The sequence below is a fragment of the Tachypleus tridentatus genome, chromosome 1 (genome assembly GCF_004210375.1).
Source record: "Tachypleus tridentatus isolate NWPU-2018 chromosome 1, ASM421037v1, whole genome shotgun sequence".
NCBI lineage: Eukaryota > Metazoa > Arthropoda > Merostomata > Xiphosura > Limulidae > Tachypleus > Tachypleus tridentatus.
Window position 1 is genome coordinate 50,432,674 of NC_134825.1, and position 72,089 is coordinate 50,504,762.

Genomic DNA, 72,089 nt, shown 5'->3' on the forward strand with positions numbered 1-72,089 from the left:
TATCTGTGTGAAATACAGCTTGGGTAGTTAAATTACTCTTAGTTACATTTATAACTGTGCTTCTTTAGTGTTATAAACAGAGAAGGCACTCCATATGTAAAAATGACATTTGCTAAAAACTTAAAATATAAAATTGTGATTTATTTTTTGTGGTCACACCTTCATCATTTTAGAGATGACCTTTCAAGTTGATTGAAGTGAGAAATTGAAGTGGCATGAGTCGTACATTTTAACTTGAAATAAAAAAGATAGAAAATAATTTTAATTAGTAGCTAGTTAAAAAGTGAAATCCAGAAGAAATATTCTTTGTTCTTTAAAGAAAAAAACATTGGATAGAGCAACAGAAGCTAGATTTTGACTCAAGAATAACATATGCCCAATAAGAAAGTTTAATTAAAAAATGTATCTCAGAATGGCTGGGTATTAACACTTTTACTAATAAAGCAGAGAATGATGTTTCGACTTTCCTAGGTCAATTACAGGTTAACAAAGAGAGACTTTGCAACTGACTGTTACTGAGCGCATATCTTAGGGACCACAGCTAATGGGTACAGGATTGTAAAGGGTGTTTTAGTTAGACGTTAGGTATAAAGGCTCTCCTTTATATTGGTGTAATTTTGGTTTTAGTCGTGCTTCTTTGATTTTGTGTTTGTTTATATTTGTTTCCCTTAGTATCTGGGTGCTTTCTATGGCTATGTTATGTTTATTTGATTTGCTGTGTTCAGAAACATGTGAAGTTGTTTTTTGTGTGCTTGGAATGTAGTTTCTATTTTTCTGCTTGTTTCTGCAATATAGAAGCCATGGCCATTGTTACATTGTATTTTATAAATAAGATTGGTGTTGTGTTTGCCAGTGTAGTTTTTACATAGTATGGAATTTAGTTTTGTACCTGTTTTTTAATAAATTTGATGTTTACTGGAATGTGATGTTTTGTTAAGTTTTTTACCAGCTGTTGGTTATTTTTTCGCTGAGATTCGAGCGATCAATTTGACCTTACACACACCACTATACTGGTACAGGTATGTTGACGATACAATTGCTGGATTCACACCTACAGAACACACACTTAGTTTTTTTCAATCACATTACCTCCATACACACCAACATTAAGTTCACAGGTGAACATAAGAAAAATAACCTTTCCCAACCTCAAGATCATAAGAACTGATACGCAATTCAAAATAGAAATCCATAGAAAAATCACCCACACTGGATTATACATTCCCTGGGACTCAACACATGAAACAAAACAAATACTCAAGCTATTAAGAAACCAAATAAACACAGCCACAAAGCTGTGTTCACCCTACAAAATTAATGATGAAATCAACAAAATAAAACAACACTGTTTTCAGAGGAAATTTGTTGAAGAAATTATATGCGTACACATACATCAACAACAAACAAACAGTAATAAATCCCAAGATACAACAAACTACAAAATCTTATACTGCTGCATTACCATATGTTCCAGACATCAGCGAAAAAATAACCAACATTGGGAAAAAACTTGTAACAAAACACAACATTCCAGTAAACAAATTTATTCAAAAACCAGGTACGAAAGTCCATACTATGTAAAAACTACACTAACAAACGCAACACCAGTCTTATTTATAAAATACAATGCAACAACTGCTGCAACTTCTATATTGGAGAAACAAGCAGAAAAATAGAAACTAGATTCAAAGAACACAAAAAAACACGTTTTTGAACATTGCAAATCAAATAAACACAACCACAGAAAACACTCAGATACTAAATAGGGAAACAAATATAAACAAACGAAAAATCAAAGAAGCCCTACTTGTACAACAACTAAAACCAAAATTACACCAATATAAAGAACTCCTTTATACCTATACTAATTAATAACCTGACATCTAACGGCAACGGTCACTTTCAAACTCTTTCTTAACCTGAAGATCACCCAGAAAGGTCGAAACGTTGTTCCTTGCTTTATTTGTAAAAGTGTTATTACCCATAACAGCCGTTCTGAGATCATTTTTATTTCAAGTGGGTTTCTCGTCATCAAGAATGTTTAATTAAAATAATTATACAAGGTTTGAAGGCCAGGTGGTTAGGGCACTTGACTCGTTATATGAGTGTTGCGGGTTCGAATTCCCGTAACGCTAAACATGCTTGCCCTTTCAGCCATGGAGCGTTATATTATGACCAATCACACTATTTGTTGGTAAAAGAATAGCTAAAGAGTTGGCGGTGGATGGTAATTGACTTTCCTCCAGTCTCACACTGCTAAATTAGGGAAAGCTAGCAGAGATAGCCCTCGTACAGCTTTGCGCGAAATTTGAAAAATAAACAAGGTTTGAAAGGTTTTTTATAAGATGAAAAATCTAGAGTATCATATGGCATCGCTTAAAAAGTTACCCTGGCAATGAACAGGATGTCTGTGGACCGGACCGTTCACTGAAGCAAGATCTCATATTGAATACCATAATTATCACTATATTATTATAATACAGTCCATAGAATAGCATTTATTTGACAACATACAAGTACGGTGCAATATATTCAGTTATTTTAGTGGGAAATTGTATTCCAAGTACAGAGATGTTCCAGATGTTAGGACTAAAACAACGCATTGGATTAGCATTAAGACTTAAATATGTATATAATGTTATGATAGGCGTAAATATGTGCAAGTGTGATACCTGAAGTAAAGGGAAATAACCAAAAGTGCACTCAAACTAGTAATTATTAATAGTGGTTAGCAAGCTCCAGCACTAGTAATTTAATGTGTCAAATAGTTTTAATTACTGAAATGTTTATTAGATGTTTACCTTATTCGCTGCATCGGATATTTAGGTTGGGATTTGTTGGACAGTAGATTTTTACCTGTTTTATTCATATTATTTTTGGTGGTATATCAGATGTTTCGTGTTTAATTTGTTTTTTCTTCTAATATGATTTGTTGTACTCATGTTGTTTAAAACTTTTTTCTTTTCTTTTTTTTGCTATTGTAGTTTGGCCAAGTTTACAAGATGTCTCCACAGGCTAAGCATTAATGTTGTTGTGTCCAGGTTGTTGAGGTTTTATTTAATCCACATAGAATTTTTGCGGTGCTACATCCGACACTCAGTGCTAGATTTGGTTAATTTAGCGTCCGTAAATAAACTTTATTTTTACATAATTACCTGCAAATCGTTGATGTAGTTTTATACAAACTTGCATTCCCAGTGCAGTCAACTGCCATAAAAATAAATTTACCTTAGTACATTATAAAACAAACCCTTTAAAAATAAAATTTATTATGTATTGGAAAAATGCTATAATGCCTATCACTAAGTGGCCATTTTAATAATAATATTTACTGAGAGAGCATCCTGTGTTGTTCGAATGAAAATGACTAAATACCTAGAGCTATTTTGACTAAATCAATCATATTAATAGTAATGTTTTGCCAAAAAAAAAGAAGTAATCAAATTGATTTCTTTGCTTAACTAAATATTTTAATGAAAATAACTGCAAAAATAAAAATTTGTTAAAACTATTTTAACCAAAGTAAAAACCGCTATTTTGCACTGGTTTCTTGTATGTTCTTTGTTACAAGATTTCGGGTTTTCAAAACAAATATACCTATCTTTCGGTGTCGGCCCGGCATGGCCTAGCGCGTAAGGCGTGCGACTCGTAATCCGAGGGCGGGTTCGCGCCCGCGTCGCGCTAAACATGCTCGCCCTCCCAGCCGTGGGGGTGTATAATGTGACGGTCAATCCCACTATTCGTTGGTAAAGAGTAGCCCAAGAGTTGGCGGTGGGTGGTGATGACTAGCTGCCTTCCCTCTAGTCTTACACTGCTAAATTAGGGACGGCTAGCACAGATAGCCCTCGAGTAGCTTTGTGCGAAATTTCCAAACAAACAAACAAACAAATCTTTCGGTGTCCCGATTTCTGCTGTGTCGTTTTGCAGAGTATTCTGACTTTATTATTGTTCCACTTAATGAATTGATTTATTCCCTTTTCATTGCAACACGACGTAAATGAAAATTTGCAGATACCAAAGGTTTTTGTAAAGTCATCGAATAGCTGATTTTTGCAAATACACCCAAGCAAAGCGAAAGATATGGTTGAAGCAAGCGTATTTAGTTGAGGGAATTATGCGCACGTGTTCGAGGGAAAGCACCAGCCTTTTTCAATTGAGGGAAGTAGAGAGCAGGTATATATGTGTAGAAGAGGGAGAGGGCAAAGAGAAAATAAGTAGGAAAGTAAATGAAGGCTCCAAGAAACTTTTAAATTGTTTTAACACGTAATTGATCATGGACAGATAGCATGGTTAAGGAGAAGTCGTCATGCGCAGGAGAAGCGTAAATAATACTCTCTTAATCACATTAAAAAAAGCCTCTTTGCATTTTGAGACTAATTGGTTGTCCTGTTTGCCCAAAATTGTTAATTAGTTGCTTTGGCCTTAATTTGTGGCTACTTGTTACTTCCCACACAAAGTTCTATTTGTGCCCTGCGTTTGGAGATGTGGCCGTGCATAAGGAAAAGATCCACAGACAGAAATGGATGTTTATTTTAATCCGCCATTTGTTACATAGTTGTATTTCTCTTTTGATAGGAATTGTGTACTTTATGATTTTGTTATAGGATTTTGGGTACTCTTCCAAATGGCCACATAGGCAGCAGACTGCGAGCATTGTTTGAAATTTGTTAGATTAAATAGTGCTCTCAAGTTCTTACGTAACCTCGGAAGCAAGTTGTTAATGTTTCGTTTTCTGTCCTGTTTTGGTTCATTAATTTTTCATTGCTTATGACTTCTGCAGTTATGATTGGTTTGATTATTTCTATTATGCCGTCGTATTCGGCTGCATTGTTGGCTTTATCTCATTGTGTTGAAGTTGGATGAGTATAGAAGGCTATTGATTTTTACGTAGTTATTTACTGTGTAAAGGAAGTGGTTATTCATGTTTATTCGTCTGGTGTTTAAAGGTTTTGTAACTGTTCTTCATAAGCACATTTTCTGTTTATAAGGTACGGAATTTAACCATTGTGTTTGAGTGTTGGATATTATTGTGAGTTCTGTTATTTTTAGAGATAAGGCTGCTGTGTTACCGTAGAGAACTATTAATTTGTTCATTCTGTCAATATACATTTGTTGATCATCTAAGAATTTCGATTTTAAATATACTGCGTAGAAAATATTTATGTACTGTGTGCCATTTTTTACCCAAAAGTAAGGGGAAAAGGGGCTCTAACTTTTGTATAAAATATTGGATGAACAAGCAATCTAATTGACTAAGAAGAAACCAGCAGGGAGTGGTTAATGTAAAAATACAAAGAGGTGAAACCGAAAAAGAAATTAAAGAGAAACGAGGGCATAGCCAAGTTTCTTATCGACTGATGAGTGGTCATACTTCGACGTGTGCCAAAAGTGTTGAATATTAAGTAACTGTAACATGACAATAGGTGGTTAAATAATTGCGTATAGATAGAGATAAAAGATCAATAAGGTAATTTATGTTAATGAATCTCATTAGCTAATGATTATCGATTAAACAGGTCATTCGGCCAATAACAATGTATTTGTAATTTTCAATGGTAGTGTCACTAAATACATGGATAAAAATTTATATTTCACCAATTTTTACCCATAGTTACGAAAGTATAAAAGTAAACTTTTATAAGACCAAACAGACACACCTTGCAATTAAAGTGTTGGCAGTCATGTACACAACCGTAAATTGAAGTAAAACTACTTTGTATATTTCATGAACTTTGCACTGGAAACATAAAACAATAACACTAGAGATATGTTGTTGTTTTTTCTCACATACTCGATTTATGTGGTTCTCTTGTAACCACAGCATAGATAAATCTTCAACAACTTGTAAACATGCACACTTCATAAACAATAATATCCTATACAATCATGACTTTGGGTGGCTTGAATATGACTCAATAACGCTAACAAGAGGGAATCATCAATAGCCGAAGCCCTCGAAATTATTTTCTGAAAAATTAGAGCAAATTAACCTAGGATACCTTGGACGTGGTCAAATACATCGATCGACAGGGTTTGATCTCCTGGGTCCAAAACTGTAAATGTATCTTAATTCGTTCAAGAGGTAATGGAATTTTCCTATGAGTTAATATGTTTGTACTTGTAAAAACAAAAGACAGAGAGCTATGCCACGATTTAAACGGGTTTTAATGGTCAGTGCGGGAAGAGCACAGATATCCCATAGTGCAGCTTTGTGTTTTACAATAAATAATATAGTGTTCACTTTACATGTATTTCTTTCTTTTTCTCAGCGCTTCTAGTTGATGCACATAACATGAGCTAATATTTTCAGTAGCTTTTAGCCGCAACGTAGCGGTTCGTATAGTGACTTATCTAATTTTTTATAATTTGGAAACAGTTTAGTAAAAAACTAGCATTGAAGTTGTTTCTTTTCCACTGTATTTATAAGCACAATGTCTGCCTCTCTATGGGCCTGTTCCTTCTGCACGGCCTCATTTTTAAAACTCTAAACTTGGAGTACAGGGAGTAATATGAGCTATGTGACTGCAACCTCTGTGGGCATATTGAGGTCAAAGTGACCTATAGCGTAATGTTTGGCAACGACTAAATGGTCACAAACCGAAAAGGTCGAATATTTGTAATATGTGGTCTGTTATTTAAGTTTTTCTCTGTCTGACATTTTTCCTAACCATTCTATCCATGATCAATTATATGTTAAAACGATTTGAAAACTTCCTTTATTTGTGCTCTTTCCCTCCGATTCTTTCTTCTACATTCTCTATTCCCCTTAACTAAAAAGGCTTTTTTTTTTGCATAATATTGTTGATCTAACAGAAGAAACTCAGGATATTTAAAACAATTTTAAATCGAGCAACGTTGGGTATCATTCTAGCAAGAAATGACTTTTTAACTTTATCGTGCAACTGTAAAACTTTACCACGCTTATCAGTTCTTCAAATGGTCGGTAGATGCCACTAAAGTAAATGAGTAAATGAAAACCGTCGTTTCAGGGGTCCTGAATCACTCGGTGGGAGAATACAGTTGCTAAAGGTCGTATTTATTTACAAGATTTAAGCAAGTTATGTTGTAGTAGATAAGGGTAGTAACCTTAATTGGCAAATAAAACGTTTGCTGAATTTGATTATACAATATTGTACACAAGTAACTATTTTTACATAAACCAGGCCCGGCATGGCCTAGCGCGTAAGGCGTGCGACTCGTAATCCGAGGGGCGCGGGTTCGCGCCCGCGTCGCGCTAAACATGCTTGCCCTCCCATCCGTGGGGGCGTTATAATGTTATGGTCAATCCCACTATTCGTTGGTAAAAGAGTAGCCCAAGAGTTGGCGGTGGGTGGTGATGACTAGCTGCCTTCCCTCTAGTCTTACACTGCTAAATTAGGGACGGCTAGCACAGATAGCCTCGAGTAGCTTTGTGCGAAATTCCAAAAACAAACAAAAAAACAAAACTTTTACATAAACCACTAGTCCTATACAAAGCGTAATGAACTTAGTGGAAGAATTTACTCAGTTATCAAGCTTAACGTCACAGTTAGTTAATTATGTTTTTCTTCTTAATAAACACCAATTCGTATTATTTTCAATTCGTCATTAAACAAAAAACTCACTACCAAATTACTGATACCATAAGTTTTTTATCAACATAACTTTAAGAATGTAACATTATTCAGTTCATTCAAAGCAAGTATTCTAAAAATAATTGAATTGGTTGCCGTTACATTGTATATTACTCAGTACCAAAGTTTGAACTTATGTTTTTTTACTATTTACATCTTGACTTTCCATATTTATAGATTGAAACATCAGTATCATATTTTTATTGTTTTTTTATAATGTTTATTGCATACTGAATGGATTTATACATTTTGATAATAAATTTGGAAAAATTGCTTTTACACTCCAGATAATTTATACGAAAACTTACTCCATCCGACGTTTTGCCCTTGCGTTTTTTTAGGTCTAACACAGTTTTATGTACTATCTGCAAGAGCAAAACATTGCTTGAAATAATTTTTTTCTTATAATTATCTAGAGTATAAAGGTAATTTTTGTTTTGGTTTTCAAACCATATTACCAATCTGGCATTGTTTGGAACTAACGTGCTCCATTGTATTTTTTTGTTAGTATAAACACCATAATGGTTCTGAAACTGGTGCCCGCGAGACAGTCTTAGGTAGGCCTAATAAACACACATAGAAATATTCTTGAATTATTTCTTCTGTGAAACTGTAAAAAGAAATTTCTTCCTCGAGAATTTTATTTAATTCAATAAATACGATTACACGGCGTTGCTTAAAATTATGTGAATTGTCTCTTTCTTTTCTTTTTCAAACAACAGGATGTAATGGAAGTAAGGACCCTCAGAATTAGTATTATTTAAAATGTTTGTAAAGTATTACCCGAAGGTCTACAGCCAGAATCTTGAAACTCTTGCGGGATCTCAAGCTAAGACCCTGTACTAGAGTACTACATGGCGTATTCCCTATGTATAGGTAATTAATCTAACGTGATTGGCGGGATTAGATGTCAGCCGATTGTGCCTCAAGATTTGAGACGTTTTTTTGAAAAACAGGATGCGAAGAATTGTCATTTATCTGAGATATTTTAGCAGATCGACCGTTATCCTCTATCAGGCTCTGAGCAAGTGAATGATATTCAATTACATCTTTCTGGTGAATGTACAAACGTATGTTTCTGAACTTCCTGAACTACGATGTTACTATTTTATGTTGTAATCATTCTAATGGTTTGTAACAAATTGTAGAGATTAATAGTCGAATTCACAACACGAAATGGTTCAGCTGCATTACTTTTGTCTGTCTTTTTCTTTCAACTTGTTTTTTTTAAATTTCAAATATGCAGATCAAGAGTAGTACATTTCTATTATTTCTAACTAATCTAGAGACACAGTGGTGACTTCAGCCAAGTCTGAAAGGTTGAGAAACAGTGTAGTGGCTCTGTGAAGAATGGGGTAACACCACCGTGACTCTATATACTGGGCTGGACTTTTGGCGAAGTTATTGCCGCAGTTTTTCAAACGCTTTTCACTATTCTTACATTTTGTAATAGATATAAAAACATTTACATTATATTTAAACAAAATCTTAAGGTATGTTTTCGGTTAATAGCAGTAATCAACCATAAACTGAAAAAAGTATCATGCTAGTCTTTTCTCTCCATACTGGGTAGACATAGTGCATATAGTAAATAAAGGAGTGGACAAAACAAAATGGAATGTATTGACCTCCATTTGCTAAGCCAAAGATTGATTTAAAAAAAAAAAGAATAATAAGGCTTTTTGAATTGAAGCTCTGTGGTAGTGAAAATGTTACCAAAATAAAGGTGTTCAAAACATTTTCATGTACCAAAACACCCAAGCTATATAAAAAGAGACCTAAATAATATACAAGGGCAAGTCCTATATAAAGATGTAGTATAAAAGTGAATAAATTAAGTAAGAAAAATTATAGGATATGACTTCTCCCCGTTTTTATTGCAACTGGTAAGAGCAGCAACGTGAATATAATAAATGGGGCCAAGTTCTTTCAAATTTATTTTTACTTAATTGTTTTGCTTTGTTTAGGTTCTGCAGATATTTTTTAAGATGGTGAATTGTAAGTTTACTATCTGAAGTTTCTAATATTCTTAACATAGCAGGATGTGTTTTAATAAACATTGGTTTTTACCTTCCACAAGCAACATGACCAAAATTTAGGGCGACTTGCAACCTTGAACAATAACTTTATCAACATTGATAAGATTAATTAGACTTTATGCTCGAAGTATTCGGAATACTTGTTTGCTAACTAAAACACGTTTGGGATTATTTTTAGCGTATCTTTTAATACTTTACAATAGAATGTCATAGCAATGTTCTTTTGTAAACTGATGGTTATAAATGATATGCTGCTCAAGCGTTACACAGAACGAAGTTTAATAATAACAATAAAAAACTTTGAAGCGTTAAATTAAAAGGATATCACAAGGCACAGGAGAAATATAAATTTGAAATACGATGCTATTAAACTAAGATATAAATATTGTAAATTAGTAAAGCATGTATCCATGACATCCTTGGTCTGTATATACGTGCAGTATATGTTTTTACTTATTTATTAGCTTGAGTATCCACGCCTTGGAGAGAAGTTATGAAAATTCATGATTAATGAAAGGTTATCTTAGGACACGAAAAGTTGCTTCCCTTATATGTAATTGTAAAAAAACGACTATAAAAACTACAAAACATAAAATGCGAAACTGTAACTTCACAGACATTTTTTTCACGGAACCAACAAACATCCATAAGAAATTTAAAGAACTATCCATAGCAGGTGAGATAGTGGTAAAAAACGCCGATATAAACCGCAAAACGCAAAAAGCAACATTCAACATCTGTATGTACTCATCATGAACACAATAAACTTTCACACCAATTTTGATGAGATCCATTCACACCCTACAAAGCAGTTACATGGACATTTAATAGAGAACACACAGTGCTGTTATATTTATATACACTAGGTGATGTATCCGTCTCCTGGACAGAAGATATACAAATTCATGATTAATGAAAGGACATGAAAAGTTGTTTTCCTAAAACGTAAGTGTATGAAAGGCCTACAATAACCGCAAAACACGAAATGTGAAACCATAAATTTGTATATACTTCCACAGGGACAGGAAAACCACCATAACAAATTTCTTGAAGATCCATTAACAAGAGGTGAAGTAGGGGTTAAAAATGTCCAAAAAACAACAACACTGCAGACTCTGTTCAGTTTCACACTTTGCAGTTGAACAGAAGGAAAAACAAATATTGATAAAACAGCATCATTTTTCAAGTATCGTCAAATATCTGGAGGTATCTGTTGAAATGTATTTCTTATGATTTAACTACGTTATATAAACAACTTAAAACAATGTATTACTTAATACATAAAAATACTTTATTATTCCACTTTCTACACACTGTTTTCTCTTATTTCATTACATGATACTGATGAAAAAAATTAATATAGTTATAACCATTAATGTGGGAAAATGATGGGATGGCGAAAAAAACTTTTTTTTGGAAAGAGGGCACCAAAAAATTTTTGCCCACCATTAACCAATAGGCAGTTAGATCTCGTGATAGCCAAAACTTGATTGTGTGCATGTTACTAGTTGTGAATAAATGAAATTAATTTTTCAACTTTATGATATTTATTTGGGTAAATAATGATAAAATTCCTGTATAAAGAGCAGTTTTTATTATCAGTGTTTGTTGGTATATATTTGCTCGAATGTGAGAGACAAACGTCTGGAGTTTGGTTTCATGTAGGTTGACTAAAAGAGAAAGAAACATACTGCGATGTCAAACAGCCATCCCATTTATAGAGTATGCACTATTACAACTTCAGTATCTGAATACATTACAATAATAAAAATGTTCTTTCTACATTTAAAGCTACTTCTTTTTATTCATTTAATGGGTCTAAAAGTTTGTGTTTCTCATAAAATGGCATATTCTTAGTTTCTAGGGAAAATATGCTACTACACTCAAGTTGTGAGGTCGTTACATTTTTGATGGAACACGTGAAGAGTGAAGCCTTATACAGCAAACATTTATTAGTATCGGCCTTAGCGGGAAAACTGAACAAGAAAAGCCACCAGTAGATGAAAGAAAAACAAATAAAATAGCAAACAGTTAATGAAAAAATGAAAAAAATATGCTTATATATATATATATGTATGTACGTTAGGTGTTTATGTTTTAATGGATGGGTCAGATTCTTTACAGTAGATGTCTCTGTCTTGTTTGCAGTCAATTTAAACAGTTTTAAAATACCATATTTAAATGAGTTAAATGTTCATTACACTGTTGTTACCAAAGTTGTATTCAGAGCTTTAAATAATCGTCTCTTTTTCTTCAAAGCCCACTCAGATTGGTTCAGTTACTTTACGACACAACTGATTGGATGACGTATTATTTTCTGCTCTGTTATTACAATAAGATCTGTGATAATTTCACTTTGAAAATCACCACTATATGCTCTTTAAGGTTAAACTTACAATCAAGCAGTCTAGATCTAACTAACTAATTGTCAACGCGTATTTATAATCGACCGACGCTTAGAACGTTTTAGACACTACGAAATATTATGCAATAATACTCACTTAAAACAAGAAAAACTTAGAAGATTGTAGCAACATGACACAATAATATAACAGTTACTAATACACAATAATTGAACTATGCAACGTCTGATTTGTAAACAGTGAGGTAAACAAAGTTGTGATAAACTATTGCTTCTAAAAGTAGCTAAATATAATAATGCTCACGCTTCACTTAAACCGCTTAATTCATAACACTCGCATTAAACATTTGTGTATATCTAACACTGTGTATGCTACAAGTATTCTAAACATCTGAAAAACTGGGATAGTAAGCTTACAAAAGGCATGACTCTGCTATCGTACATATTGTATTACGGCTTTACTGAGTAACTATTATGGTTTACGTTAATGCATTAGTCTATTTTTTTTATGGCTATCTAGTATATAAAGTATTTTAAATAGTAATTGTGTTGCTTTTTAATTAATAAATATTTAAAGCCACAAAAATAATTACAAAAAATTCTATAATCTATTATATAAATATTTCAAACATGGGATAATAGTATCGTATTTATATATAGTTAAGCTCAAAGCTACATTGTGTGGCTTTCGATACCCGGTTTCTATAATTGTAAGTCCATATCGCTGTGCCGCTGGGGTGCAATATATATATATAAGAGGTGAGTAGTATATACTCTTCTACACAATCACGTCACAAATGAAACAACCATAGATATGTAAATATATTTATCTATACCTCTTTGTAGTTAATAGTATGGATATTTCATAATAACAATATCAACATTTTGTTTTCAGGGAAATAACAAAATTTAGTGATGTTACGAATTTTAGTGAAATAACAGTATACAATGATGTAAGGCTGTATTCGTGGTGAGAGCGAGTGTGCTGATTAGTTAGTTGTGGGCGTTAGTTTCCATCTTTGAATGCAAGGATATACTGTTCTTTAGGAGGGCCGCAGAATTTACATCAGGCACGGGACATCATCAAAAATCAGTACGGCTCTGCATTTCAGGCCCATACAGAGAATATATGAAAGCCAACATATATTGTGGGAAGCAAAATCAGCAAGGAAAGTAAGCCGATTCTGCGGGGATCTGGGGACATGCGAATATTTAAAACCAAAAAAATGATAATGACTGATTGGTAGAATGTAAACTGTTTAAAAAACGTTAAATACTGTTAGCATGGGTACTATAACTACATAAGTGTAATCTTTTACATCACAAAAGTAGAGGGTTCGGGTCGACCACCCCTCTACACGCATGCGTGTCAATACTACCATTTCAGGAAATTATACAAATGAACTTTATAATGTTTATTTATCTGGGGAATCACTACATTTACTATAATATTTTAATACCGGTGCTATTAATTGGTAAAAGAGTCGCCCAAAATATGGCGGTGGATGATGCTAACTAGTTCATTTCTTTCACTCTAGTCTACACTACTAAATTAGGAACGGCTAGCGCAAACAGCCCTCCTGTAACTTTGCGTAAAATTCAAAACAAACCAAAGATAATTTAATAGTAGTGGCGTGTACGAATATATATAGTCTTTATTATTGCTAGTGATGATTAGTTAATACGTATTATTGATAACAATAATTAAGTAATCTTTATTATTGCTGCTGAAGATTGGTTAATTTTTATTATTGAAAGTGATAATTGGTTAATCTTTATTATTGATAGTGCTGATAGGCTATTCTGTATTACTGATATTAATAATTAGCTAATCTTAACTATTACTGATAATGATTGGCCATGTTTATTATTCATGATGATAACTGAGTAATCTTTATTATTAATAACAATAATTAGCTAATATTTATTATTGCTGCTAATGATTGCTAATAACGATTGGTTAGCCTTTATTATTGCTACTGATGATTGGCTAATCTTTGTTATTGCTGGTGATGATTAATTAGTATTTTAATCAGTGTTTAATAAAGTCATTAGAGGATAAAAGTAGTGAAAACTTGAAAAGAGCTACGTTTATGTTATAAATGTGGCTGCTATTCGATTGAGAGCTTATGTATTGAACGTTTCAGGTTATTATTGAGAGACATTCTTTCCCCAAGTAACTTAAACATCTGGTCACCAGCCAGGTTTATCATATGAAAATATACATTAGTATTTTTTAAAAAGACAATTTTGAAAGAAAGCTATATATTGGGCTATCTGTGCTGTACTCACAAGGGGTGTTGAAACCTGTTTTTTAGCGTGACAACTCTCAAGCTTACCGTTAAGCTACCTGGGGGTGAAGGAGGTGGGATTTTGAAGACGAAGTGAACATTTCTTTGCAATTCAGTTTGTACTGGTTTATGATTTTAACACACAACTAAAACTTATATGTGTGTTTTCTTATAGCAAAACCACGTCGGGCTATCTGCTGTGTCTACCGAGGGGACTCAAACCTCTAATTTTAGCGTTGTAAATCTGAAGACTTTTGTTGTCCCACCAGGGGACAAACAAGAAGGAAGAGTACGTTCGGCCAAACTATGAATATATGAGATAAAGAATTCTAGGCAACTCAGACGATGGCAGTTTTTTTATACAACGTAACACATGATATTTCGTTAAAATTAACATGCTGTTTAACGGGGCTCTTATAACACGCATGTGCCAACATTATGCCAAAACTGGCAACAAGAGACACGTAAATTGTTTAGGAACTGGAAAAAATCAGGCAAGTTTACATATAGAATTAAATTTTTCAATGTCATGCTTTATGCGAAAAATATTCTACAAAATAATCTAACTTCCTAAAAATTATAATAAATCACAATTTCAGTTGAAACATCTTACAATACAGAGTTTTTCGCCTTTCGTTATACTAAATCTAGGAAATTATTTAAATATGTAAGTATTATGATTGTTAAGATTCAACATAATTACACCTAATATAGAAATATTGTAATACTCGTCCCCCGCTAGTACAGCGGTATGTCTTCGGATTTACAACGCTACAATCAGCGGTTCGATTCCCCTCGATGGGCTGAGTATAGAGCCCGAGGTGGCTTTGCGATAAGAACACACACACACACACACACACACGTGGTAATACCCCAATAAATGTAATATTTACATTAAGCTTGCAATTAGTGGATGATGAATGTGTTGACTTCTAACATAAATTTAATTATATAAACACCCTTTTGTATGTTGACTCTATTTAAAGAAATTTAAGTGCTAGACTTTTGACAAATGCAGTTTTCACGATTGTTAGATTTACTTAACGTTTTAGAATACTGAATGTAAGAATATTGATACAAATTTGGAGATTTAGAATACTCTTTACATAATTAATTCATATTACTTGTAATTTGTTAATATTTATGAATATCATACATTCAGCAGATTTTATTTTTAAAACTGACTACTGAACTAATATTTTAATAATTCGCGCAACGGTCTGTTGAGCGAAACTAAGATCAAGACGAGCATGTGATAGTCATGTTCAGACATTGTATAACCAAATGTTACAATAAACCTCAATTTTGAGTTTTTTGTTGAAAAATATTATATTTACTCTTATAAACGTATAACAGTAACGACAGCACAAAAGTTTTAGTTTAAACTATATTGAAAATGGTTCAATAATAGAAATAATATTCATTTATGTCAGTTGCTTTCAGTGTTGTTTAGAGCACTTAAATCTGAATGTAGCTAGTTTACTGCGGCTGCGCAACCTAAATAGACGTGAGATGTCGTTTCTGCCTCGCTCGGCTCTTGACCTTCAGGGAAGTCAAAGCCCCCGACCTACTTATCGAACAGCCTTGGTATTACGCAAAGGGAAACCTGCAACAACGACACCATGTTCGTTGACCCATTGGATAATTGAGCATCACGAAGGCTGGCGTAACTAGGTTAGGAGGTAGAAAGTTACGGAGTACAGTAGGAAAGAGAGCGAGTGTGATCCACTTACGTTGTTACATCGAATTCTACCAAAAGTTGTAACGAGCTCTATTTCACTGGAACTAAATGTTAATTGAAATTTTAATTAACGATTGATGAAGGCGTGAATTTTTAACATAAGTGTAAATAAATAACATTTATTTCAAGTTAGCTGAAGATATTGAAATACTAGGCTTTTGATAAACACTGTTGTCATAGTGACTTTTGTTATTAAGTGCAAAACTACGCAATGGGCTATTTGTACTGTGCCCCTTTTGAGTATCGATGTTTAGTGCCGTAAACCCTCATACTTACCGTTGAGTCACTGAAAGTCAATGGTTATTAGAAGTGCTTTTAATATTATGTAGCAGCGTATATTAACATACTAGTAGAATCGGTTTATGAAGGATACCATAATATTTTTATGTTACTTCATAAACTAACGTATTTTCAACAATAAAAAAGAAAGACAGAAAACAGTATGGCCAAATATGATCTGTGATTTGTTTCTGATATCGTTTTTTTTAGGTTCACTTTTACAGAAAATATCTAAAAATAGCAAAATATAGTTTTGAGCAACATATTAAAATAGATTCATGCTACAAATTTCAGGTGAAAAGAATCACTAATAAGTGAACTACGCCAGGTACACTTTAAATAACAAGGTGGAAAATGTGATCCACTGTTGAAATTGGTATGAACGTTTTAATCCAAACTGAAGCGTCAACCATGATAATCCATGGACTGTTTATAACTGCAGGCTCTTACTAGTTTATAGTTGAAATAGTTTAGTTTTAAATACACAATAAATATTTGGTGCCCACTTTAGCGACAGATTAGAAGGTTCAGTTTTGGTTTAAATCACGTGTAAAGCTACACGAGGGCTACCTGCACTAGCTCTCTCTAATTTAGCAGTGTAAGACTAGAGAGAAGGCAATTCTCCAGTCAATATTACCCACCATTGGGCTACTCTTTTACCAACGAATAGTGGCATTGAACATGACATTATAATGCTGCCACGGTTGAAAGGGCAAGCATGTTTAGTGTGACGGGGATTCGAACACGCGACTCTCAGCCTGCGAGTCAAACGTTCTAACCACATGGCTATGCTGGGCTCAGACTAGAGAGAAGTCAATGCCTCCCACATCCACCCATGGGCTGCTTGTTTTAGGCTTAATAGTAGAATTGTACTATTATGTTGATAACGCATCCATCGATAAATGGATGTGAATTACAAAACCTTAGATCTATAATACGGCACATTAACCACTGGGCTGTGTTTGACCCTAATGTAGGATATATATAATGGACTATTCATATGACATCATAATGACTTGCATATAACATAATGTTTTGAGACAACACTTCAGTTGTCCAATCCTTCCTTTAAACTAAAACAAAGTTTTAAACAAAAAATATATTTAAAAAGCCCTCAAAGCCAGCCCTTATCATTAATATAGTTATCAAGCTTTCTCTTAAACTCACTTAAATTTACCGCCTCCACAACATCTGAACATAACCTATTCTGAATGCTGTCAGTGTTATATGTATGCGTGTGGTCTGAGAATTTTCTACAGTAGACGTCTATGACTTGTTGGCGATAAATTTGACAATAAATGGACAGCACAAACTCCGCTTGTTTTAAAATAATATATTTTAAACAAATCAAACGTATTTGCCAAACTTCTTTTCAAGAAAGAATATTACAGTTGTATCCAAAATTCCAATTATCTTTTTTTTTTCTTATCAAAAGTCCATTTAAGGTAAATTAATTACTTCAGAATCAAAAACAAACTATTTTTCTCTACTTTTTCCACAATACCATCAGTGAATAATTCACTTGCGTTATCCCGTGGGTTACCACATTTGTTGTTTTTTAACCTTAAATAAGAATCTCTTTTTCTTCAAGGTCCACAATTATTTTAGAGGCTCCTTTGACAAGCGCAACTATTCTTTTTATCTCTGTCAAACTGTGAAATTCACTTTAAGACGTCAGTTGGTAAAGCTAATCACTCACACGCAAGCTAACTTCACGCTCTCTAACTTTTTTTCTAACTTACTTCACTTGACTCATGCTCATATGGTCAATCGCTATTTATATGTTGATCACTGAGGCCTCTCAAATTTTCTCTAAATTGCGCGACATGATGGTTTAACCATACTCAATTAAGGTAACGAGAAAATTACACAAGGTTTAGGTAATGTAACGTCAACAATATTAGACAAGCTTCGACAACAAAGTAATTGCAAACACAATCTACGATTCGTAGAGTTACGCAAACAAACTTTTTTACAAGTATCACAATAAAAGATTGGTTTTAAACTATTTAGGCCTGGCATGGTCATATGTGTTAAGGCGTTCGCCTCATCATCCAAGGGTTGCGGGTTCGAATCCCAATCGCACCAAACATGTTTGCCCTTTTAGCCGTGGGGGTGTTGTAATGTGGCGGTCCATCCTACTATTCGTTGGTAAAAAAGTAGCCCAAGAGCTGACGGTGGGTGGTGATGACTAACTGCCTTCCCTTTAGTCTTACACTGCTAAATTAGAGACGGCTAGCGCAGATAGCCCTCGAGTAGCTTTGCGCGAAATTCAAAAAACAAAACTTTTAACTATTTAATAATTAAAACAAAGATATAAATAAATATTAGCTCACAAAATAAATGCAATAACAACGCCTACATTAAACATTATTGTATATCCAAGAAATGCCAACCACCTTGGGGATGACTTCTACCATGCCAAAATTTATAGTGTCTCCTAGTCCTACTATTCTCACTGCTTAAAATTTAAAAAAGATGGTGCTCCTAACTTATCAGTTTTATTTACAATCTTAAACACCTGAATCCCATCCCTATTAACCCTTCTTTTCTTCAAGAGAAAAGAACTTGAGAGATTTCAAGTTCTCCTAACATGACAACCCTCCATTCCAGGCACCATTTTAGTAATTCTCCTCTGAACTTTTTCCAACAATTTTATGTTCTTCCTGAGTTAAGGAGTCCAAGAGTGAACACAATACTCTAAATGTGGCCTGACCAGTGAACTATAAAATGAAATTATAACCTTTTCAGACTTTAATTAAATATTTCGGTAAATATAACCTAAAATCCTATTTGCTAGTGGTAACCACTAGCAACAGCACAATGCTTGGGTTGCGTAAGAAAATGATTAACTATTATACCCAAATTCATTTCTTTCATGACGATATAAAGGTTATTCCCATTTATATTATACTTATAATTCAAAAATAAATTATTGAATGTATTATAATTAAAACCCAACTCACTAAATGATTTTAGTCTTTTTTGTAAAGCAGCAGCGTCCTCTTCACAGCTAACAACATCCAAGAGCTTAAAACCATCTGCAAAATGAAATAATAATAAGACACTCACACTATTTGGTAACAGAACAGTTAGTCCAAGAGGTGCTAATGGGTGGCGTTGATTAGTACCATTCTCTCTTGTCTGTTTGGGAAATCCGATACTTAACGCAGCTTTTCGAGGCCAGTAACATTAGATGAGTTGTAGAATATTATACGAGTCTGATTAAAATAATTAAAATTTTGAGTTTACGTTACACATTGTAACGCATTTAATTAATTTTTAGTGACTAAAGAATAAAAAAGAAACTTCTTCATCACATGTCACTTCTAAATTAGGGACCGTTAGCGCAGGTAACCCTCGAGTAACTTGGCGCGTAATTCAACAAATATTATTTACTTGTTTGTTAAATGTTATATGAGTTTACTATGTGAGTTATTTCCAGTGTTTATTGTAAAAAAATGACACATGACTTTTACAACAAGATTATAGACCTGCAGTTAATTCATATGCATGCGGTGACTATAAGGTTTCAAGTGAAATAAAAACTTAACAAATTGAATAGGACTGTTTTGTTTTTATAACAAATAATGTAAAATCAAACTGATTTATGGTATAAACAAGTGCTTTAGGTTATTCAACATTTCTACTTCCTGATTCTAACATGGCCGAACAACCTGATATCGTTGGTTGGATGCATTAACTTTCAAATCTTTTTTTTTTTAAACATTGTATTTTACATGTATTCATTTATTTATAATTGATGTAACACTTAGATAGAATATTATACATTCAACAAAATATTGTTTCCAGTCACATGATATTATTCCACGCTGTCATTAATCAAAAACTGGTTGCACTTCTATTTTGTAAGGAAACGATTTTTTCTCCATTATTTCAAAAACATTGTGGAACTGGTGTTTGCGTTACTCTGTAGATGGAGATTATTGAGATCTAGCTGACGTTAAGAAATGCTTTCAACAACGCTTCCTCTTACCATAATCAAGAAATATAACATTGTCTTGACTAAAAACAAAAGCACCAATTATATTAATTTTTTATTGTTTAAATTATTTATTCTTTACAAAACACTATAACAGTACTAAGTTGGTTTGGATACTGTTTGTTTGTTGTTGATAATGGTAGCTTGTCATAGAAATGAGGATTTATAGTCACTAATTTCACAAAATTTCCTTCCCTTTAATTTCATTATAAAGTCGTTCTTATATAAACACAATGAAGAAACACTGGCCAGTAAGTTATTTAACTAGTTAACATAACGCAAATGATTTCATCTATATTATTAGCGCCTCCGTTCTTCATTGACTTAAACTAAAATTTAGATCACAAATTACGTATTTACAGCTCTTGAAAACTATATTTATGGACACACACGGATGCATGAAAATAGCTTATGCTGCAATACAGCCTGTTTTGACAACGTTCATTCACCTGTAGGATGTCACAGATGAAGAAGCTGCGTGGCCAACAGTCACGGTTCTACGTAATTTATAGTACAAACTTGCGCCAAGGGCTATCTTCGCTGAAACTCGTCGTATTTCCCTTTTTGTTTTTGCAACGTTTGTTTTTAGACATAGTTGAGACAGTTTGGGAAATCCGCTACTTAGCACAGCTTTTCGAGGCCAGGGACATTAGATGATTTGTAGAACATTACACAAGTGTGACAAATATAGTTAAACATTTGAGCTTAAGTTATATTCCAACGCATTCCATTAACTTTATTGACCAAGAAATAAAAGAAACAGGCTTCGTTCGCAAGCATAGTGTTTTTAAACACTGATGTAATCACGTGACAAAACAGCTCCAAGTAATCTGAATATCATTCACACATAATAAACACATATATAATATTTATAATAATAAATTTCAGATGTCTTATTCTGGACAAACAAACTTTTCTGAGTCGTAATCAAAATTTTAAACTTGGCAGAATTTCAAGACATCTTTAAAAATAACAACAGCAAAAATATTATCAGGCGAATAACAATAAAAATAACGCACATGCAAGTAGGAAGTTTTTTTAGTTTGTAACTACATTGGCTATTCAAAATGATCGACAAAAATGCTCAAAAATTATTGAACAAAGTAGCTTGTTCAAGTGATGAGAATTATTCGCTCACGTATAAAGTATGATAAATTAGTTAGATTTTTTTCCTACGGCATACCGTATCCTTTAAATTACAACATTCAAGTAATCCAATATTATGGTATATTTAGATTTGTACAGTTTTGTGTTCTATGGGTGAACACGGCCAATAAAATAATGTAATTGATAATATAGAGGAAATGCGGATTACACGATTATACGTAACAATGCTGTGATTGGTGGTTCGTCTTCATACCATTAAGTTTATTATTCTACTTTTTTAGATAAATTAAAATATTTTATTAATTTCAATCAACAAGGGCATTTCAGATTACAAAAAGATTTTGTTTGTTTGGAATTAAGCACATAGCTACACAATCTCTGTTCTGCTCACCAAGAGTATTGAAACTCATTTTCTACTGTTGTAAGTCACCACTTTGCCACTGGGGGAGTTTGTAAAAAGAAGTTAACAATAATTCGATGTAAGTTTTTTATAAATAAAAATAATTTAAACGAAACAACTATCTATTACAAAATACTAGATAATATTTTTTGTGGAGAACAAACATGTGGATTACGTTCGAAAACACGACAGTCAACTAGTGTCAATCGTTCAACTAAGTAAGACTTTAGCTCTTACCTTGTTGGCTAGAAGCATTAAGATCTCTCTTTTACAAAACAGAATTAACGTGTAATAAAATTAAACATTCAAAACTAGTGTTATATTTCTTGTATTCTAAGTCAATTTATATCCCGTAAATAACTTATTAATTGTTCGTGCGCATATTTTAACTCATGTAATATTTTGAATTATGGAGAACATTACGCCAGAATATTTTGTTTCTTAATTTCGAGAAAAACAACAGCACAAAGTTAATTAATTTGCATAATGACTTTCCTAAAATTATTTTTTTCTTAATTTAAAACCATTTATTAGAGAAATACCTGAAACCAGAAATGCAAGGTTTTAACAAATTCTAACTTCAGTGGTGCTTCAACCAATGAGCATGAACATCAAAACACACACATACACACCAATGTAGTGTTTGACGGTTCATCAAGACATAGAAGTATGTAGTGTTCAACAGTTCATCAAAATACATACCAATGCAGTATTCAATGGTTTATCAAGACACACACCAATGCAGTATTCAATGGTTTATCAAGACACACACCAATGTAATGTAATATTCAACGGTTCCTCAAGACACACACCGATGTGGTGTTCAATCAAATAAAACGGTTTATATTGTGAAACAATGTAGAATACTATTTTTAAACCACCAGTGACCTTTTGAAACTATATTAGCTTGTGGATGCTCTAACAGACATAATATAATGGTTGAACTTTCGACAACTTTCATATTCTTTTACATTAATTTATAGCGTTTGGTTATTCCTATGCTGTTTATATATTAATTATATTTGTATTTGACCTCTTCATTTTATGGCGAAACTACTAAGGTTATTTGCCGCCCCCCTAATTGTGAACCGTTGAATAGATAGAAGACTTGTTTGTTTGTAGTTAAGCACAAAACTACATAATGAGTTGTATGTGCTGCGTCCTTCAGTGGTATCGAAACCAGGTTATAAATGCCTGCCGTTGAGCCACAGGTGGTAAGAGAAAAGGCATGCAGTCAACAGCACACTACCGCCCACCACTAATATAGAAGTATCGACTGTCACTATTATCAAATACCAAAAGCTTAAAGTGCAAGGATTATTTTGTGTTATTAGGAGGATTTGAACCAGGCTTCCCAGCTCATAAATTCACAACTGTAACACAGTTAATTAGGACATATGTTATCACGGTTAATCACTTCAGTATGAGTAGTTTGTACGGCCGAGAACATCTACTGAAGTACAATGCGTGTTTAATTTTAGGGGTCGTTAACTGTTTTGAATTGTTACATTTTAGGTCATTTTAAGAAGTTTTTATATAAAAGAATAAATTACTTTCTATCGCCTAAAGTTGGGAAGCTTTCGGTAATCTTTCACCGTGGCCAATGTTTTTGGTTTTTCTGTATCCCCCTAGATAGAAATTATTTTAACACTTAGATGGCGTTTTCTTTAGTAATTTGTTAAGATTTGCCCACCAGATGTGAGTTCCAGCTTACCACAGAAAGCGTTAGATTTAGGTTAGTGTGTCTAAAAAAGCCGTTTGATGCAGGGTGTTTAACCGCACAGTAAGAATTAGTAGAGCAACCAACTTTGAAGCAAACAAACAGATGGACATTTACCTGGACCACAGTAATGCATATTCATCTTTAGATTGATTAAAGAAAAAATAAAAGCTGTAAAGACAATGTACTCTTAAATTTATACCACAATCATTTTAAAATTAAAAACCATCGAACATGCAAAAAACAAGCTTTGAAACCAAAGTACTTAAAGTATGAAAAGGAACAAAAGACTATGGCGAATTTTTGTCAAATATTCTTTATCTGATTTCCACACTTTGTAAGACCATAAAATATTTACTCAGCAGATACTTATGTAAAGCACTAGTTATTATACGTTTGTCTAAACACTTGTAAAAACTTCACATATTTTTGGGAATCCAATTTTGCTATTTCTTCGACTCAGATTTAAGTGAATGATATAGGATTTAAACATAAGACTACTCAGACGTTAAGTGGTTTATGGTTCGAACCCTGTACTAACTCGACGTCAACTGCTTGCTATGCTATCAGATCTAGAGGCTTAATACATTATCACTGACTATTAAGATATTTTTAGCAAACAAAACTACTTTATTTTGTATAGTGTATTATTATATTATTATTACCCTTGTACTAATACCATTTTTGAATCATCTTGGCTCTATCATTTTGTATGGTATCAGAATTATAAGTTTATCCTTTCACTATATTTTATTTGATAAAATAAATAAATACAATAAAAACTTAAAGAACAATAACTTTGAATTAAAAACACGAGAATCATTTCGGAAATATTTCGGAATCTACATATATTAAAATCATCATTAATGTCTAAAAAACATGTACATTGAAGAAGATGCTTAAATGATATCATTGGAGACTGGAAAATGATTAAACATTCCCTGCCACGAATAGCATTAATAATTCCTACCCTAGTGCCAATCACATTTTTCTTTTCATACTTAGTTTGTTTGATTTTTTGAATTTTGCGCAAAGCTACACGACGTCTATCTACGCTCGCCGTCCCTAATTTTGCAGTGTAAGACTAGAGGGAAGGCAGTTAGTCATCAACACCCACTGCCATCTCTTGGGCTACTCTTTTACCAACGAATAGTGGGATTGACCGTCACATTATAACGCCCCCACGGCTGAAAGGGCGAGCATGTTTAGTGCGACAGGGATTCGAACCCATGACCTTCAGATTACGAGTCAAAAGCCGTAACCCACCTGGCCATACCGAGCCTTCTTTTCATACTTAACCCAGGTGTCTGGTATTTATATATGAAACTACACTATGTTTAACTATCTAGTTGAAGCCACTTGTAATATGTAACCCACCGATGAGGAACGTGGCAGCGAACGTGTTAAACAAATAAGTGAAAATAATAAAATATATCAATATATACTCTTCAAAACAAAAAACGCAAAAGGGATATTTTTGTTATTTTAAAGAGAAATATATGTTATAACGTTACAAGCTCAGAGTATGTGATGTTACACGTGTTAAGGCACTGATTGTCAGAACAAAATGACAATAAAAGTTGTGCACTTTGAAAACGGAGGAAAACATCGGATTTTTCGCCAAAACGCATGCATGTCCAATAAATTTGTTTAGAGATCTACATGTTCTGCACGTGCAACATGTGCAAAATCCCTATAAAAGTGATGGGTTCTCGGTTTCCATAGCTCAGTGTTAAGCCACCGACATGCAATACAGTTACGCCAAGACTGACTGAAGAACAACGCAACAACGCCATTGGTCGCTTGGAAGCAGGCGAATCTCGATCAGATGTTGCCAGAGCTGTGAATGTCCACCCAAGCACCATCACAAGGCTATGGAATTGTCACCAACAACAAGGATCAACTCGTGACCGTCCACGATCTGGCAGACCTCGTGTGATCACGCCCGCACAAGATCGCTACATCCGGTTACGTCACTTTCGGGATAGGACCACCACTGCGACGTCTACTGCCTCAACCATACCAGGGCTGCGTTGGATTTCCGATCAGACCGTACGCAACCGTTTACGAGGTTCTTAGGCTCCTATGTGCAACCCATCATGGTGAACGTCAACGACGTTTTTCAACATGACAACGCCCGTCCTCAAACAGCCCGACTCACCACTGTCTTCTTGAGACACCGCAACATCAACGTTCTTCCCTGGCTCTCCAGATCACCAGATTTGAAACCTATCGAACATCTTTGGGACGAGTTGGACCGACGTCTGCGACGGCGACAACCTCAACCGCAGACTCTACCTCAGTTTGCAGCAGCTTTGCAGGCTGAGTGGACAGCCATTCCACAGGATGTGATTTGTCATCGCATTGTTTCCATGGGCAGGAGATGCCACGCAGTTATTGATGCTCACGGGGAGCATACTCGTTATTGACGTTGAGTGACGTTAAACTTCATCTAGTGAGCGTGGACTTCGCCTTTGCAGACTTTGGATGTTCGGCAGTGAATGTGCAAAGTTTCACACATGTCATACAGATCTACCTGGAATAAACTTGTTAACAATTTGTCTCATATTTTGCCTTTTGCGTTTCTTTCTTTGAAGAGTATATATTAAAATGGATTTATGAAACCAATGAAGTTTCAGTTTACAACCGTAAGGTAATATTTGTGTTTAACAAATAGTCGAAAGGATCTAAAATTACTGTTGAAAGTGGGGTTTTCTATTAGTATTAATAAGTAAGTGACTTCAATATCAATAAACTTTGATAAGTAACTAATTTCAGTATCAGTAAACTTTCTTTAATAAGTGACTTCAGTATCAGTAACCTTTATTTAATAAGTAATTCATTGTTATAGGGAACTGAAGTTATAATTATGAAGCTATACAGGGTAGTGGTGTAGATTAAAATACCTAGATGGGGATCGTTAATACAGCTACCAAATATATTTACAGGACAAAAATAATGTATGGAAACGTTTAAACCAAAGAAGTGTATCAGGAGATGACCCCCTCCTCCCCAATTGCTTTTCATTCATAATTTGTCAAGCCTCAGAAAACAACTGAAACATAGAAGAAAAAAAACACCACAATTCATCACAAACTGATATACAATATATATATATCTTTAAAATGTATGGACACAAAACACCATTCCTAAAATAAGTTGATAGTATAGGAAAGTCAGTAGATTTGGAATACTTTAGTGATATATTCGCACATGATGAGTTACCCCCTCTCTCCAAGATGTTGGGTGGGTTGCGTTATTTCACCAATTTTCAGTTACTTATACATTTTTTTATTGTTTTCGTTTGTCTTTGTCTTTCAGTCGTATACTCTGTACACTTAGTTAATTATCGAGATATGTTTGTGTTTTATCATAAACTACGACAGCGATTCATAATAAGGATCGCCCATTTTCTTCTTCCTTATTATTTAGTATACTGCCAGCATGAATACAAAGGCTGTATTGTAATAATATCTGGGTAGTATTACTAAACGAATAGTTGCACATTGTATAGGGTAGTTTTGATGTTTATTTGACCACCTATCAAATAACAACTGTTGTATAACCGCTGTCACCCAATTATTTTAATGTAGTCTGTGGTTTATATAGGACCTCATAATCTCCTATAGGTATCCGTATGTAGCTGCGAGCAGGCTAAGTAATTTAACGTTTATGTTGTAGGCATGACACATACCACAACAATTTATAAATTATTGTTGCAACTGTTGTGATGTCGTATATCATTTATGTATGTATAAGTTTCCTATACACAGAACGTTATACAAACATGAAAGCTGTCTCCCACAACACAAATATTTAACCTGTAGTTTAAAAGATAGCATGAATCTGTTTCAATTGGCAGTGACAGTGATGGCTAATTATAGTCAACACTACGTGACAGTTAATTTTTTTATGTACTGCAGACAGAGTAGCCATCCTTGAGGAGTGGTAAAAGTGAGGCAGAAATTTTGTATCTATATATATTTTATTTTAAAAAATTTAGTTTCAGATAACATATGTATCAGCAATAGACCACTAAACTTTAGTGTCGTCACAGTGGAAGAAGGTCGTACAGGAGTTACGACCCATACTCCATCACAAATAGAGAGTGAAAGTTATATTAATATAATCAAGTCATAATTGTTAATTGATTCATTTTAGATCTTGTAGAGTCTGCAGGATGTCACTCTAAGTGGTCAGTTGTAGCAAAATCGTGACTGGCTTTACTATGTTCAGCTGTAGTAAAACTGCGACTATCCTTACAATGTACAGCTGTAGTAAAATTGTGACTATCCTTACAATGTACAGCTGTAGTAAAACCGTGACTAGCCTTACTATGTTCAGTTCTAGTAAAACTGCGACTGGCTTTACTATGTCCAGCTGTAGTAAAACTGTGGCTGACTGTTCAGCTGTAGTAAGACTGCGACTATCCACAATGTACAGCTGTAGTAAAATTGTGACTGGCCTTACGCTGTACAGCTGTAGCAAAACCGTGACTAGCCTTACTTTTCAGTTCTAGTAAAACTGCGACTAGCTTTACTATGTCCAGCTGTAGTAAAACTGTGGCTGGCCTTACTATGTTCAGCTGTAGTAAGACTGCGACTATCCTTACAATGTACAGCTGTAGTAAAATTGTGACTGGCCTTACGATGTACAGCTGTAGCAAAACCGTGACTAGCCTGTTCAGTTCTAGTAAAACTGCGACTGGTTTTACTGTATCCAGCTGTAGCAAAACTGTGACTGGCCTTACTTTAGCCAGAAGACAGGAGAAGGACTATTATATTATGACATATAGTTTTATATTTGTATTGCATATATCAGATCATCCCTTAAGTAATATCCAATTTTAGGTTCAGAAAAAGAGAAATGATTTCAAACGCTTTTAATGTTATTTTATCAATAATGTATGTTCCATTATTATTAATTACTTTCTGCCAACGATTCACAAGCTTCTGAATGTCACTTCTATAAAATTCTTGGGGTTTGGAGGAAAAGAATGCGGAGAGGGTAGTTTTGACATCTTCATGTGTTTCAAGCTCTTTTTCATTAAGATAGTTCTGCAAACTTCAGAATATATGATGGGACAAGGTCTAGAGAATAAGGGGGATGCAGAAGTTTTCCCAGTCTAGCTCTTCAATCTTTGCAGATGTGATCCTTACTGTATGAGGCCGTACATTATCCTGCTGTAACATAACATCTTTACGATTGATCAAAGCAGGCCTCTTTTCTTTCAGCGCAACATTCAAGCGCTCTACCTGTTGACAATAAAAGTCTGATGTAATCATTACATTGAGTGGCAGCAACTCAAAGTGTATCACTTCAACAATATCCCACCAAACGCTTAACAAGACTTTCCTAGGGTGGAGGTCCATTTTAGGATGTGCTTTAGCTAGTTTACTTGCATTGAGCCATTGTTTGCGGGGCTTAACATTTTATAATATATCCATTTTTCATCTCCAGTCACTAACCTGTCACAACAAAGATGAGTTACGTTTACGAGAGTGCAGAGAAGTGCAAATGTCCACTCCTGCTCTAAGGTTGGCTTCTGTCAAATTATGGGGGACCCATTTTTTAAGTTTTGACACCTTTCCAAGCTGTTGCAGATAACGGTGAACTGTTGAATGGGTTGAAGTAAGCTTCTGTGCTAGTTCTTCAACTGTTACAGCACAATCTTCATCAAGTGCAGCCAGCAGCAAGTCATCATTAAACTCAACAGGATGACCTGAATGTGGCGCATCACTTAAGCTGTAGTCATCTGATCTGAACTTTTGAAACCATCTTCGACATTTTCTTTCATTGAGTGTAATTTCTGCTGCACTATTGCCTTTTTCAAACTCATGAACTCATTTATTTTCATAAGGGTTTATTTGATTAATGATCTGAAAAAGTGGAATTGGGTTAGTTTCCTTTATTTGTCTGAACATATTTATACACGTCCTACTACGTATTTTAGTCATTAAAGCTTTCTACAAAGACAAAAATGAAGATGCACTTTTTGTATCAAATTTTCGGACATTACTTTTGGGATGACCTGATACTTGCAAACATTTATAAAACTTGAACAGTTCATATGTGTGTGTGTGTGTGTATATATATATATATATATTTACATCTTAAGGAAATAATGTCAACACCACTTTTCAAACCTTAAACTTGTTTGTTTATGTTTTTCATTTTTACTTTATGCTATCTGTCTTTTTCTGTAATTTTTTGAAGTTCCATATTCCACCTTTTAAATTAAAAGTTTTTAATAATCTTGTAGATATGTAGTTAGTTAACTGGCTAGATATAGTTCTATGACAGAGTGCATGTCCTTTTATAGACATGTATTTAGTCAGCTACCTACATATCTGTGTATGATAGTGTGTTTTATCGATATATAGATAGAATGTGTGAAAATAAATATTACTAAATTGTAGTTATAATTTGATGTTCAGGCTTCACACAAAGCTGAATTTATATAATCTCAACCACATCTCGACCTGGAGATGGGCATACAATTTAAATAGAAACATTTCAGAGCATGACCCGGAGATAAGGATATAATATAAATGTACGCGTTACACATGTTAACCTGGAGGTGTAAATGTACATTTGTAAAAAAGTTTGATCTGAACAAGGTGCATAATGTAAATATAAACATGATAGAAATTGACCTATTGGTTTTTCTATAATGTAAATATACACCTGACAGAAAGTGATTTGAAAATTGGCAAACAATGTAACTACACATTTGATAGATACTGTCCAAGAAATACAATTACACTGTAATTGTACACCTAACATCGGAGGTAATATATAATGTAAATATGCACTTTATAAATTATATAATGATTGTATACCTTCAAAATGGCGGCTGTAAAGAATAAATCGGTACTTGTACTGACCTAAACAAAGTCGTCTATGCAAGGTATGCATGCATAAGGCCATTTCAGCAAATAAATGAGGTTAGTCTTTGTGATGTTATAACGTTTTTGGACTGAATAATTCTTACTGGACACACTGACTGATATTTCATAAATTCAAATTGTTCACTGTAGTAAATAAAGACTTAAAAACGTTAGTTTGAAAATTCATTCTGTAAGTAGTGAAGCCGAGACCTGATCTTTACATTTCAAATAGTGTTAATATATCTTTTCTCCATTAAAAAAAAAGTTTCTTGCGCTGTATATTCACATCTATTAAAATCATAAAAATGCTGTATTGTAATACATTAATTCTGATTATTTATCCTATAATAGAATCTTCAATATATAGCATTACTCTTCTGACTTTAAATATATAGAAAACACCGTATTTCTTACCCGTATCTAACATTCTTTCATTAGGTACTGGTGTCACTATATTTTCTGTTGGTTTATTTTTTGGCCAGTTTTAGAACTGGCTTCATGACCTCTCGTGTATCATATGCTGGTCATGCATAAGGGCCTTTACAACTTCATAACTCTCTTTACTTGCCACGTGAAGGACCCAAAACAGAAGAAGAAAGCTAGAATATCACCAGATTTATTTTTTCTTAGAATTACATTTGGTACCAGAAGGAGTGGACACTGTAAAAGATGAGCAACATTTCTTAGAATTACATTTGGTACCAGAAGGAGTGGACACTGTAAAAGATGAGCAACATTTCTTAGAATTACATTTGGTACCAGAAGGAGTGGACACTGTAAAAGATGAGCAACATTTCTTAGAATTACATTTGGTACCAGAAGGAGTGGACACTGTAAAAGATGAGCAACATTTCTTAGAATTACATTTGGTACCAGAAGGAGTGAACACTGTAAAAGATGAGCAACATTTCTTAGAATTACATTTGGTACCAGAAGGAGTGGACACTGTAAAAGATGAGCAACATTTCTTTAATGTTATAGTAAAACAAGCTGTGTTTTACTTTTTCCTAAATAATATAAAGGTAGTGATTAGTTTAAACATGATGTCTTCGCCTTTTATTTGGCATAGAGTATTTCATCAAAGAACTCATAACGTGAACTTTCTTACACGTCACATAATGAACGTATAAAAATATATATATTTGTTATCAAAACCTAAAGTGCCAATCTTCTTTTATACTAGAAGGATAAAGAAAACAAGCACTGCAGTGACATTTCAATAACTGAATTAAATACTTCTTTTATGACGTAACTGACCAGGCGTGGCCAAGTAATTAATCTTCTCAGACTATGATTCAGAGGGTTTTAGGTTAACATTTCGTTGCCGTTGTGATAGTGGATACGTCACAAAAGTGACGTCAGATTCTATATTTTATTAGAGGTATCCAAGTAGTCCATGCATTAGCAACAAGTGTCATTGACTAGCTGCCTTAAAGAAGAGGAACAGCTATGCATGGAGCCTTTGTGAAAACTTTAAATAAAGAAACACTTTTGGTTTTTTAATTAATTCGATCTCTAAAGAATTGCCAAAGTTTTATACATCTCTTATTAACTTGTTCTTAATGAAGTATTCAGTACAAGACTGTTCAATATAAACATCTTCTAAATTACACGCCTACAAATAACTGTCTGTTAATTTTTATCCTGTACAATTTTATTTGAAAGATAAAAATATAAAGTTGATCGACTGTTACATATTAGTACATTCAGTACATCATTGCTTCTTAATAGTTCAATATATGCAGTACAAAATAAAATAACATTGCTGTTTTTTTTAGTTAATCACAAAGCTACACAATGGGCTATCTGGGCTCCGCTCACCACGGGTATCGAAACCCGGATTTTAGCGTTGTGAGTCAGCAGACATACCGCTAAGCCACTGGGGGGCATAAAATAACCCCCTCTACTTTACAGTAAAACTAGCTATTCGTAACAAACAACAAAACTAGCAACAATTGTACAATATCGAAACACAAAACTACAAACACAATCGCTCAGTAACATAAGCCATTGTGTACATTGATATAAAACCGTATGTGCTATCGCATAGTAAGATCAGTTGTGTCTTAAGAATTTATAACTAGCTTAATTTATATACTTTAATATAATAAAACACGCTATTACAATAAATAATTTTTATCTTTAAATAAAGTAATCAGTAGCAAAAAACAAAAAATGTTAGATTTAGTTTTGTTAGTTCAACAATAATTCTGTGCTACCTTGAAACGATTTAGATAGGTGAACGAGTAGGTTATATATAAATTATACACAGCTAAACCCGTATAAGAGTGAAGTCTACACAGCAGCAAGATAAATTTATGTGCTTCCTAACTGTTTATTTCTTATAAAAGTAATTAGTAATTTGTCCACTTAAGTCGGCAGTGAGCTAACCTTTATTGTAATACTAATCATGTGATAAAAAACAATTACTGTTCTTGCCTCATATCTGAATTTATTTGTGTAAAACTACCTGATATGACGATAATTTTTATTCTTCATTGGAACTATTTACAAAACTTAGTTTTTTCTTTTAAAAACTTACTTTCTAGTATGAGTATGTGTGTTTTCTTAGAGCAAAGCCAAAGAAGGCCGTCTGCTGTGTCTACCCGGAGAATCGAACCCATGATTTTAGCATTTTAAGTCCGAAGCCTTACCACTGTTACAACGGGAGACTTGTTAGTACAAAGAGTGCCATAGATTTAAACGTATTTTCTCAAATAACAGACGTTACGCGGGTTTGAATCCCATGACACCAAACTTGCTCGTCCTTTCAGCCGGGGGGGGCGCTATAATGTTTCGTCCAATCCCACTATTCGTTGGTAAAAGAGTAGCCCAAGAGTTGGTGGTGGTTGGTGGTGACAAGCTGCCTTCCCTATATCCTTACACTGCTATATTAGGGACGGATAGCGCAGATAGCCCTTGAGTTGCTTTGCGCGGAATAAAAAAAAAACAACAACAATATTTGCTCTAACTCAATATCCTCATTCTGTTTACATAGAAAATATAAATAAATTCTGATACAAAAATTAAAAAGAGAAGTTATTCTAGAACGAATTGTGCAAGTCATTGACTTGAATAATTTCAATTCTTAATTTCTTTTAATAATTCTGTTATTGCATTTCTTTCAGTGATTATAATCCTAAACTTTTGCGATATTTACATTTAGTTTTATTTCTATGCTTGCAAATAAAATGTGAGAAAATTATAATAATATTGTGCGTTTAACTCCCTGATGTTCCCCGCTTGTACAGTTGTAAGTCTACAGATTTACAACGCTGAAATCAGCGTTTCAATCCTTCCTTGGTAGCCACAGCAGATGTGACTATACAGACACTTTCACATATAATAATCTGTATAAAGATATAAGCGGAGACTCACTTACAAAGATATATCTTAACACTTATCCTTTAACATTGGAGAAGTTGATGTTTTATTAATCGACAAAAATATGCTTTCGAACTTATCATTTGATGTGTAGTATTCAAAATACACGACATGCAGATGTCCATTTAAAATAATAACTCTTTAGGAATTCCATCGTTTTGCAAGAAAGCTTAAACTTACTTTTGATCCAAATTTCTATCTTCTTAAAATAAATGTTTTCTCTCTTTTCCTGTCTTTCAGCAAATGCTTGGAGATAGCTTTGAAAGCTTTAGAAAATCTTCGTGAATTTACATGGCTACTACATGCACCATAGTTCTTATTAAAATGTGAAGTTTCGTAAATACATTTAGCAGACGACAATCGTCTATAGCAGACCACCTCACCTTCTGGCGATCATCTTTTATAAGATCTGGTTGGTTTCACAAATAAAAACAGCTATTTGCGTACAACAATAAATTCGTAATCCGAAAACTACTTTAGACATAAAAACATTTGTTTAGATTCAAAGGAAAACGATTAACTTCTTACTTATAAAATCTTTGAATCATGTGGCTTAACGGTCAACGAACTGTATTATTGTACCCTACAATTTAATTTACACGGTAGAATTTTGGGAAAAAAATAACAGTATCTGGTTACAATGCATTTTTTGTTTTCTGTATTCCATTACTAACGAGAAAAGCGTACACAGCTACAAGCGATAGGCGTGTCGTGTAGTCTAAAGAGATGAGTTCCTCACTCAACATTTGCTGATCTTGATTTTTTAATTACAAAAAAATCGTTAATGTATTTTAAACTGAGGATGACGAACTGAAAATTCTGTCTTTTTTCCTCCACGATACATCCTCAGTCTTACATATATAAGCAATAGTTACAGATTGGGAAATCACAGAAAGAATTCTGTTTCGAACCACGAAGGACCTGCTGGAATTAATAAAGGTTAGTAAAGAGCGAAAACATTTGGTTACTAATTTTAATTAATCAAATTAATTGTGATTTAAAAAGGAGCTCGCTTTAATAATATACTGTATGCAAGCGCTCTTAAACATAAATAAACTTTATATTTACTTAAAAAGAATATTGTAAAAATTCTAACTAATATAGGCAAGTTTATATAAACATATTACTTGAATGCTCAAATAAAAATTCGGAACACTGTTCATAATTATTTTTTATGCTTATAAATTTTTCAATAATTCGTCTTGTGGTTGTTTATCTTGAACATCAGCGTGTTAACTGTGTAACAGGGTATTAATGTGTAAGCATGTTGAAAATATGCCAAAAACGTAACATCTCGATCTTTCTTCACAGCTCTGAGAAACAAATTAAGCCATATGCATAAAAAGCAAGCTAGGTTAGAATTAGTGAGTTTGTTAATTAGTATAATGATTAATAAATGTATAATTTACTTCGTTTGTTTGTTACTATCAGCCAGCAGTCAGTTAATCAGTTTATTGTAGTGATTATTGAGTTTCTTCAATGAAAAAACAGAGTACGAAATTAGTATGTAAGTGTAATTTCTGTCTATTAGACATAGCTTATTTTTGAAATTAGGTTTAGCAATGAACGTCGGATACACTAAACGTGGAACTCGAAGAAATAAATTGCTTTCGTCATCTTTTAGTGGATTTCCAATTTTATATTAACTGAATAAACCAAAGGAAACCGACTGACAGTGGAAACTATTAAAACAATAGTTTCTTAGTACTATTTCACCTATAACTTGTTAATATTATTAACTGGCTCAGTTTGACTTGGAAATTTTATTACCTCAGTACTGTTTCAGCACGTTAATATTATTATTTCTGTGCTACTTCAACTTTGGTTTATTAATATGGTTATCTCAATGATATTTCAACTCTAACTTGTTAATATGATTACTTCCGTACAGCGACTCCTATGATTTATTAACACTTATTTTCATGTCTCCACAAAGAGACATGTTGTTTCTATTGTTTTTGAGAGACATGTTGTTCCTATAGTTTCCAGAGAGACGTGTTGTTTCTATTGTTTTTGAGAGACATGTTGTTCCTATAGTTTCCAGAGAGACATGTTGTTTCTATAGTTTCCAGAGAGCCATGTTGTTTCTATAGTTTCCAGAGGGACACATTGTTTCTATAGTTTCCAGAAAGACGTGTTGTTTCTATAGTTTCCAGAGAGACGTGTTGTTTCTATAGTTTCCAGAGAGACATGTTGTTCCTATAGTTTCCAGAGAGACATGTTGTTCCTATAGTTTCCAGAGGGACACGTTGTTTCTATAGTTTCCAGAGAGACGTGTTGTTTCTATAGTTTCCAGAGAGACACGTTGTTTCTATAGTTTCCAGAGAGACACGTTGTTTCTATAGTTTCCAGAGAGCCATGTTGTTTCTATAGTTTCCAGAGGGACACGTTGTTTCTATAGTTTCCAGAAAGACATGTTGTTCCTATAGTTTCCAGAGAGACATGTTGTTTCTATAGTTTCCAGAGAGACGAGTTGTTTTTATAGTTTCCAGAGAGCCATGTTGTTTCTATAGTTTCCAGAGGGACACGTTGTTTCTATAGTTTCCAGAAAGACGTGTTATTTCTATAGTTTCCAGAGAGATGTGTTGTTTCTATAGTTTCCAGAGAGCCATGTTGTTTCTATAGTTTCCAGAGGGACACGTTGTTTCTATAGTTTCCAGAGAGACGTGTTGTTTCTATAGTTTTTTGAGAGACATGTTGTTTCTATAGTTTCCAGAAAGACATGTTGTTCCTATAGTTTCCAGAGAAACATGTTGTTTCTATTGTTTTTGAGAGACATGTTGTTCCTATAGTTTCCAGAGAGACATGTTGTTTCTATAGTTTCCAGAGAGACGTGTTGTTTCTATAGTTTCCAGAGAGCCATGTTGTTTCTATAGTTTCCAGAGACGTGTTGTTTCTATAGTTCCAGAGAGCCATGTTGTTTCTATAGTTTCCAGAGAGACGTGTTGTTTCTATAGTTTTTAGAGAGACATGTTGTTTCTATAGTTTCCAGAAAGACATGTTGTTCCTATAGTTTCCAGAGGGACACGTTGTTTCTATAGTTTCCAGAGAGACGTGTTGTTTCTATAGTTTCCAGAGAGACACGTTGTTTCTACAGTTTCCAGAGAGACACGTTGTTTCTATAGTTTCCAGAGAGCCATGTTGTTTCTATAGTTTCCAGAGGGACACGTTGTTTCTATAGTTTCCAGAAAGACATGTTGTTCCTATAGTTTCCAGAGAGACATGTTGTTTCTATAGTTTCCAGAGAGACGAGTTGTTTTTATAGTTTCCAGAGAGCCATGTTGTTTCTATAGTTTCCAGAGGACACGTTGTTTCTATAGTTTCCAGAAAGACGTGTTATTTCTATAGTTTCCAGAGAGATGTGTTGTTTCTATAGTTTCCAGAGAGCCATGTTGTTTCTATAGTTTCCAGAGGGACACGTTGTTTCTATAGTTTCCAGAGAGACGTGTTGTTTCTATAGTTTTTAGAGAGACATGTTGTTTCTATAGTTTCCAGAAAGACATGTTGTTCCTATAGTTTCCAGAGAAACATGTTGTTTCTATTGTTTTTGAGAGACATGTTGTTCCTATAGTTTCCAGAGAGACATGTTGTTTCTATAGTTTCCAGAGAGACGTGTTGTTTCTATAGTTTCCAGAGAGCCATGTTGTTTCTATAGTTTCCAGAGAGACGTGTTGTTTCTATAGTTTCCAGAGAGCCATGTTGTTTCTATAGTTTCCAGAGAGACGTGTTGTTTCTATAGTTTTTAGAGAGACATGTTGTTTCTATAGTTTCCAGAAAGACATGTTGTTCCTATAGTTTCCAGAAAGACATGTTGTTCCTATAGTTTCCATGGAGACATGTTGTTTCTATAGTTTCCAGAGAGACATGTTGTTTCTATAGTTTCTTCTTCTTCCACTTTACAATCGATTGTCATTCCTTCACTTCTCGGCGAATTGACTTATAACTTGGTTCAATACGCCCAAATTAAGAGCTTTTTAAAGGATTTTTTGGAGTAAGAGGTCAAGCAATCCAAAAATGTATATATTGGGTTCCTGTAAGATCGTATATATTTACAGAAATCACGGTGAAATTTGGTACAAATATAGATTTTTCCTGCGCCCAACACACTGACATAAAAAGTTGGATCAGCCAATTTTGAGTTCTTTAGGCTCAGAGTTCAGGAAAAAGTATAATTTTTGGTTAATTTACTTGATCATATTTTGACCAATTTACATGGAACTGTGTAATAAGACAGTGTTCTGGAGGTCCCATAGATATACATACAAAAGTTTGGAATGTGCTCATTTTTGGTCACTTTAGTGGGGTGTCAAAAACCAACAGAAAACTTAATTTTGGGGGTTTGGGTCCATTTTTGGGGCACATATATGTCAGATTTTGTATAAAGATATTTTTTTGAGATCCAAAAAGATATAAAACTAGTTTGGACATTTTTGTATATTGTTCAATTTTAGCGAGAAAACTACGATTTAGTGTTTTCATAGACAATTCATGTGTATGTGGACCAACTAACATGGAGTTTCTAATAAATATATCTATATGTAATGATTCCCGGTTTGCCCCTAAGGAATTAAAGCGCACCCTCCGCAAGCGCTCGGATTTTTGGGTTTTTGTCATTTTGTATTAAGAATTTTTAACCTACATGTTTTTTTTTTTTCAGATCATTAATTTGGTGTAAAGTATTCGTCAAGTTTTAAAAACACTTAGGAGTAGCTGTGGAAAGATGATAAGTGACAATGATGAAATCATTTCTGTGTATACTGTTTTTCTATGACCATAAGCAACGTTTCGCATTATTTTTCAAATAATTTGCATTTATTTACTTTTTTTATTTTTCAGATATAATTATGAAGACAATATATTTTTCAACGCTAACTATTTTGGTTCTATACCTACTTTTAATTACCAAGACGAATGGGGGGCATGGAGGATTTGGCGGAGGTGGTTTGGGACTTGGCGGAAAAGGTGGAGGTGGTTTGGGACTTGGTGTTCTCTTGGGATCATTGCTTGGAGGTCTGGGGGGAGGTGGAAAGAGCATAATTCCACTTCCTTTGCCTTTACCGCTACCCATACCGATTCAATCTGAGTAAGTTGGCCTTAGTTGTTCAATATATTTGACTGTTTTGATAATTTAATAATCTAATTAGTTTTAAATATTGGTATATATAATACATATTATCTTTAATTTTCAATCTAGTGCGAATTCACATCATTCGTGTTTACTCTTGTAAAGTTTAAATCGTGTATTTTATAATATATATTACATTGCACGTGTATTTCTATTACAAAGATTCTTCCCCCTCCCAGTGACGCAGCGGCATGCTTGTGGAGTTACTACGTAGAGAAACCAGGTTTTAGTATCCATGGTGGGTAGACCACAGATAGTCGTTTGTGTAGCTTTGTGCTTAGCTACAAACAAAGGTGCTAATGCTATTTGTGGCTGCACTTACATTTTAACTAACCTGAAGAAAGGCAGCCAGCTAGTATCATCATATCATATTACATCCACATTAAGAGCTGTGTGTCACATTTATAAGACTCGGCATGGCCAGATGGTTAAGACACTCGACTCATAATCTGAGGGTCGCGAGTTCAAATCCCCGTTACACCAAACATGCTCGTGGGGGCTTTATAATGTGACGGTCAATTCCATTATTCGTTGCTAAAAGAGTAGCCCAAGAGTTGGCGGTGGGTGGTGATGAATAGCTGCCTTCCATTTAGTCTTACACTGCTAAATTAGGGACGGCTAGCACAATTGCTTTCGTGTAGCCTTTAACGTAATTAAAAACAAACCAAACCACTCTCATAACGCAACCACAGTTTAAAGTATAGAGAATATTTTGTGTTATTGCACAAATTCGAGCCCGGCTCGCCAGCCAAGGAGTCCACAACTCTATCACAGGGTCAAAGCTTATCATTCTAATACATAAGTATTCTAAACACACATATTTAAAGGTATATTTTAAAGTCTAAAAAACGTAGAAAACGTAGAGACAGACTAACTTTCTTAAGATTAGGGTTTTATCTCGAATGAAAAGTAATTATCTAATGTCCCTAATCACACATTTTCTTTAAATATAGCTAAGGTTGTATCTAGGAAAATGTTAAACATATATTTCTAATTTTGGACAAAGTTATACATATGAAAATGTTTCATATCAACAAATCATTCATCCAGTTGAGAACTAGCTAAACTTAGAATCAATTTCAGTACACTTAAAACATTCTTAAACAGTCTTTAAGTATTAGATACTTAGATTATTCACACCTCTCTAAGTACTAGATATTTAAATTATTCGCTTATCTTTAAGTACTAGATATTTAAATTACTTTCACATTATTAAGTATTAAATATCTAGATTATTCACACATCTTTAAGCAATAGATATTTAGATTATTCAGACATCATTAGATACTAGATATCTAGATTATTCACACATATTTAATTAATAGATATCTGGATTATTCACATGTCTTTAAGTAATAGATATCTTGATTATTCACACATTTTTAAGTGCTAGATGTCTAGATTAGTCACATGTACCTTATATGATGTTTAGAAGTTGTTCTAGCCCGGAGCTACAAGGTCGGTAAGTTCACTCTACTTACCCTTGAAAGTCGAGCCTCGGATTTTAACAAATTCATAGTATTTAACTACTAATTGAACTTTTAGTTCTTTCATCATGAAAAAGATCCAAAAAACGTCCAACTTTTAAGTTGACCTGATGTTGTTATTACTGTTTATTTTTGACGTAACCGATACATTATAGAACCAACAATAAAACCGAAGCTTGTTCAGCTATACTTCTTTTTGTTTTTAGATTGGTTGACTTACAGAATGCTCTGTTCCCCAGGGTTTCTTCAGTTAGTCTATTAAAAGGGGTTATAATGAATAACGTTACAAGTAACAGAACCCTTCTAATTATCTTTTTAGAGTAACTAATAATGTTATTCCTTTTGTTCTTCAGAAACACGGTTGTGAAAAGTTACCCGGTGCCCGTCCACACACCTGTTCACTATCCAATTCCATATCCAGTATATCTGCAAAGTCACAGTCACAGCCATAGTCAAAGCTATGGAGGTGGTCACGGAGGTTATGGTGGTGGTTATGGAGGCTACGGTGGTGGTTATGGAGGCTACGGTGGTGGTCACGGAGGCTACGGTGGTGGTGGTTATCACTAAATACGTTAATGACTTTCTTGTATAGAAAAACACTCACTAACACTTTGCCACTAAGATTTAACTTCATTTTTGAAACAGGAGCGTAAGAACGTTTTGTTCTCCAGTAGGTACAACTATTACTTTCATTGCTCATGTTAATTAAATATTAACATATGAAGTCTAAAATCAAAAGAAAAAAGCTAAACACGTCAGAAAGTTTAAACACACAAACAAAACAATAATATACGTTTACAGTAAAAACGTAAAAGTTTGACCAATGAAGTAATTAAGACACCGGATGTGACATCACAAATGCATACACACATATATATGTGTGTGTGTGTAGTTAGAAATTATCAAAATGTTGTAATCTCTTAAATAATTCATTATATTTTATAATTATCCAATATAAGTAGTAAAGAAAAAGAATTGTTTGTTAAACAGGAAATATTAATGTTGAAATAAACTACACGTGCTCACCATAACATGCGCGTGACTAATATAAATAGTCACGATTGTGAAGTGTTTGTTAAGCAGGATGTATTAATGATAGAACATTCTAGACTTTAAAGATAGACTTAAGTTGCTTCATTAAAGAAAACAAGATGTCATCTGTCATGATTGTACTGTATTTACTTAGACTTGAAGGTTTCATTTCATCTGTAAGTAAACGGAGGTGAACCGATGTGTTTCTTCAGTGCACTAGGATTGTTCTCATACTCTTTTTGTACTCTACACATATATTTAATATGTGTACAAAATCTTGAGTCCATAATATGATTAAAAAATTAATACTCATCGTCTGTTGGTTTCCATGTGCATACATGTATATATTTAATACATTAACGTTTTTTAAAGGATATGTTAAATAAAACAAGTGTATGTGAAACGTTTCTGTGCAGTTACTTCCACTAATGAAATTTTTCATGAATATTTTATTTATCTATTGCTCAGACCATTGTAAATCTTAGTATCTAGACATTTGCATGAGCGAAAGCACGTATATATAGAATCTAATATTAGGTCAAATTTAATATCCACATTGAGGTGTCATATTAAAATGTTCACATACTAATTTTATTTATTACACATGTATTTTTCAATTCAGCAAACACACAAACAATTTCATACATACAACTCTGATTCAAGAAGTAGTTATTGTTCCTACTCGAACATAGAACAGGAAGTTGTTATTTTTACAACTCGCGCATAAAGACAACCACATATTAACTCAGGTTCATAACGTATTTTTCATTGTATCAACACCTACATAAGCATAGAATAACCCGTATTAACAAAGCAATTTCTATTAAGCATAAACATGTAAATTAAATCAGATTAACAAAGTACTTCCTATTCGTTAAGTCCACACATAAACATGCTCACGTGTTAGCTCAGATTAAACGATACTAATTATTGGTTCAACATAACATACTCACGTGTTAGCTCAGATTAAACGATACTAATTATTGGTTCAACATAACATACTCACGTGTTAGCTCAGATTAAACGATACTAATTATTGGTTCAACATAACATACTCACACTCTAATATCATGTTAGTACATCTTCTTGATGCAGCTTACTTTCAAACACACTCGTTAACCTACAGTTAAATAGCATTCCTTATTTACCCTCTAAAGATTACACGACGATCTTACGGTTTGAGAGACCAACTAATAACACTGCACAACAGTGAAAGGTTTCACCAGGATATTGCTACAATGGAAAAACGATATCAGGGCAATTGGAATCCGTCAATACTTGCTGACTACTGTTGGACACTGCAACGTGATGCACCGGACATTGAATGCAAACGAAAACCAGAAGCAAAATACTTTTATAAACGCAATTAAATACATTATTTCCAGTAAACAGTTAACTGTCTATTTCTCAGAGTTCTTACGTAATGAAGCAAAACCAAAACTATATTTGTGCATACCCACCAGATACCTGTGACAATGTGCAAAAACCTTTCAAAGCAACTGTTGTGCAGTGTCATTTAAGTACAACTTTTCATGAACGCAATTTAACATTTAAAATAAATCAAAAGTTTTACTGTATTCACCCTGTAACTGATAATGAACTAATAAATCATTTAAATAAAATGGATTTTCCTTAACTCGTAAAAAAAGGGAATGAGAAAAGAAACAACAACAGATATATGAAACATTCAAGATTTCTATATAAGTACACAGAAAATGAACTGAGCAAAAAGCACAGACGATAATCATTTGTGTAAAAATAAAAAATATCGAACAGCAAGTTTGTTATCAATTGCTCTTCATATTCTTACTTAATAAATTAAAAATGACATAACCATAAAAATTGTCATTGAAAGAAGCATCTTCGTATATTTATCTTTATAAATATTTTAAAATTCCATCAATTCTCGCATTATCTCGTATGGAATGTAAGGTACTGCTGAATGGCTGCATACTCTCTAGTCAGTAATTCAAAATTTAATACGGTGGCACATAAACAGTCTTAGAAGATTTATCGTAAAATACAAAATGCAAATTAGAAGAATATAACATTTTCAAATTATATTGTTAAAAAAGATCTAAAGACCTTTATATTTTCAAATAACAATATAGATGAAAATGAAACACGTATTCAATAATGTTAATGTTGAGATCTGTTGGAAGTAGCCAATAGTCAGCCAAGGACTGTCAGTTTACGGGGATTAGAACCTATAGTCTATTGTTGATAACCACTGGATGCTAAAAGAAACAAACAAAACCAATTTTCCATCTTTGTACTCAACGTATTGACGATTAGAAAATCTTCTAGTTGATATCTTTGAAATAATATCTATGGAAACGCGAAAAACAAACAGTATGAACTGAGAGTGCATTATAGTCTAATTAAAATAATACCTTTGCTACACAAGCTACACTAGAATTTCTCCACAAACTATCAAGTCTTGTTTCCTTGGTCAGTTTATTCATACTTTTGTTATTACTTGTAATCGTCTTCATCCGGGTCATTTCTTTACTGATTGTCTTTGATGACATAAGTGTAACTGAAAAGATGGAACTATACAATATCGAAACAGTTTACTACATTTTTAGTCGATAGATTCCAACAAAAGAAAACATTGTTTCTTTTATTACCTGTTACTGCTTTTTTCCAGTTGATTCCAACAAAAGGGACATTGTTGGTTTTATTATCTATTACTGATTTTTACCAGTTATTTTTAACAATGAGAATGTCTGACTGGTTACTCTTTTACTAACGAATAGTGGGAGTGACCGTAACATTGTAACGCTCCCATAGCTGAAAGGACGAGCATATTTGGTGTGACGGAGATTCGAACCCGCGACCCTCGGATTACGAATCGAGTACCTTAACCACCTGGCCACACCGGGCCCGCCTATTCAGAAGTATTTAATTGAACATTAATTTGGTTTGTTTGTTAAAATCAAGTAATAAATATTTTTATGAAAAATATTTTACATCTATATCGATAATTAAAATTGAGAACAATAAAATCTCAAAATTTAAACCACAAGCATTTGATTGAAGGATAAAAAAATATTTTCAGTTAATATTTTTCAAACCCATGTCTAGTTCAGGTTCAGGACCATGTTCAAGTCTATAAAGGAAGACATAGTTATTCTGATTACAGTGGAAAACTTGGTAGTTATGGTTACAAATGGTGTAGTAGCTACTATCACAAATGGTATAATGACTATTGTTTTGGGGGATATAATGACTATTGTTATAGAGGATGTAGTGGCTACGGATACAGATACCACTGAAGTTTATTATTAACTTCGTTAAACTTTACTTAGTTTTATACTAAAAATTCGCTACAAAAATTTTAAAACTACTTAGTAGTTCTTTCCGTTGTGTTTTACTTCAGTTCTACCATTATCTAACTTATTATAGTTTTTATCATATTTACTCATATAAAAAGGTGTGACATTTTCCACAGATAAAATTAAACGTGTTGGAAAGATGTGTTGTCATTAAATAAATTGACTTCGGAAATTGTTTGTTTAACTAGGTTAATACTAGCCTACGTAAGAGTTAGCAGCGTTGATATTCTGTAGGACTTTTTTTAATAATGTGCGTAGACTTCATTATCTGTCCATATATTTATAAGCATAAAGAACTTTGTCCTTGTTTTCGTTTCATTAGCTCACTCAAACAAAATTTTATTTTCCTAAATAAATCATCAGATAATAATCACTCGAAAGTTTAAGCTTTTAATTTATGTGCAAATTTTAAATGAGGTATTAAAAATTTTCGGGGCGGTTCAGTTGCAAGTTCCAAGACTTATAACGCTAAAAATCGGGTTTCGATACCCGTGGTGAGCACAGAACAGATAACCTATTGTGTAGCTGTGTTCTTAATAACAAACGCTCTAGTAAAGAAAATTAACAGCATTTCAATACTCTCACTGTACTTGTAAAAATAAAACTTTATACAATTGTAGTAATTAATTCTAATAACTTTACATCAGAAGCAAAATATGTGAATAAACCAAAACTAAAAACTAGCTTATAAATGAATAAAAAGTAATTATATTTCGCAAATTGGTAGGAAGTACGTAATATCTTAGATCAATACATGCGAATATGTAAGCCTATGATGTTTATTATGCATTGAATTGTCATCTGGGTATCTTCGTTCAGAAGATTTTCAGCTCGTAGTCCCACTAATATTCCAAGGCTAGCTGAAAATATTTGTATCAGTTCTAAATCCACATGTTATGCTAGCAATTAAATTCAATATTCATAAAGTAAAGTATAATAGTGATAATGCTTCTGTTGTGATATTTAATAATGCCAATAATAATTTGAAAATGTATGGCATACGTTATTACTTACAAAACATAAGTCTCCCCCCTCCTTCGGCTGCTCAGTGGAAAGCTTGCGGGCTTATAACACTAATATTTGTGGTTCAATACTCGCGTTGGGCACAGCAAAACGGCTCTTTGTGTAGCTTTGAACTTAACAGACAAAAACTACAGTTAGCTTTTGATATATAATAAAATGCAATAAAAGTAAAAAGAATGATAAAGCTTTAGGACCAGGAACAGATTAACACAGAACCCGGGAATAAAAGATCTGTTATAACTCATAACTATTTACACCATTTCACGTGCATTATAAACATTTCAGTCCACATATATTTATGGTTTCAACAGCCGTGAGTTTAAAGATTTTCATGGAGTTAACACTCTTACCGGATAGCTTGTCGATTATGGAAGTTTGGAGATCAAAAGGTACAGTAATGACTCCAGCCAAGCTAGAATTATGGAGTAACACTACCATGACTTTATGAACGATATAGTAACACTATCACGAGCCTATGAAGAATGGGGTAGCATTATTTTATATATAGGATCGAACTTTTGGTCATATCTGTAGTACTGTCACAGTTGTTCCAAATGTTTAAATGGTAATATGTTCCTGAACAAATATAAACACGATATCAGACTAAGAACAATAGCTTCTGTATTTGTTTTAAATTAAGAAAAACAAGCAGGTAAAAAGTGGTGAAATTATTGTTGTTCTTGTTTTACAATCAAGGAATAATATGGGAAAACTTAGCCCCTTCCCCTCTATTTTAGTGCGACGGAAACAAGTATCAACATCAATATAAAATGGGAGGCGTAGTTTTCCCTAAATTTTTAATTTCTTTAGTTTAACTCATCTACTTATTACAGAAATGATAGCTTTACATTACTGACAATTTTACTTGGCTGTTTTTGTATTAATCAGATATACAAACTGCAGGACGAAAATAGAGCGCTACCATCATTGGTGATTGCAAACCTGCATAGCCTAAAACCGGAAGTTTAACATGTAACAGTTCGTGATTGTATTTATAATGTTATAAAAAATTGATAAATACCCTTATAACAGTGATGAGTTTTCGATGACAACCGACGCCTATTAACACTTTATATAAAGCAATCCATAGAATACACCTGGAAGTAGCTTCAAGCACTATAATAAAGTATTTTCGAAGGTGAAACCTGAAATAAAACATTATACAGTACATTCATCTGTAAGTTACCAAACGATTTTTAAACGAAATATATTGATAGTTATGAAATAATGTTAGACTATTTTAGTGAAACTGCATGTAACTTCAAGTGAGCCTTGCCAGTAGATTCTAAAGCGCTAATAGCGTTTTTATGTTGATAATTTCAAGAGTCAGTTCCTAAGACAATAAAAATGAATTTCTTGAACAAGCTCTACAGGCAAGTTTAAAGTGTTTTCAAAGACTAAAACTAACTGTAACTTTTGAGCCAATAATATATTTATTTGTTTGTTTTATTATTAAGTACAAAGCTTTATAGTGGGTTATCTGTTTTTATCCAACATTAAAACCAACCTTCAGAAATTCTGCGAATAGTTCATTGTCCTGTGAAGTTAAAATATTTATAAAAAAGAAGTCTAATTAGAAATCTGATTCATGTTAATCAAACAGGTTGTTTATTTAGCTAATCTTCTGCTATTAAATGTTGCAGGTCATGAGTTTTCATCATGATGCTTTTCTAAACAAACAAAACAACGTTCGCGTAAATAAATTTTATAAATTAACAGTTTCTTATCATCTTAAGAAATGGACATATAACCTGGTTAAAACATTCTTTTATACATTAACAGTTCCTTATCATTCTAAGAAATGAACATATAACCTGGTGAAGACATTCTTTTATAAATTAACAGTTCCTTATCATCTTAAGAAATGGACATATAACCTGGTGAAAACATTCTTTTATACATTAACAGTTCCTTATCATTCTAAGAAATGAACATATAACCTGGTGAAGACATTCTTTTATAAGTTAACAGTTCCTTATCATCCTAAGAAATAGACATATAACCTGATGAAAACATTCTTTTATAAATTAATAGTTCCTTATCATCTTAAAAAATAGACATATAACCTGATGAAAACATTCTTTTATAAATTAACAGTTCCTTATCATCCTAAGAAATAGACATATAACCTGATGAAAACATTCTTTTATAAATTAACAGTTCCTTATCATCCTAAGAAATAGACATATAACCTGATGAAAACATTCTTTTATAAATTAACAGTTCCTTATCATCCTAAGAAATAGACATATAACCTGATGAAAACATTCTTTTATAAATTAACAGTTCCTTATCATCCTAAGAAATAGACATATAACCTGATGAAAACATTCTTTTATAAATTAACAGTTCCTTATCATCCTAAAAAATGGACATTTTACCTGGTGAAAACATTCTTTTATAAATTAAGAGTTCCTTATCATCCTAAGAAATGGACATTTTACCTGGTGAAAACATTCTTTTATAAATTAACAGTTCCTTATCATCCTAAAAAATGGACATTTTACCTGGTGAAAACATTCTTTCATAAATTAACAGTTCCTTATCATCCTAAAAAATGGACATTTTACCTGGTGAAAACATTCTTTTATAAATTAACAGTTCCTTATCATCCTAAGAAATGGATGTATGATATAGTGAAAGGCACTTGTTTTAAATTAATAGTTCCTTACTATCCTAAGTAAAGAACCCAGCTTAAGTGTGGTTATTATATAGGTAATTTATTGCATTGCTTTATTTTGTAAGTTAGAAGGTGTTTCTAACGTTGATGTAAATTTATTCCTTGCAAGGAATACGTAAGAATGTTGTTCATTTCTTCTGCACGAGATCTTCTCTTAATTAATATCTTCCTCACAGCAATACACTTTATATATTTTTTATAGATAACAAAACTTAAATGAAACGTAATAAACACTACAAACAAAATGCTGACACTGTCTTATCTTCTGACCTTCATATATACATTCACTATCCAGTTGAATAAATAATTAATGTATTCTTTGTATTGATACATTACTTGACTTATAGGAAGGCCAGAAGTCAGATAACAGATAACAAGCACGTGCTATTTAACAGGCTTTTAGTTTTAGTGGTAGAAAGCCTTAAACATGATTAACGAGCTACAGAAAAACAAAACAACAACAACGAATTTAACAGATAGAAATGATAGCCAGTTTACACCAACAGCAACCACATAGCTACAATAAATGTGAATTTCTTAGAAGAAGCAGGTTTCCGTGAGAGTTCTACTTCTTGGAGCCAACAACCCAATTTTATGAGAGAGAAAACATATGCTATGCAGTAACCTCTCTTACAATGGAGAGATATTCGAAACTTAATATTTGTTTCATGAACAAACAACAACAAAACTTGATAACAACGGATCAGAATGGAAATATTCAATCTTTTCAATTTCACAGTACGATGAAGAAACGCCAGTAGTGCATCCAAAAATATAATGGGGTCAGAGAGCGATAAATATACTGGAAACGATGCTGGTTAGCCGCACTTCACTGGTCACATATGACCATATTCTCTGATATGGTGGATCAAAAGAGATACCAATAGGTTAAAGCTAAAAGTAGGGCTACTAATTGTTGTTGTGCGTTAGTGTTTAATTAGGAATCAGGGTAATAAGGGTTTACGTATGTATATCAACTTACACACACATATATAAAGAAAGAACATGAGAAAGCTCTTAGTTATCTTAAAAACCACTAGGGACAAAGTTATTTAGCGGTCTTCGTTTTCAAGCATTACTACAGGAAGTGTTGTTATTTGTGGAAGGTAAGATCCATAAGATAAACAAATCTCTTTTTTTTATCGTTCCCAAATACTTTCAATGTTTTTAGTACGGTGAATTTACCTAAATACTTATGTTTGATTCTAAGTCATGTACTCTAAATACGCATATATGCATTTTATCCCTCTTTTCAAACTTGTGTAACATACTAAGGCACTATTAACAACGTGTGGTCTGAAAGTCTATAGTGTAGAATCTACAAAGTAACCAGGCTAAAATGCATGGAACGAAATATTGTGAAACTAACACAGGCTAAATGAAGAAGTATAGTGAGCATAGCCAATTTTAAGATCTCATTTTCTTCTAAACGTACTATACTTGGTCAGTCAATAAAAGGGAGTTTTATGTCAGAGTAAGCGGAATTTTGGAACATTAAGTTTTCGTAACAATAAATTGTTACGTATTAAATTTATAGAACACTGTTCTATGTAAAACACACCAAGAAGCTCTAACTAGCTTATTTATGTACTACATTTGACGAACTGTTTCTGTCTCATCAGGTAGCTGTGATCAATGCAAGTATGGGGAAGTAAGGTAAACTGTATGTGGTAAAATGCAGGATAACGAAGGAACTTTAGGCCTAAAATCGGCTTCTTTCGTGAAAATACTACCATTTTTCTACTCATTTATTTCAGTAAATACAAAATGTGAGTATGTTTTATCAAATTAATTTTGAAAATCCAAATTAGGAAGTCACGAGATAACCACAACCAAATTACACTAAAACAGTTTTGAATATCTAAATTAGCAAATCTCGTGACAACCACAGTCGATGTAGAGTCGAAGAGAACGCATTAGAACTACATTTTGGATTTTTGTAGGTAACATGATGACACAAAAAACTGACTACTTTTAGAAAAGGTATGTAACAGTCCTTTCTGACACAAAATAAATATTCATACAGTCTGGCCATAAAGATGTGTTCAGATTGGAGATGTAAAATTCCACACAATAATATTAATTTTTCTTAATGGCATTGCAAAGCAAATGATTACGCATCAGCTTGGGACACCGAAACCATTCAAAAGTAGGTCTGTAACAAGATATATTCTAGCTACGGCAAGAAGTACGGCATCTTGTAATAGATCATAAAAAAGCAACAGTAGAAGTCGTTCAAGTCTCGTACACAGAAGTTGCTTTAACAACCATCGCATAACTCAAACAACTTGAAAATGAAACGAACATTAATGATATATCCTCATAAAGACATATCAGTCAGACCATTGGATACAGCAACTATAGATTTCTGTACGATCGAACGGTTGAATCGGTTGAATTCGTCACGTGCACTAAATGGTCTACGCAAAACAATTAGGGAGAGATGGTATACATTCGACATGACAACCTTACGACGGAGTCTTTTGACATGAAATCTAAAATGCGGGGTTATATTCAAGGTGCACTGTCGTCGGATAAAGCATCACCGGATGTGGCAATATGGACTATAACAACGTTCTGAGGTTATAAAATATAACGTACGGAATCTCTGTATATGTATTGCTACGTGATCATTTACGGTTTGATTTAAACTGACTTCTATATCACCTAACACGACTTTCCTTCCCTTCTTTATATTTCCTACTGCATGGAAACTAAAAATTCACTCACTTTAGACGGACTTGAAATATAATATAAGATATTTCCTTAATGAAATGGATTCGAAATCATTATGAAGATTAAACAAAGAAAGCTAAGATAAGACAAAAATCCTAAGATATTAAATTATTCAGTTTAGCTTTATGATTTAAAGACTTTTTTATTACATTTTCGTTCAAATATTTTTGTTGATATTTACTTCGTGTTTTCACACTCTTGAACATGTGATCTAAAATCTTACCTCTGAAACATAATGTTTATATTTATATAAATTATCTGTTGAATCTAGACGTAAAAAACAAACACAGTATTATGGTTATTTGTTAATAACCATAATGAATCCATATTCTTATAGTTCTTTTCATTGAGAGAAGGCCAGATAAGTTTAGGTATTACACAGGGTGCGTCTTAAGCCATATGTTAATAACAACTGTTATTTGACTTAGTTCGAAGACGAGATGAAGAACATTCTCATATGGTGTTTAGTTGTTTTTATGCTCCTTACTAAAACCTGCAACGTGGAAAGTTTATTGCTGGAAAAGAAGTTACTGGAACTTTTGGCTGCTCGAGCTATCCCATATTACCTTGCAGCTCGGTAAGTACTCATCCATTATCATCTTGCTGTGTAAGTTGTGAAGTTCCTTACACACTGCACTTCTCTCAGACTCTTTATAGCTGGATAAATACAATTCTTCTCTCTAATATTTTGAATTTCAGTAAGTATCACCATTTCCTCTAATACTTTGCAGTACTCTAAGTATTACTTTTTTCTCGAACACTTTGCGGTTTGGTAAGTATACTTCAAATTTATTTGGTACCACACTTCTCTTTACCACCTTACGGTTTCACAAGTGTTGCTCTTTCTTTGTATTCTTACATCTTATGATTACCATAATCACCATTATTTACCTGACATTTTACATCTTAGAAAACATCATTCTTTTCTCTGACATTTGTCAACTCTGTAAGTACAGTTTATACTTAATAGCCTTTCAGTATAATAAATATTTTTGTTATCTTTATCAGATACAGTTTAGTAAGTATCTCACTTTACGTGTATTAATTTATAATATATATTTATTTTATCTTTAACGCAACCAAATAAGTATCGTCTTGATCTTACATATCTTGTAATCTGCAAAATGATTATTCGTACGTGTCTAATGACTTTCAGTTATCAAATACATTTCTACTAGCAAATACCCGTTTAAAAAAGAACAAACGGTAATTTTCCTAAAAACGGCGATGAATAAATTTGAAATGTGCAGTCAGATCAGTCCATCAGATCATTGCATACATACAACATGACTAGCGCCATTTACAACCTTATCTTGTATTATTTCAATGTGAAAAATTCAAAATGCAATGCATTGGTGGCAAAAATATTTCGGGTTCGATGCAATGGATGGGTCCAGCACACTAGAGCGCTAAGATTCGCTAAGTAACTGCAGGTACTTTTTCTCTGGATACCACCGTCTTTTTCCATTTTACTGAGCAAAATAAAATATCGCTATCAAAATGAAAGCCTTCTGATTTCTATAAGAAATGCAAAAAGGGAGATATTCGATTCATTTCGAATCAATTTATTCAACATTGCACAATAAAATCACGCATGTTCACAGAACAAACATATAAAACAATTAATAAATACGAACTGAACACTAACATATGATCCTTTCTTCATCCGTGTTTTTTTTTTTTTGCTGTCTTCGAAATATTTCCTTCCATTTCTTGACGGAGGATGCCCCTTTTTGTAGAAAATTTCCCTCGCAGATTAACCAATCAACACATACGAAGACTGACAGATCAATTTTGATAAATTTTAGGAATTACATAAAAAATTACTACTTTATTCTGTAATGTACTTTTGAATATCAGGACAGGTATTTTCCTACGACATATATAGACAGTAGTCAGTAATTGTTCATGCATTTCTACCAGATTAGCTTATATCCAGTCAACTTATTTTCTTAAGTTTCGAGTTTTGTTTCATTCATCTGTGATTTCAGCATACTTACCCTCTTTTTCTGTGTATCTAATCTTTCTGTTCTTTTCATGTATTTCATGAATCGCTTAACTTATGTTCTTCAACTTTCTCTGTTTTTTATTCTTTTCTCTTTCTTCACTTTCTTACTTTCGGTTTTATTATTTTCCTTTACTCTATTTTACGTGAATGTTTTTACGTCTCGTTATTCATCATTCTCGTTTTTATTTTTCAACATTCAGTCCATCTCTTTGTACACTGTTATGTTTGTTTGCCCTTACGTTACTTTCACTGTTTCTTAGTTCTTTCATTTGCTTATCCCACTGAGTCCCATGTGAATATTCTGAATACCTACTTATGATACTACATGTGAATATTCTGATTACTTTGTTATGATACTACATGTGAATATTCTCAATACCTGGTTATAATACTACATATGAATATTCTGATTACCTAGTTATGATACTACATGTGAATATTCTGATTAATTAGTTATGATAATACATGTGATTATTCTGATACTACATGTGAATATTCTGAATACCTAGTTATGATACTACATGTAAATATTCTGATTAACTAGTTATGATACTACATGTGAATATTCTGATTAACTAGTTATGATACTACATGTGAATATTCTGATTACCTAGTTATGATATTACACAAGCTGAGATGACATGGAGCGTTAGTTGCCTGTGAGGGTAGTTGTGGACAGTTTTTCTCTGTGTATAAAATATGTGTTTTAATTTTAATGTGGTGATATATAAAATGATATATAATAAAATCATTCTTTCAAAATCTATATAGATTTGCAGCACCGCTTTACGCCCTCTCACTTTATTCCGGGACCATTCCATTCGGTGGAGGTTACGGTAATTCCGCTTATGATAGTTTCCAAGGTTACGGAGTACCTGGAGGAGGATATATTCCCATAAGTCATAATCCTGGAATATATGGATTCTATTAGGAAGAAGGACACTGGTTGCCATGTTTATAAAATGATAATATTTAACGGGAGAAGAAAACCCCTTCATTTAAAGAAGTTAATAACAATCAGTTCAAGCAGTTGTGTAAATCTAATCAACTGAAAAATTATTTACACATACCTTAATTAATCTCTTGATAATTGTAACTTAGATTGTAAATAAAGTGTTTTTCTGAAGTAATCATAAAAATATGTTTCTGTTAACTATTGCATTACCGGTAATCTTCTTATGTTTAATGAAAACATGGGTAGGAGCTTTAATTATACTGAATTATGTTAGTTGTTAACTATTCTTATATAGGTATATATATGTAGAAGATGGCTTAGCAATAGGTTTCCATGCTTGGTTATTTATACAAATATTATTATAAATTAATTTATAAAAGGAAATAACTATGTTATTATCATGTTATTCCACGGCCCTCCGCTAGTACAGCGGTATGTCTACAGTTTCACAATGCTAAACTCAGGGGTTCGATTTCCTTCGGTGGGCTCAACAGATAGACCGATGTGGCTTGTCATTAAGAAAAACAGATAAATGTAATTACATGTTTAATAAGATATTAATTCCTTTTTAAATTATTTACACAATAAGTTGTCTTTAATTGGGCTGAGAGGTTTCTCAAGAGTTACACCAGTGTTTATTGGAACAATCTCCTTTATTTAGTTCATTTACTGGGTGTGCATTGTTGCAATAGGCAATGTTCATCAGGAAGTTCCATAAAAATAATCATATTGCCTAAAACTGATAACTATGGTTACCTCTTTTTTTTTTAGTATAAATCATGTGACATGTTGCAAGTAATTGTTCGAAATTCACTACTTCCCTGTAATTTAAAATTATTTGTAATTTGTATAATTGTATACTAACTTTAAACTAGAGTAACAGTATATTTGTGTTAAAATGATTCCTGATTGCAGTGTATTCTCTAGATTCATAGATGGGCTGTTAATAAAAGATACAGTAAATTTTCCTGTCCGTCTGATATCGTTCCATTATTATACTATTACAAGTATTTTTAAATGTATCAAAAGTTTGAAAAACGAGAAGTTTAAATATGGTAAATCATGTAATATCATATTACATACTTTTTAAAATATACCACAATCAACAGTATTAAAAATTACCATTTTTGTGTATTCTTTAATTGTTTTTATTATTATTATTTCTGTTTGATTCAGAGTCTGAGTCGAGCACTTATGAAAGTGCTAAAGATATCAGATCAACATCAAGTGAAATTGAGATTCAGATTGAGGAATCCACAGAGGTATCATTACATTGTTCAACTAGGGTTCATTACATTTCGAAACTTTTACTTAGATTTTTCGAATGTTGCCTATTTCTTATTATTATGTAAAATGTGTGCAACGTCACACACATCCTGTAGGTATATGTGTGTTTATATATATAATCATAAATGTTAAAGTGCATATTGTTGTTTTGTGTTAATAACATAATCATTTGGACTTTCCTTTATGTTTAAAAAGGGGAAATATCATATTGTTTTATTCTCGTGTTAACTTCAAACATTTAATTTTTGTTTCAAACGTGTTTTATCATCTTATGCTATCTTGCTATATCATTTTTGCGGTTAGTTAACGTACAACATCTCCTATAAACACGTTTCTATCGGTTTTTTTTTAAGTAAAACATCTCGTTTAAAACATTTCTATCTGTGACTAGTTAATATAAAACTTTCCAGTTTCGGACTAGTAAACCTTAAATAATTCGTACAAAACATTTCCATCTGCGAATAGCCTAAAACATTTTGTATAGAACATTCCTATCTGTGACTAGATAACGTAAAATATCTCGTATAGAACATTCCCATCTGTGGTTAGTTAACATAAAGTTAGAATGTTCTTATCTTTCTCTAGGTAACGTAGAACATCTGATATAGAACAATTCTCTCTGTAATTACTTAATTTGAAGCAGCTAACTTATATAAAAAGCTAATGTGTGTCACGTCTTACCTGGTTTTTCTTGATTTTACAAGTGACGGAGATACAAGAGTGCCATGAGGGGGGTGAAATGCCTTGAAACTTTTTAGTGCAGTGAGTGTTGGTACAATAAGCCTAAAATAAAGACTTAGTATGGTATCACCTAGCCTGGAGTTAAGTGCATAACATTTTTCATGAAAACAAAAATATCGATTCAGCTTAAATCGTTTCTAAATTAAACTATTTTGTGCTACATCACTAACGGTTTTAATAAAAACAAACAAACCTCTTTTGTCAACGGAAACTCTAGATTGAGAAATCAACAAATATTTTTCCAATTTTGTTATCTCCACATTTCATTTTATATTTTTAGTGGATAGATTAACAACAATATTAGGTTATATTTTTGTTGATGAACAACATGACATGAAAGCCATTATTAAGATATATATCAGTTGTTAACCTAAATGGTTTTAACCAATAATTGTTCCATAATATGTCACTAATTCACTTCATGAATGACCTTAGTTTTGATTAACTCACTTTGCAAACGTTTGACTGTCTCGACTGCCTTTTTATGCCTCTTTGTTGGTCGAACTTGATTTCGAAAAAAAGATTTAGTTTACTAGCTTTGAAACAAGATGTTAGGTATACTATAGGTGGTGATTGTTGTACTTGCTCCGTTATATTTGACGGGATATAACATACTCTAGTATAATATAAACCATTCCTCTTTGTGGCTAGTTAAGATAAATCATCTCGTAAAGAACATTCTTTCGTGGGTTATTTAGAGCGAAACATCTCACATAGAAAATTCTCACCTGTGATTAGTTAATTAAAGTAAAACATTCCGTATAAAATATGTGTATCGCCGACTAGATAATGTAAAACATTCTTATCTGTGGCTAAAGTCGAAAAACATTGTATAATTTTTTTCTGTCTGTGACTAATTAACTTAAAACATTTCTACCTACGATAAATTACCCAATATCTATCACAAAGTTTCTTATATGAGTATTTAACCTCGTTTGCTTGTTTTTTTTTGAGTTTTAGATATTAATTTATCTACGATTTTCAGGTGTAGCTAATAACTCAATTCAGATTCTTTTCTCTGGTATTATTCACTATTTTTGTGGTCTAAGAAATTACCACCCAGTTATCGAACTCTTCTGATATCTCCCCTGATATCTTGTTTCGAGCAAAAACGATAATGATAATGGTATTGTTTTTCATAAGGAATCACGCAAAACTAAAAAAAAACAACATTTTATGAGTCATTCAGTTGTGGTAAGTTTCATCGTGTTGTTGATAGTCTCTAATGTATATATGATTTTAAGTTTTCATTGTTTGATTTGTTTTATCACTGGTAACTGCAAGTCTATTCTTTTGACACTGTTGTCTGCATAGTTATGTACTTTGATAGTTCTATCTGTTAACAAGCTCATCTCTATTGTCTTTATGATTATATTTTAACAAAGAAAACTTAGTTAATTTATTTTCGACCATTTTCGACGTTGTAATGGACAGCTTATTTAAAATATTTAAAGCGGGAGGAAGGGAGGGATGGTGTTAGGTTAGAGTGGAATTTAACTTGTAAAAACATACTCACACTGTAGTTGTATGTAAAAACATACTCACACTGTAGTTGTATGTAAAAACATACTCACACTGTAGTTGTATGTAAAAACATACTCACACAATAGTTGTATGTAAAAACATACTCACACAATAGTTGTATGAAAAAACATACACTATAGTTGTATGTAAAAACATACTCACACTGTAGTTGTATGTAAAAACATACACTATAGTTGTATATAAAAACATACTCACACTATAGTTGTAGGATCACTAACATTAAACGTACCTGTGTTCGTAAAAAGGTTGGTAGGTTTTCAGCAGCGCAATAATTTTCTTGACTTATGCCGGTATATCACATGATTAGTATATCATATGACTCTTTTCTTCCCTTACTGGTGCGATTACCGGTACATATCGATAAACTTAACTAATGCTCATTTAACACACATTTAGTAATCAACGATTTATTTCTGAACTTTAACTTCTATTTTCAAGTGTATGTGAATAAAACATTCCTACACTCCATTTTTCTTGTAATTTATTAACTTCATAGACTGGGCCTTAGAACTAAATCGTTGAATGCTAATTGTGTGTTAAATGAGCATTAGTTAAGTTTATCGATATATACCGGTACTCACACCAGTAAGGGAAGAAAAGAGTCCAAAAGTTAGGAGCTCTTCACCAGAGATGGAAAACCAGCAAGTATAGTTTGTGTGTTTGAAGCTTCAGATTTGGAACACTAATGGTTGTAGGACTGCATCATTATACTAATCCAGACCAGTATACCATTACAATTACTGATCCCACTTTAGACCATTATGCCACTACCATTAATGATCCTAGTCTGGACCAGTATGCCACTACCATTAATGATCCTAGTCTAGACCAGTATGCCACAACCATTAATGATCCTAATTTAGACCAGTATGCCATTACCATTAATGATCCTAGTCTAGACCAGTATGCCACTACCATTAATGATCCTAGTCTAGACCAGTATGCCACTACCATTAATGATCCTAGTCTAGACCAGTATGCCACAACCATTAATGATCCTAGTCTAGACCATATGTTACTACCAGTCCTGATACCAGTCTAAACCAGTACACCAATACCAGTACTGATAGTAGTTTAAACTAGTATACCACTACTATCAAATGTGTATTTCTTCTCTGTGATATTTGTTTCAGATCTCTTTCTGTATAAGCAGAAAGATATTAGCATGGATTATAAGTCTTTCCTGATAGTCATGACTAGAAACTGTTTCAAAGATTTGACTTGTTATAATATCTCTAAAGCACTGTATGATTAAAGTGACTTTCTTTTATTATCTTGGAAACCAAACTAGTTGTGTTGTTTTAACTTTCTCGAAGTTTGCGAGTGATTTGTCGATGAAGGATTGGGATATCCATTGTTGTCAAAATTTAATTCTATGCATTTCAGAAAACATTACGTGTTTTGTCTTTTTTATAAAAAATGTTGAGAATTGTGTTGTGACGAGAGGTTTATAAATACAGTTTCTTAGAAACATTGTGTTGGAGATTAAGTTTAATAATACTCTCATACTGCATTTTAAAAAATCATGAAATTTTAGTATGTCGTAAAATCATGGACCTGAAAGTGTCAACAATGGACTAGCCTTGAGTAGTTTATATTTGGTTTCAAAAACATGAATAAAAACAAACTCAAAGTTTATTTCCTGAGCCCCATAGACATATCTTTCGTTTATAAGTGGATCTTTTATCCCTATTGAAAATTCTATCTCAGTGTTACCTCAAACAGATCTGTAAAATAAAGCTAATCAAATTTAAGGTATCATTGCAATACCTGAGAAAGTCCGCCATGGTTTTAATGTCCTATTCTTCTAGAAGGATAGAACAAAGCAGTGAAATAATAATAGAATGCTCATTAAAATTTAAGTATTGAAATATTAGGTAATTTTTACAATAACATTCATTAGAAATAGATTTAACTTTTTGCTTTGTATATTTGTTTTAGCTTAGCTTCACAATGGGCTATTTGCCATGTGCCCAATGCAAGTATCACACTCAGATATTTTTAGCGTACAAACCATCAATCATACCGCTGAGACTCCGGCTGGCACTAACATTTTCGATGAGCCAAGTCAATGACTTTGCGGCAGCGCCAAAGGCAGAAATTGAATGCCTAAATGGGAGATCCTTTTTATGATCTTCGTGAAATGTATATAATGGAGTCCTCTGCTGGCTCACCGGTAAGCCTGAAGTCTTATAACGTCAAAAACTGGGTTTTGATACACAGCATAGAGAGCCTTTTTATGTAGCTTCACGCTTAATAATAAACAAAGATTTATTTTGTATTTACGTGCAGTCACTGAGACGTTTATGTTTCTCTCGTACGAAAAATCTCTAAAAAAGCTACAAAAACGTCATTTTTATCTGATATTTTCGTTACATAGTGACTGTTTGAGATCATTGCTTTCTATTTTCGTCGTGTTAGTTCGACCACTGTAAATATTCTGATTTGTTTGTTTGTTTTGAATTTGGCGCAAAACTACACGAGGGCTATCTGCGCTAGCGCCATCTCTAATTTAGCAGTGTAAGACTAGAGGGAAGGCAACTTGTCATCACCACCGACCGCCAACTTTTGGGCTACTCTTTTACCAAAGAACAGTAGGATTGACAGTCACACTTATCGCCCCCACGGCTAAAGGGGATTCGAACCTTCGACACTTAGATTACGAGTCAATTGCTTTAACCACCTGGCCATTCTTGGTCATATGTCCTGACAATATGTTCCAAGTTACTCTTCGTAAATGTCGCCATTTTAAAAACTGGTAGTAACTCTGTAGAAAAGTAAAAGGCGAGTTGGACTCTTCATTTCTCTTCTTAACATATTCATCATGCGAATGTTTGTGATTTCTCTGGTTTTTTTTTCATTTTATAAAGTTAACTCAAAGCTCTACTTCGTGGTTTAACTTAAGGACATGGCATAGTTTGACCATATTATAAGAACAAATCAGTTCTCAAGAAGATCAAAATTATTGCCAACAAATTATTTGCATTAGTAAAGTGTGCATGTTCACTCTCTTTTTATTTTCTTTTATTATTCTGTATGTGTTATTATTCTGTAAACGTGTATCTCTGTTTTGAACTAGTAAACAAACAAACAAGTTAACTAAAATTTAGCATTTTTGGGTTCCTTGAATAAAAATGTAGATGTAGATTTTTGAAATGGTAACACAATTTGATATAATGAACTAGTAGTAAAGTTTTATAGTTTGGAAGGGCCATACGGTTTGAAGTCTTGGATTAGTTGTATAACTTTATTTTATTAGAATAGTAATACAGTTTGAAGTCTTCGATTACTAGTATAGCTTTAGGGTTTAGAATAGTAATGCAGTTTGAAGTCCTATAGTGATAACATAACTTTAGAGGCATAGAATAGTAAAATAGTTTAGGTTTGATTGGTATAAAAATTTCATTTTCCCATATTATTCATCGATGTTTTCACTGCTTTCATTAAAGTCAATGAACATTAATTTGGAATATTTTATTTTGATAGACTTTGAAACTGAAACATTATTATTTATTGTTAGTGTTGTTGTTTTGAATTAAGCACAAAGCTACACAATGGGCTATCTGTGCTCTGCTCACCACGGCAAACCCGGTTTTTAGCGTTGTAAGTCCGCAGACATACCGCTGAGCTACTGGGGGGCTCATTGTTAGTGTTATTGGTTATTCTTCTGATAATGTTTGTCTGTGTGTACCTGGCCCCCGCTTTTTTACACGACATTTTACGTTGTTTTTACAACCACCCTTAATATGTTTTATTTTGTAGTTAGTTCTTGAATATTGCACTCGTTTATATATGTCAAGGCATCATATCTTTAGAATGATGTATTCTTATTTTCTGCAGAAGTTACTGTTACTCGTAGTTCGTAATGACGAGAAACCCACATGAAATAAAAATGCATCTCAAGACGGCTGGTACAGATATTAAAACTTTTATTAAAATAAGGTAGAAAACGACGTTTCGACCTTCTTAGGTCATTTTCAAGTTAACTTGAGCCCACAGTAACGAATCATCGCATAACTTATATGACTAATGAAATGAAATGAAGAGGACACATGAAGATGTCGAAACGTATATCCTTGTAAATTTGCTGAGGATCTGTTAATGTGGATTTAAATTTACGATTCCTCGTAAATCATTTTCTTGATACGATTGTTTCTATCTTACTATTTTTTATTAGAAGCAGTTTTTATGATAACATGTACATGAAATTTGAGTATCAAGTAAAAGACATTTTAAAATATTTAAATAACTGACACGGACGTATAAACGTTCCCCTCCCCCTTCAGTGGCGCAGCTGATTGTTTGTGGACTTGTAACCGCTAGAAATCAAGTTTTAATATCTTTGGAGAGCAGAGTACAGATAGCTCTTTGTATTTAATACAAAACAACAATATACAAAACTTAGTGCTGAAGCCCTCAGCACTTTTATAATGGCCAGAAGGAAATCTTTGACAGATAGGATAAAAATTCTTGATTTACGAAAATAATAAACCTGAAACCAACTATATGTGAAAGGGATCGATTATATATAAATATTTGTTGTATGAACATTGCAAAACGACGAATTAAGTTCTTAAATATTTTTTTCTCATTTTTTTACGAACACTAGAGTAGGGGATTGTTGCAAGTAAATTTAACGATAAACGAAGTTCATTTAAAATAAAAATGTTTTTATCTACTTATATACAAGTATCATTCATATGATGGAAAAGAAATCGAAAAGCACTTTCATGTAGTTATAACAGTCTGTGAGATACTCATTTGTACATATGACAATCTATAACACTTTTTGTACAGTGGTCATAGCCTACCACTTTTCATGTAGTTGAAACATTATGTAACATTTTTCATTACGTTATGACAGTAAAATTTTATGTTACTCGAAACTGTTAATGGTTCTTCATTTAATGACACTCTATTTAATGACACTAACTGGTAGTATTAGGGATGGAATCTTCATTATCAGTTAAAATATAAAACTGATGTTTCAATGTAACATAATTATTATCAATTTACTATTAAAGTTTCTCACTATTGTACAGGGTAGTTGAATAAGTTGTGACGAATACTCTTTATTCATTTGCTTTTCAAGAAGTTCCCGCTAAAAATATCACTTTTCGTAACAGATATCTACGAGCTAATAAATTTATTTCTGTAAATATTGTCGTTTATAACAGTGGGACATTATCACATGTAACATAAATGTGGTACGTGATTAAGTCTCACTGTTGGAGATGAAGCTTTCTAGAAGAAATAAATTTTTTATCTCACTCTTAATAATTTAGCGACCAGTTTCCGTAACAAAGTTACCTGATGATGGTAAATGTCACGAGCCCCGATCATGGTAACTATGTTACACAAACTTGTAACCTAAAACAAATGGTAAAGATTTCACTTTTCTTTGTGCTCAAAACATAATTTTTACTCATAATATTCAAGAGCACAGTGTGCCTGAAAATAAATTATAACGAACTAGTGACAGGTCACAACAGAAACATCTTGACATTTCTAAGGTGGAAGCTACATAGACATTTACTTCTAACCATGATGAGGGGAATTTCATTATGAAACTTTTTTTTTTAATTTTTTGAAAAGCGACACGTGAGCTATCTGCGCTAGCCGTCCATAATTTGGCAGTGTGAAACTAGAGGAAAGGTAGCTAGTCATCACCATCCACCACTAACTATTGGGATATTTTTTATCAACGAATAATGGACTTGACCATCACATTATAACATCCTCATGGTTAGAAAGGCGGGTATGTTTGGTGTGGAGGGGAGCCAAGTGCCTTCACCACTTGACCATGCTGAGCCTGCTATCGAAACGTGTCGGCTGAGACAGCTAATAAAAGTGTTTATTCTTCACTTTGCCAAATACGTAGTTTTCGTTTTTTATCATTAATGTACAGTAGCACAGTGTGCCTGAAAATAACTTGTAGTTTATAATGTTATATATAGTGAATGTTCATGTACCTAAAATACAACAGTCCACGTAAACATCTCTCATTCTTCACCACTTAACTGTGACATTCTGACATAAGACATGAAAAGCGAGAATAATGCACAGGTATATTTATTACCATTTTATGTAATTTTTGTTGGGCCATTCTGTGTCATGATAAGAATTTGTCTCAATTTTGATTTATACATTTACTTTTATAACTAACTTTAACTTGTTGTTAACAAGTACCTTTATTTATATCCTTACCTAGGATATTTTTTTGTTAATTCATCTTAACTTTGAATAGAATTATTCAAGTTATTGCCGTTCAGAAACCAATCACGTCCTGAGAAAAACCAGCGAGCATCAATTGTAAAATGAACTGGTTCAAGCACGACTATTATATCATCATTCTGCAATCTCAGTAAGTACATCGAAAGTATGAACAACTAGGCGTAAAAAGACCATAACTGGCACCTGTAAGAAGATACGAGAAAAGCCGTAAGGAAGGGAGGAGAACATCAGCCTCTGTTGACTTATTCCTTAAGCCTTGAAAACTGAAGTAGGCCAACTCAGCTTTAGAGGTCATTAATATGTACAGATATAGTACTATACACGTGAAGGAACGAGTTTACACAGTGAATTTTTATAACAACCAATTACACAATAATACATGTTATGTTGGACAACATAACTGAGACTGTATGGGAAAGATAGCTCTGAAAAAAAACAAAAAAACTAACTAGCCAACCTAATAATAAAAGAAAAATGATGAATTAAAAAAACAGTATTGGCTTTATACGCCTCGAGGCGTCGGTGAAGGTTCGTTACGATGCAAGGACAATTTTGATTTTTTACTATTTTACTGAATATGTATATATATATTGGATTGAGAACACAGCTTCATCAGATAGCCAGCTTGGTAAATCGTTTAGCAATCTCCACAAATACGAAGAATATCCATATAATTAAAGGTAGGCTCGAGTTTGTTTCGGAAGTTTTAAACTATGTTGCAGCATTCTATTTGTGTACAGTTAAACTGGGTTTTATGTGAAACTTAGAGGCATTTCTAATATTGCACATTTGTTTGGTTTGCTTTGATTTTCTCGTAAAACTATAGAGGGCTACCTGCACTAGCTGTTCCTAAATTTCAAGTGATACACTAAAAGTATTCTTTACCAATGAATAATAGAAGTGACTGTCACATTATAACGTCCACATAGTCGAGAAAATAGGCTTCGTGAGTCGAGTACCATAACCATCAGGCTATGCCAGACGTTAAATTTTAAGATAAATAAGAATAGATTTAAGTGAAAAGGTTTGTTTGTTTATTTTGGAATTCTGCGCAAAGCTACACGAGGGCTATCTGCGCTAGCCCTCCCTAATTTAGCAGTGTAAGACTAGAGGGAAGGCAGCTAGTCATCACCACCCACTGCCAACTCTTGGGCTACTCTTTTACTAACGAATATTGGGATTGACCGTAAAATTATAACGCTCTCACGGCTAAAAGGGCATGTTTGGGGAATTGGAACTTGTGACTCTCAAATTACGAGTCGAACGCCTTAAGTGAAAAGGATAAAAATGCTTATTATATGATTTTCTTTAAAATACGAAATCTGTAAAGAGGTGTTAAAATGCAGATACAAGGCTGTACAACTGGCTTTCTTTCTGCTCTATACTCTGCGCAGTGATCAAGCCAGAAATTTAACGTTCTAAACTGTCTAGGATGGGTTGCCCTTGAGGTGCAACAAAATCGGTAAAGAATTGATATTTGGAAATTCAATAAGCTCGTGTAACATCTAAATCAATAAAAAACTATGCCTTGTATAATTAGACTTCTAGATAAACAATTCTACTTAAATTAGCAAAAATACTTTGTTTTTGTGGTTCTTAGTATTGCATGCTTTTTAGATTTCGAATAATTATATAAAGCATTTAGTTTAAGAAACAGTAAAAATTCCGTTTTCCATTTATACACATGTTTCTTGTGAATGAAGTAATACTGTTTTACACGAGCGCAACAAAATAACAGTAGCTAGCTTATTTAGTCATACTAGGATAGCGCGTTTATTCAATGATATTGGATATCTAGTTTTCCAGTGGTATTGGAATGGGTCACCTATTCAATGATACTGAATAATTAGTTTTCCAATACTATAAAAAATGACCCCATTCCAGAAGAATGGTGGAATGTTTGCGGACTTACAATGCTAAAAACCGGGTTTCGATACCTGTGTTGGGCAGAGTACAGATAGCCCTTTGTGTATCTTTGTACTCAATTACAAACAAATAAACAACCTATGAGGACAGCTTGTATGTGTGTGTGTGTTTATGATAGAGCATGCTACAACGGTCTATTTGCTATGTCCACTGCAGGGAATCGAATCCCAGATTTTAATATTGCACTTCTGTAAAACTTACCGCTGCCCCACCGTGGGACGGATAACTAGTTTATTCAATGATATTGGAAATCTAGTTTTACCAGATAAATTAGGGGAGCTAGTTTATTCAATTATATTGTATAGTCAATTTTTTCCATTCATGACAGAATATCTAATTTATTCAATGATGTTGGATATCTATTTGACCAGTCATATTATGTTTCTAACGTATTCAATGATAACACTATGTAACACAAAAAATTTTATTCCTGGATAGTATGTGTTATTTCTTAATTGCTTATGTTGTAAAAGTACAGAAAATGATCATTATTCCCTTCAAACTTGGCTTTTGTGACCTGGATAATGAAATTTAGAAATTAACCTATTTTCTATGTAAAAACAGGAAAATTTCTCCCCTTTATCATTTAGATAAGGCATGAATAAAACAATATATCAATCAAGATTTACGTGTATTAATACTAAAGTGCTAAAAATACAAATCAATAGGTGAGGTAACCGTGATATTTTTTCTTAGAATTGTTACTTAACGTTATAAAACATGTACAGAATAGAATATACTAAATTATTCGGTTTAAAAAAGGTAAAAACCGGTAATGTAAGATGGAAGGTCGCAAACAACACTTAATGTTTCATGTCCAGCATGTCGGAAACCACTGAGATTGATTAATTTGTAACGAACTTCAATAGTTAGCGTGCCAGGCTGTGGATCTGAGGTTACACAGTTCGCGTCCTGTTATCACCACCCTTCATCCCCACCTTCAAATAAAATATATGAAAATTGCGCTCTAAACTTTAGGGTCTTCATTGCGTTATAAGAGTAGCAATTAAATCCCACTATTTGATCTGAAAATAGTAGATAAAGGGTTGGCGATGGGTGGTGTTAACTGTCTTTTCTCTAGTTACACCTTCCCACCACTGTGCCCTCCGGTGGCACAGCAGTGTCTGCGGACTTACAACGTTATAGTCTGGGTTTACCAAAAAAAAAATGCTTTTTTTGAGATTCAATTAAAATTTAATGAATTTATAGAAATCATGAACTACTTACTTCAGTAGATATTATTTGGCAGCTAATTTGTTTTAAAGCTCAAAGATACACAGTGGGCTATCTGCGAAGTTTCACTGCGGGTATCAAACCGCGAAATTAGTTTTATAAGCTCTCGAGCTTACCGCTGAACTATTGTGAGTCCATATGTGAGCTTTTCCTACCATACCAAGCGTTAAATGTAGTAAACCTGGAGTAAAGAACGTCATCACGCAAATCAACTTGTGTACATCTTTAGACTACATTTGCTATTAATCATCAGGGTGATTACAAATGTAGTTTTATTTGTTTTAATCCCACACCAAACATGCTCGCCCTTTCAGCTGTGGGGACATTATAATGTGACGGTCAATTCCACTATTTGTTGGTAAAAGAGTAGCCCAAGAGTAAGTGGTGGGTGGTGATGAGTAGCTACCTTCTCTCTAGTCTTACACTGCTAAATTAGGGAGGGCTAGCGCAGATAGCCCTCGTGTAGCTTTGCGCGAAATTCAGAACAAATCAAAATCAAATTTCTTTTAATCCAGCTAATGTTTTAAATCACATTTTCTTTAAGCACCTCATTTCATTAGGCTTAGTGCTTGTGTATATAGTTCGCTGTTCGCTTTAGTTTCATGCAGTATGTATTACTTGGTTAGACTCTTGTAGCTTTGAAAATTATATACTTCAAATAATTAAGTTGACTTGTTTTTTTCTTATTTTTATATTGTGAATAAAGTATCTAGTTTATTTTTTGATAGATTGTTTAGGTAGAGTATTCATGATGAAACTTCGTAGAATGGATGGCAACTATCTATTGTGGAGGCACAAGTGTAGAGGACGACGTTTCGAAAGTCTTCCGCCTTTCGTCTTCAAGACTATCGAAGACTTTCGAAACGCCGTCCTCTACACATGTGTCTCCACAACAGACAGTTGCCGTCCATTCTTCGAAGTTTTATCTTGTTTACTTTTTCAATAATTTTCCCCCTAAACTTTTGTCTTTTTTATCATGCTAATTTTCAACAAATAGTCAATGTAACTTTTTTTATTAGTTACCATGAAGACATCACTTATCATCTCTTTAGTCGTCTTCACGTTTCTCTGCATAACTGTTCATCATGTTCAAGGTGGATTTAAAGCTGGACTCATTCCTGGACTTCTACTAGGCGGAGCACTTGGTGGACTTAAGGGAGGCTTGGGTGGAGGTTTCTTACCACTGCCAATCCCACTTCCCATACCTTTTCCCATTGAGTAAGTCGTTTATAAATGTGATTATTAGTAGTAATATTCCTTATAAATATACAGTTTTTTTACGAGCAATAGTAAATAAAACAATGTTTAGGGTCGATAGTCTACTCCGAAGAAAAATGGATGAAAGATACCAACGTGGTGTAAACACTTTTTATATTTATTCATAATAAACGGCAAACAAAGATAATCTTCACGATTATTTACTATTTTATATGAAATAGTTCATAATTAAGGATTTGCTCACAAATTCTTATACAGTAATAACGTGTGTTGGTTTGTGGACTTCTAGATTTTGAAGTAATATGTACTTCATTGTAGTTTCCTATTCAACTTGCGAAGAGCTAGAATTATAGTTCCTATTATCGCTCACGTAATGTGTAATAAAGAATTAGAACTAAAGCTTCCATTATTGCTTAGGTAATATGTAATGCACGTGACGTTAAGGCATTAGAAGAATTTTTATTTTAAATTATGGTTTATATACATAGACGCTGCTAGTGTTATAAATTCAAATGTGGTAAAACTATAGAATTAAATCAAATAGAGATACATGTATTTGTTTTATTACTTTTATTTAGGAAAACAGTTGTGAAAAAGTATCCAATACCCATCCACTATCCAGTTCACTATCCGTATCCCTATCCATACCCAGTTTACCTCCACAGTCACAGTCATAGTCACAGTCACAGCTATGGAGGGTATGGTCATGGTGGTTATGGTGGAGGTCATGGTGGCTACGGAGGAGGTTATGGAGGCTACGGAGGAGGTCATGGAGGATACGGTGGAGGTCATGGAGGATACGGTGGAGGTTATGGAGGATACGGTGGTGGTTATGGAGGATACGGTGGTGGATACCATTGAAGTATACTTTCGCAAACTATTTGGACATTTTAGTCACCGAGTACATCGATAAACTACTAACATACAGATATGAAAGTAGATGAACACATCATTCACTGAAACAGAATAAGTATTATTTGTGTAACTGGTTAATTATTTGAAAGCGGTTTGTTAAAAACCGACCCAATTCCACTGCCATCACCTCAATCAGTTTTTAAAATGCTGGAAACATAAGAAAATGTGAAACGGTCATGATATATAAAATGAAACTCGGTATTGTTCAGATCGTGTTTATAATATCTCAGTGAATTAAAGTAAAACTTGTTGCTAGGTCTTAAAGATTATTTTTGTCACAAGTTGTATCATAAAAATCATTGGAGATGACGTCATCATGTTCCGTTTGTCGTATGTAGATCTGAAACTGACATCACAAAAATAAGATTATAATATGCTGTGGACTTTAGCACCAACATCTTGAATCTGATGTCATTAAGACAGAAGTTATTATAACAATTGTTCTCATAATGACTTCAATCTGGGTTAAGTGATGGGAAATCTTTTACTTTAACATCCAATCAAAATATAACACTGCAGGGTAGGGACAAAACAGTTAAGGTAAACATGTATTACTAATTAACAAAGCAGTCATAGCCTTACAAGTTTTTTAAAACCGAACATATTAAGAACAGGAAAAGATTTATGGGTCTTGACTGGTTTTTAACAAAATCAGTAAGATACCCATATTACATTCCTTTCCTCATGTTGAACGTTAAAAATAAAGCCGTTAATACTAAAGTTTGGGTGTAACGTACTTATAAACCCACATATGAACAGAAACAGGTTATTCATTTATCATCATGAGACTGAGGGGTAACGTTATGTAGTTGGAAAATATACAAAAATATACGTAAGTTTGTATATATATAAATATATATAGCAATTAACAGTTTATGATTACTTACGGGAAATAAAAATATTGTGTTTTGTTGTTTATTTTAATCAAATAATATGTATATACGTAGTAATATGAACGTGTGTAAAATATACTTGAGAATTATTTCAATAAAATAAGTAATATAGAAATACAAAAGCTCTGATTTATACATTCATTACTAGGTCTGTATGTTTTCTGGTAACACAGTAATGTGGTCATGATTCAGATCATAAGAGAGGTTTCTTTAAAAGACTGTTGAAATCATCTGTGTTACACAAATCCTGAAATATGTTGTTTATAAATGTTATTAGGACTAAAAGATTTCCAGACCAATGAACTTAACTTAAATAGTCACTGGTGCATAAGTCACGTTGTCTGTATTTTGTCATCCTGATTGGTTTAATCACTTTAGCCTGATTATTGTAAGCAGTTAATCATAAAAGAAGGTACTTCCCGGATATGGCTTAGCCTTAAATTGTGGTTCACATTATTAACTTTTTTGTATAGGTTTCATGTTAGACCCAACAGCCGATACATCAAGAGTCTTGCATTTTGATTGGATACTCTGACGTCCAGAAATATCTGATGCAACTTTGTTGGTACGTCATGTATACACTATCTATACGACGGTTAGCCCTAATTTAAACGACAGCAAGATATGTTTAACCTTTTCAATTATTAGTTACATTTCTTTCTGAGTTGTTTATGTAAAAACAACTTAACTATGAATAAAAACTTCCTAAAAATCAAACGACAGCATTCAAGAACACGTTAAGCTATTCCTATAAGTTGTCAGACATAATACACCTAAATCATAATGATAAAATTATTAAAGTAACCTTTGACTGACTGAATTAGTAGAGCTATATTTATAAAAATCATAATAGGCCGCTTTCTATCACTCTGAAATAACTAATTAGCGGATTTTACAATTTGCGTGTGAGTTTTCTTTGAAGCTTTCGTGAAACAAAACTTTACACGCTCGATACTGTTGAGTAAAGAAGCAACTAAAATAGTACGTATTAACAACAAGGTTATAAAAATACTGATAAAAAATAACCTTGTGTTATGAAAATAACTTTGTGTGTAAAACATATCTGAATATAAAAAAAGAAAATTACGCCATAAAAACAAATGTGTTAATAAACAACTACGTGTAATAAAAGAATTTGTATGTTATAAAAACAATGTATTATTAAAAAGAACTGTATTTTTTGTGTTACTTTCAATATTTTATACACTCTAGGCTCCATTCTATTACATGGCACACATACTTATGAAGAACTACTTATTTGGGTCACGACTGTTACGTATTATAATTTATTTCAGATGACTCTCCGATTTATTATGTTACGTATGTTAATGTATTACTATTTCAAATAACTGGAAATTTGACTTTGAATCTAGAAATTAATTAAATGTTATTATGTATTAAATTTATGATATTTGCCAACAAGACCGATGCACACACTTTTCTTTTTTTTAGCATAAATATATTTTAATATACAAACAAAAGAACAATACAGTTTATAATAACTTATTATTAATAGTTATTACAAGTGATGGTTTATATGCAAGAGTTTTACAAACTTAGAAACAATACTGAGTTTTATATGAGGTCTAGAACTGAATATTTTATCGACGATCCATTTCCACAACGAGTTAATTAATTTTGAGTTGATACTGTCACAGCTGTCTAACTAGCTGTCGTTTCTTGAATGACCTCACACCGCTTACGAGTTCACTTCTTACTGAGGAAGATATTTAACGTCCTTGTAAAAATAATAACATCCAAAGTAATTCACTAAAGTTGAACAGTTTGTAATGTTCGAAATCTATAAACGATCCTGGTCCAGTTCTATGGTTTTCCGATTAATAGGAGTATATAGCTTTCAAGGCCTTCAGCACTCTGACTGTA

General features: G+C 33.1%; 1 long non-coding RNA gene across 1 annotated transcript; it reads left to right on the forward strand.

Annotated features, from left to right (window-relative positions):
- Positions 1–49,546: 49,546 nt before the first annotated feature.
- On the forward strand, positions 49,547–55,304 carry LOC143249071 (uncharacterized). Its single transcript, XR_013027510.1, has 3 exons — positions 49,547–49,620; positions 51,679–51,827; positions 54,030–55,304. It is a non-coding gene; the product is annotated as an uncharacterized LOC143249071 (long non-coding RNA).
- The last annotated feature ends 16,785 nt before the right edge of the window (positions 55,305–72,089 follow it).